This window comes from Microcaecilia unicolor, unplaced genomic scaffold (assembly GCF_901765095.1).
Source record: "Microcaecilia unicolor unplaced genomic scaffold, aMicUni1.1, whole genome shotgun sequence".
Classification (NCBI taxonomy): domain Eukaryota; kingdom Metazoa; phylum Chordata; class Amphibia; order Gymnophiona; family Siphonopidae; genus Microcaecilia; species Microcaecilia unicolor.
In genome coordinates, this window is record NW_021963395.1 from 1 (window position 1) to 72,089 (window position 72,089).

At 42.7% G+C, this 72,089-nt stretch overlaps 13 non-coding genes across 13 annotated transcripts; all 13 read left to right on the forward strand.

The window, feature by feature from the left end:
* The first annotated feature begins 349 nt into the window (after nt 1–349).
* TRNAA-UGC lies at nt 350–422 on the forward strand. The gene has a single exon. It is a non-coding gene; the product is annotated as a tRNA-Ala (tRNA).
* A 933-nt stretch (nt 423–1,355) lies between these two features.
* TRNAA-UGC lies at nt 1,356–1,428 on the forward strand. The gene has a single exon. It is a non-coding gene; the product is annotated as a tRNA-Ala (tRNA).
* Nucleotides 1,429–2,361: 933 nt separating this feature from the next.
* On the forward strand, nt 2,362–2,434 carry TRNAA-UGC. The gene has a single exon. It is a non-coding gene; the product is annotated as a tRNA-Ala (tRNA).
* A 933-nt stretch (nt 2,435–3,367) lies between these two features.
* On the forward strand, nt 3,368–3,440 carry TRNAA-UGC. Its single transcript has one exon. It is a non-coding gene; the product is annotated as a tRNA-Ala (tRNA).
* A 933-nt stretch (nt 3,441–4,373) lies between these two features.
* TRNAA-UGC lies at nt 4,374–4,446 on the forward strand. The gene has a single exon. It is a non-coding gene; the product is annotated as a tRNA-Ala (tRNA).
* A 933-nt stretch (nt 4,447–5,379) lies between these two features.
* Nucleotides 5,380–5,452, forward strand: TRNAA-UGC. Its single transcript has one exon. It is a non-coding gene; the product is annotated as a tRNA-Ala (tRNA).
* Nucleotides 5,453–6,385: 933 nt separating this feature from the next.
* On the forward strand, nt 6,386–6,458 carry TRNAA-UGC. Its single transcript has one exon. It is a non-coding gene; the product is annotated as a tRNA-Ala (tRNA).
* Nucleotides 6,459–7,391: 933 nt separating this feature from the next.
* On the forward strand, nt 7,392–7,464 carry TRNAA-UGC. Its single transcript has one exon. It is a non-coding gene; the product is annotated as a tRNA-Ala (tRNA).
* Nucleotides 7,465–8,397: 933 nt separating this feature from the next.
* Nucleotides 8,398–8,470, forward strand: TRNAA-UGC. Its single transcript has one exon. It is a non-coding gene; the product is annotated as a tRNA-Ala (tRNA).
* A 933-nt stretch (nt 8,471–9,403) lies between these two features.
* Nucleotides 9,404–9,476, forward strand: TRNAA-UGC. Its single transcript has one exon. It is a non-coding gene; the product is annotated as a tRNA-Ala (tRNA).
* A 933-nt stretch (nt 9,477–10,409) lies between these two features.
* Nucleotides 10,410–10,482, forward strand: TRNAA-UGC. The gene has a single exon. It is a non-coding gene; the product is annotated as a tRNA-Ala (tRNA).
* Nucleotides 10,483–11,415: 933 nt separating this feature from the next.
* On the forward strand, nt 11,416–11,488 carry TRNAA-UGC. Its single transcript has one exon. It is a non-coding gene; the product is annotated as a tRNA-Ala (tRNA).
* Nucleotides 11,489–12,421: 933 nt separating this feature from the next.
* On the forward strand, nt 12,422–12,494 carry TRNAA-UGC. Its single transcript has one exon. It is a non-coding gene; the product is annotated as a tRNA-Ala (tRNA).
* Nucleotides 12,495–72,089: the final 59,595 nt, after the last annotated feature.

Genomic DNA, 72,089 nt, shown 5'->3' on the forward strand with positions numbered 1-72,089 from the left:
TTCTTGGAATGAAGAGCTCACAAGGAACCGACATATGAAGCTAAAGGGAGATAGGCTGAAAGGCACTAAGGAGTGGGGAGGTCCCACTTTTCACTGAGAAGGTGATGGCAACCAGCAACAGACCTCCAGCAGAGGTGACAATAGCCCAAAGTGAAACCAAATACTCGCTCGCATAGGGAAAGGGTGGAAAGGGAGCTGAGTCTGAGTCCAAGAGAGAGAAAGATGGGGGAGCTACAAGGATCCAATAGCAGTTATGGCTGCACAGTAGGCAGATACGATGTGCAGTCGTTGAAGCTATCATCTCGGTGCCTATGAAAGTGGATCAGGAAATGGAGGTGCATCAGCACCAGGGGGATTAGCTCAAGTGGTAGAGCGCTCGCTTTGCATGTGAGAGGTAGTGGGATCGATACCCACATTCTCCAAGTAGCTTTTCTCATAGCAAGCAAACTGGCTGAAGTCCACAGACATAGCTTGCTCTAATTACCCACTGGGCATGTGAGTTACCTTTTCAAGCTGAGGCCCAATTTCAGGGAGCATGTGGAATGTTAAAGGTCATTCTCCAAATGGGGCTACACAACCCTAATAATAAGAGCATAAAGCTGTCGCTCCCTCTGTCTGTCTTTTAGAGAAAAAAGACTCATCAGTGCACGCAGATGCGCCACGCGGTTGTGTTAAGGCTAACACAAATGGTTGGAGACACCATGACCTATCTGTGCCTCGGCTTTTATCAGCCTCACACTCCTTCCCGTACAAAAGGACGTAAAGACGCAATCCCTCTCTGCTGGTGCCTCTGGAGACCCTATCTTCAATAGAGTTTTCAGCTCTAGAGGCCACCTCCACATTAAGACATTGGCAAAAGTAGCACCAATGCACAGGAGGGTCATAGAAAATGGTGCATGGCCTGCACTATGAGTCACGGAGAGGGAAAAGGAAGGAGAGAAAGAATAAAGAATGGCATAGGGTCAAATGCCTTTCAGGTCTCAGTAAATGCCAGAAGGTACCCTTTTTCTTGGAATGAAGAGCTCACAAGGAACCGACATATGAAGCTAAAGGGAGATAGGCTGAAAGGCACTAAGGAGTGGGGAGGTCCCACTTTTCACTGAGAAGGTGATGGCAACCAGCAACAGACCTCCAGCAGAGGTGACAATAGCCCAAAGTGAAACCAAATACTCGCTCGCATAGGGAAAGGGTGGAAAGGGAGCTGAGTCTGAGTCCAAGAGAGAGAAAGATGGGGGAGCTACAAGGATCCAATAGCAGTTATGGCTGCACAGTAGGCAGATACGATGTGCAGTCGTTGAAGCTATCATCTCGGTGCCTATGAAAGTGGATCAGGAAATGGAGATGCATCAGCACCAGGGGGATTAGCTCAAGTGGTAGAGCGCTCGCTTTGCATGTGAGAGGTAGTGGGATCGATACCCACATTCTCCAAGTAGCTTTTCTCATAGCAAGCAAACTGGCTGAAGTCCACAGACATAGCTTGCTCTAATTACCCACTGGGCATGTGAGTTACCTTTTCAAGCTGAGGCCCAATTTCAGGGAGCATGTGGAATGTTAAAGGTCATTCTCCAAATGGGGCTGCACAACCCTAATAATAAGAGCATAAAGCTGTCGCTCCCTCTGTCTGTCTTTTAGAGAAAAAAGACTCATCAGTGCACGCAGATGCGCCACGCGGTTGTGTTAAGGCTAACACAAATGGTTGGAGACACCATGACCTATCTGTGCCTCGGCTTTTATCAGCCTCACACTCCTTCCCGTACAAAAGGACGTAAAGACGCAATCCCTCTCTGCTGGTGCCTCTGGAGACCCTATCTTCAATAGAGTTTTCAGCTCTAGAGGCCACCTCCACATTAAGACATTGGCAAAAGTAGCACCAATGCACAGGAGGGTCATAGAAAATGGTGCATGGCCTGCACTATGAGTCACGGAGAGGGAAAAGGAAGGAGAGAAAGAATAAAGAATGGCATAGGGTCAAATGCCTTTCAGGTCTCAGTAAATGCCAGAAGGTACCCTTTTTCTTGGAATGAAGAGCTCACAAGGAACCGACATATGAAGCTAAAGGGAGATAGGCTGAAAGGCACTAAGGAGTGGGGAGGTCCCACTTTTCACTGAGAAGGTGATGGCAACCAGCAACAGACCTCCAGCAGAGGTGACAATAGCCCAAAGTGAAACCAAATACTCGCTCGCATAGGGAAAGGGTGGAAAGGGAGCTGAGTCTGAGTCCAAGAGAGAGAAAGATGGGGGAGCTACAAGGATCCAATAGCAGTTATGGCTGCACAGTAGGCAGATACGATGTGCAGTCGTTGAAGCTATCATCTCGGTGCCTATGAAAGTGGATCAGGAAATGGAGATGCATCAGCACCAGGGGGATTAGCTCAAGTGGTAGAGCGCTCGCTTTGCATGTGAGAGGTAGTGGGATCGATACCCACATTCTCCAAGTAGCTTTTCTCATAGCAAGCAAACTGGCTGAAGTCCACAGACATAGCTTGCTCTAATTACCCACTGGGCATGTGAGTTACCTTTTCAAGCTGAGGCCCAATTTCAGGGAGCATGTGGAATGTTAAAGGTCATTCTCCAAATGGGGCTGCACAACCCTAATAATAAGAGCATAAAGCTGTCGCTCCCTCTGTCTGTCTTTTAGAGAAAAAAGACTCATCAGTGCACGCAGATGCGCCACGCGGTTGTGTTAAGGCTAACACAAATGGTTGGAGACACCATGACCTATCTGTGCCTCGGCTTTTATCAGCCTCACACTCCTTCCCGTACAAAAGGACGTAAAGACGCAATCCCTCTCTGCTGGTGCCTCTGGAGACCCTATCTTCAATAGAGTTTTCAGCTCTAGAGGCCACCTCCACATTAAGACATTGGCAAAAGTAGCACCAATGCACAGGAGGGTCATAGAAAATGGTGCATGGCCTGCACTATGAGTCACGGAGAGGGAAAAGGAAGGAGAGAAAGAATAAAGAATGGCATAGGGTCAAATGCCTTTCAGGTCTCAGTAAATGCCAGAAGGTACCCTTTTTCTTGGAATGAAGAGCTCACAAGGAACCGACATATGAAGCTAAAGGGAGATAGGCTGAAAGGCACTAAGGAGTGGGGAGGTCCCACTTTTCACTGAGAAGGTGATGGCAACCAGCAACAGACCTCCAGCAGAGGTGACAATAGCCCAAAGTGAAACCAAATACTCGCTCGCATAGGGAAAGGGTGGAAAGGGAGCTGAGTCTGAGTCCAAGAGAGAGAAAGATGGGGGAGCTACAAGGATCCAATAGCAGTTATGGCTGCACAGTAGGCAGATACGATGTGCAGTCGTTGAAGCTATCATCTCGGTGCCTATGAAAGTGGATCAGGAAATGGAGATGCATCAGCACCAGGGGGATTAGCTCAAGTGGTAGAGCGCTCGCTTTGCATGTGAGAGGTAGTGGGATCGATACCCACATTCTCCAAGTAGCTTTTCTCATAGCAAGCAAACTGGCTGAAGTCCACAGACATAGCTTGCTCTAATTACCCACTGGGCATGTGAGTTACCTTTTCAAGCTGAGGCCCAATTTCAGGGAGCATGTGGAATGTTAAAGGTCATTCTCCAAATGGGGCTGCACAACCCTAATAATAAGAGCATAAAGCTGTCGCTCCCTCTGTCTGTCTTTTAGAGAAAAAAGACTCATCAGTGCACGCAGATGCGCCACGCGGTTGTGTTAAGGCTAACACAAATGGTTGGAGACACCATGACCTATCTGTGCCTCGGCTTTTATCAGCCTCACACTCCTTCCCGTACAAAAGGACGTAAAGACGCAATCCCTCTCTGCTGGTGCCTCTGGAGACCCTATCTTCAATAGAGTTTTCAGCTCTAGAGGCCACCTCCACATTAAGACATTGGCAAAAGTAGCACCAATGCACAGGAGGGTCATAGAAAATGGTGCATGGCCTGCACTATGAGTCACGGAGAGGGAAAAGGAAGGAGAGAAAGAATAAAGAATGGCATAGGGTCAAATGCCTTTCAGGTCTCAGTAAATGCCAGAAGGTACCCTTTTTCTTGGAATGAAGAGCTCACAAGGAACCGACATATGAAGCTAAAGGGAGATAGGCTGAAAGGCACTAAGGAGTGGGGAGGTCCCACTTTTCACTGAGAAGGTGATGGCAACCAGCAACAGACCTCCAGCAGAGGTGACAATAGCCCAAAGTGAAACCAAATACTCGCTCGCATAGGGAAAGGGTGGAAAGGGAGCTGAGTCTGAGTCCAAGAGAGAGAAAGATGGGGGAGCTACAAGGATCCAATAGCAGTTATGGCTGCACAGTAGGCAGATACGATGTGCAGTCGTTGAAGCTATCATCTCGGTGCCTATGAAAGTGGATCAGGAAATGGAGATGCATCAGCACCAGGGGGATTAGCTCAAGTGGTAGAGCGCTCGCTTTGCATGTGAGAGGTAGTGGGATCGATACCCACATTCTCCAAGTAGCTTTTCTCATAGCAAGCAAACTGGCTGAAGTCCACAGACATAGCTTGCTCTAATTACCCACTGGGCATGTGAGTTACCTTTTCAAGCTGAGGCCCAATTTCAGGGAGCATGTGGAATGTTAAAGGTCATTCTCCAAATGGGGCTGCACAACCCTAATAATAAGAGCATAAAGCTGTCGCTCCCTCTGTCTGTCTTTTAGAGAAAAAAGACTCATCAGTGCACGCAGATGCGCCACGCGGTTGTGTTAAGGCTAACACAAATGGTTGGAGACACCATGACCTATCTGTGCCTCGGCTTTTATCAGCCTCACACTCCTTCCCGTACAAAAGGACGTAAAGACGCAATCCCTCTCTGCTGGTGCCTCTGGAGACCCTATCTTCAATAGAGTTTTCAGCTCTAGAGGCCACCTCCACATTAAGACATTGGCAAAAGTAGCACCAATGCACAGGAGGGTCATAGAAAATGGTGCATGGCCTGCACTATGAGTCACGGAGAGGGAAAAGGAAGGAGAGAAAGAATAAAGAATGGCATAGGGTCAAATGCCTTTCAGGTCTCAGTAAATGCCAGAAGGTACCCTTTTTCTTGGAATGAAGAGCTCACAAGGAACCGACATATGAAGCTAAAGGGAGATAGGCTGAAAGGCACTAAGGAGTGGGGAGGTCCCACTTTTCACTGAGAAGGTGATGGCAACCAGCAACAGACCTCCAGCAGAGGTGACAATAGCCCAAAGTGAAACCAAATACTCGCTCGCATAGGGAAAGGGTGGAAAGGGAGCTGAGTCTGAGTCCAAGAGAGAGAAAGATGGGGGAGCTACAAGGATCCAATAGCAGTTATGGCTGCACAGTAGGCAGATACGATGTGCAGTCGTTGAAGCTATCATCTCGGTGCCTATGAAAGTGGATCAGGAAATGGAGATGCATCAGCACCAGGGGGATTAGCTCAAGTGGTAGAGCGCTCGCTTTGCATGTGAGAGGTAGTGGGATCGATACCCACATTCTCCAAGTAGCTTTTCTCATAGCAAGCAAACTGGCTGAAGTCCACAGACATAGCTTGCTCTAATTACCCACTGGGCATGTGAGTTACCTTTTCAAGCTGAGGCCCAATTTCAGGGAGCATGTGGAATGTTAAAGGTCATTCTCCAAATGGGGCTGCACAACCCTAATAATAAGAGCATAAAGCTGTCGCTCCCTCTGTCTGTCTTTTAGAGAAAAAAGACTCATCAGTGCACGCAGATGCGCCACGCGGTTGTGTTAAGGCTAACACAAATGGTTGGAGACACCATGACCTATCTGTGCCTCGGCTTTTATCAGCCTCACACTCCTTCCCGTACAAAAGGACGTAAAGACGCAATCCCTCTCTGCTGGTGCCTCTGGAGACCCTATCTTCAATAGAGTTTTCAGCTCTAGAGGCCACCTCCACATTAAGACATTGGCAAAAGTAGCACCAATGCACAGGAGGGTCATAGAAAATGGTGCATGGCCTGCACTATGAGTCACGGAGAGGGAAAAGGAAGGAGAGAAAGAATAAAGAATGGCATAGGGTCAAATGCCTTTCAGGTCTCAGTAAATGCCAGAAGGTACCCTTTTTCTTGGAATGAAGAGCTCACAAGGAACCGACATATGAAGCTAAAGGGAGATAGGCTGAAAGGCACTAAGGAGTGGGGAGGTCCCACTTTTCACTGAGAAGGTGATGGCAACCAGCAACAGACCTCCAGCAGAGGTGACAATAGCCCAAAGTGAAACCAAATACTCGCTCGCATAGGGAAAGGGTGGAAAGGGAGCTGAGTCTGAGTCCAAGAGAGAGAAAGATGGGGGAGCTACAAGGATCCAATAGCAGTTATGGCTGCACAGTAGGCAGATACGATGTGCAGTCGTTGAAGCTATCATCTCGGTGCCTATGAAAGTGGATCAGGAAATGGAGATGCATCAGCACCAGGGGGATTAGCTCAAGTGGTAGAGCGCTCGCTTTGCATGTGAGAGGTAGTGGGATCGATACCCACATTCTCCAAGTAGCTTTTCTCATAGCAAGCAAACTGGCTGAAGTCCACAGACATAGCTTGCTCTAATTACCCACTGGGCATGTGAGTTACCTTTTCAAGCTGAGGCCCAATTTCAGGGAGCATGTGGAATGTTAAAGGTCATTCTCCAAATGGGGCTGCACAACCCTAATAATAAGAGCATAAAGCTGTCGCTCCCTCTGTCTGTCTTTTAGAGAAAAAAGACTCATCAGTGCACGCAGATGCGCCACGCGGTTGTGTTAAGGCTAACACAAATGGTTGGAGACACCATGACCTATCTGTGCCTCGGCTTTTATCAGCCTCACACTCCTTCCCGTACAAAAGGACGTAAAGACGCAATCCCTCTCTGCTGGTGCCTCTGGAGACCCTATCTTCAATAGAGTTTTCAGCTCTAGAGGCCACCTCCACATTAAGACATTGGCAAAAGTAGCACCAATGCACAGGAGGGTCATAGAAAATGGTGCATGGCCTGCACTATGAGTCACGGAGAGGGAAAAGGAAGGAGAGAAAGAATAAAGAATGGCATAGGGTCAAATGCCTTTCAGGTCTCAGTAAATGCCAGAAGGTACCCTTTTTCTTGGAATGAAGAGCTCACAAGGAACCGACATATGAAGCTAAAGGGAGATAGGCTGAAAGGCACTAAGGAGTGGGGAGGTCCCACTTTTCACTGAGAAGGTGATGGCAACCAGCAACAGACCTCCAGCAGAGGTGACAATAGCCCAAAGTGAAACCAAATACTCGCTCGCATAGGGAAAGGGTGGAAAGGGAGCTGAGTCTGAGTCCAAGAGAGAGAAAGATGGGGGAGCTACAAGGATCCAATAGCAGTTATGGCTGCACAGTAGGCAGATACGATGTGCAGTCGTTGAAGCTATCATCTCGGTGCCTATGAAAGTGGATCAGGAAATGGAGATGCATCAGCACCAGGGGGATTAGCTCAAGTGGTAGAGCGCTCGCTTTGCATGTGAGAGGTAGTGGGATCGATACCCACATTCTCCAAGTAGCTTTTCTCATAGCAAGCAAACTGGCTGAAGTCCACAGACATAGCTTGCTCTAATTACCCACTGGGCATGTGAGTTACCTTTTCAAGCTGAGGCCCAATTTCAGGGAGCATGTGGAATGTTAAAGGTCATTCTCCAAATGGGGCTGCACAACCCTAATAATAAGAGCATAAAGCTGTCGCTCCCTCTGTCTGTCTTTTAGAGAAAAAAGACTCATCAGTGCACGCAGATGCGCCACGCGGTTGTGTTAAGGCTAACACAAATGGTTGGAGACACCATGACCTATCTGTGCCTCGGCTTTTATCAGCCTCACACTCCTTCCCGTACAAAAGGACGTAAAGACGCAATCCCTCTCTGCTGGTGCCTCTGGAGACCCTATCTTCAATAGAGTTTTCAGCTCTAGAGGCCACCTCCACATTAAGACATTGGCAAAAGTAGCACCAATGCACAGGAGGGTCATAGAAAATGGTGCATGGCCTGCACTATGAGTCACGGAGAGGGAAAAGGAAGGAGAGAAAGAATAAAGAATGGCATAGGGTCAAATGCCTTTCAGGTCTCAGTAAATGCCAGAAGGTACCCTTTTTCTTGGAATGAAGAGCTCACAAGGAACCGACATATGAAGCTAAAGGGAGATAGGCTGAAAGGCACTAAGGAGTGGGGAGGTCCCACTTTTCACTGAGAAGGTGATGGCAACCAGCAACAGACCTCCAGCAGAGGTGACAATAGCCCAAAGTGAAACCAAATACTCGCTCGCATAGGGAAAGGGTGGAAAGGGAGCTGAGTCTGAGTCCAAGAGAGAGAAAGATGGGGGAGCTACAAGGATCCAATAGCAGTTATGGCTGCACAGTAGGCAGATACGATGTGCAGTCGTTGAAGCTATCATCTCGGTGCCTATGAAAGTGGATCAGGAAATGGAGATGCATCAGCACCAGGGGGATTAGCTCAAGTGGTAGAGCGCTCGCTTTGCATGTGAGAGGTAGTGGGATCGATACCCACATTCTCCAAGTAGCTTTTCTCATAGCAAGCAAACTGGCTGAAGTCCACAGACATAGCTTGCTCTAATTACCCACTGGGCATGTGAGTTACCTTTTCAAGCTGAGGCCCAATTTCAGGGAGCATGTGGAATGTTAAAGGTCATTCTCCAAATGGGGCTGCACAACCCTAATAATAAGAGCATAAAGCTGTCGCTCCCTCTGTCTGTCTTTTAGAGAAAAAAGACTCATCAGTGCACGCAGATGCGCCACGCGGTTGTGTTAAGGCTAACACAAATGGTTGGAGACACCATGACCTATCTGTGCCTCGGCTTTTATCAGCCTCACACTCCTTCCCGTACAAAAGGACGTAAAGACGCAATCCCTCTCTGCTGGTGCCTCTGGAGACCCTATCTTCAATAGAGTTTTCAGCTCTAGAGGCCACCTCCACATTAAGACATTGGCAAAAGTAGCACCAATGCACAGGAGGGTCATAGAAAATGGTGCATGGCCTGCACTATGAGTCACGGAGAGGGAAAAGGAAGGAGAGAAAGAATAAAGAATGGCATAGGGTCAAATGCCTTTCAGGTCTCAGTAAATGCCAGAAGGTACCCTTTTTCTTGGAATGAAGAGCTCACAAGGAACCGACATATGAAGCTAAAGGGAGATAGGCTGAAAGGCACTAAGGAGTGGGGAGGTCCCACTTTTCACTGAGAAGGTGATGGCAACCAGCAACAGACCTCCAGCAGAGGTGACAATAGCCCAAAGTGAAACCAAATACTCGCTCGCATAGGGAAAGGGTGGAAAGGGAGCTGAGTCTGAGTCCAAGAGAGAGAAAGATGGGGGAGCTACAAGGATCCAATAGCAGTTATGGCTGCACAGTAGGCAGATACGATGTGCAGTCGTTGAAGCTATCATCTCGGTGCCTATGAAAGTGGATCAGGAAATGGAGATGCATCAGCACCAGGGGGATTAGCTCAAGTGGTAGAGCGCTCGCTTTGCATGTGAGAGGTAGTGGGATCGATACCCACATTCTCCAAGTAGCTTTTCTCATAGCAAGCAAACTGGCTGAAGTCCACAGACATAGCTTGCTCTAATTACCCACTGGGCATGTGAGTTACCTTTTCAAGCTGAGGCCCAATTTCAGGGAGCATGTGGAATGTTAAAGGTCATTCTCCAAATGGGGCTGCACAACCCTAATAATAAGAGCATAAAGCTGTCGCTCCCTCTGTCTGTCTTTTAGAGAAAAAAGACTCATCAGTGCACGCAGATGCGCCACGCGGTTGTGTTAAGGCTAACACAAATGGTTGGAGACACCATGACCTATCTGTGCCTCGGCTTTTATCAGCCTCACACTCCTTCCCGTACAAAAGGACGTAAAGACGCAATCCCTCTCTGCTGGTGCCTCTGGAGACCCTATCTTCAATAGAGTTTTCAGCTCTAGAGGCCACCTCCACATTAAGACATTGGCAAAAGTAGCACCAATGCACAGGAGGGTCATAGAAAATGGTGCATGGCCTGCACTATGAGTCACGGAGAGGGAAAAGGAAGGAGAGAAAGAATAAAGAATGGCATAGGGTCAAATGCCTTTCAGGTCTCAGTAAATGCCAGAAGGTACCCTTTTTCTTGGAATGAAGAGCTCACAAGGAACCGACATATGAAGCTAAAGGGAGATAGGCTGAAAGGCACTAAGGAGTGGGGAGGTCCCACTTTTCACTGAGAAGGTGATGGCAACCAGCAACAGACCTCCAGCAGAGGTGACAATAGCCCAAAGTGAAACCAAATACTCGCTCGCATAGGGAAAGGGTGGAAAGGGAGCTGAGTCTGAGTCCAAGAGAGAGAAAGATGGGGGAGCTACAAGGATCCAATAGCAGTTATGGCTGCACAGTAGGCAGATACGATGTGCAGTCGTTGAAGCTATCATCTCGGTGCCTATGAAAGTGGATCAGGAAATGGAGATGCATCAGCACCAGGGGGATTAGCTCAAGTGGTAGAGCGCTCGCTTTGCATGTGAGAGGTAGTGGGATCGATACCCACATTCTCCAAGTAGCTTTTCTCATAGCAAGCAAACTGGCTGAAGTCCACAGACATAGCTTGCTCTAATTACCCACTGGGCATGTGAGTTACCTTTTCAAGCTGAGGCCCAATTTCAGGGAGCATGTGGAATGTTAAAGGTCATTCTCCAAATGGGGCTGCACAACCCTAATAATAAGAGCATAAAGCTGTCGCTCCCTCTGTCTGTCTTTTAGAGAAAAAAGACTCATCAGTGCACGCAGATGCGCCACGCGGTTGTGTTAAGGCTAACACAAATGGTTGGAGACACCATGACCTATCTGTGCCTCGGCTTTTATCAGCCTCACACTCCTTCCCGTACAAAAGGACGTAAAGACGCAATCCCTCTCTGCTGGTGCCTCTGGAGACCCTATCTTCAATAGAGTTTTCAGCTCTAGAGGCCACCTCCACATTAAGACATTGGCAAAAGTAGCACCAATGCACAGGAGGGTCATAGAAAATGGTGCATGGCCTGCACTATGAGTCACGGAGAGGGAAAAGGAAGGAGAGAAAGAATAAAGAATGGCATAGGGTCAAATGCCTTTCAGGTCTCAGTAAATGCCAGAAGGTACCCTTTTTCTTGGAATGAAGAGCTCACAAGGAACCGACATATGAAGCTAAAGGGAGATAGGCTGAAAGGCACTAAGGAGTGGGGAGGTCCCACTTTTCACTGAGAAGGTGATGGCAACCAGCAACAGACCTCCAGCAGAGGTGACAATAGCCCAAAGTGAAACCAAATACTCGCTCGCATAGGGAAAGGGTGGAAAGGGAGCTGAGTCTGAGTCCAAGAGAGAGAAAGATGGGGGAGCTACAAGGATCCAATAGCAGTTATGGCTGCACAGTAGGCAGATACGATGTGCAGTCGTTGAAGCTATCATCTCGGTGCCTATGAAAGTGGATCAGGAAATGGAGATGCATCAGCACCAGGGGGATTAGCTCAAGTGGTAGAGCGCTCGCTTTGCATGTGAGAGGTAGTGGGATCGATACCCACATTCTCCAAGTAGCTTTTCTCATAGCAAGCAAACTGGCTGAAGTCCACAGACATAGCTTGCTCTAATTACCCACTGGGCATGTGAGTTACCTTTTCAAGCTGAGGCCCAATTTCAGGGAGCATGTGGAATGTTAAAGGTCATTCTCCAAATGGGGCTGCACAACCCTAATAATAAGAGCATAAAGCTGTCGCTCCCTCTGTCTGTCTTTTAGAGAAAAAAGACTCATCAGTGCACGCAGATGCGCCACGCGGTTGTGTTAAGGCTAACACAAATGGTTGGAGACACCATGACCTATCTGTGCCTCGGCTTTTATCAGCCTCACACTCCTTCCCGTACAAAAGGACGTAAAGACGCAATCCCTCTCTGCTGGTGCCTCTGGAGACCCTATCTTCAATAGAGTTTTCAGCTCTAGAGGCCACCTCCACATTAAGACATTGGCAAAAGTAGCACCAATGCACAGGAGGGTCATAGAAAATGGTGCATGGCCTGCACTATGAGTCACGGAGAGGGAAAAGGAAGGAGAGAAAGAATAAAGAATGGCATAGGGTCAAATGCCTTTCAGGTCTCAGTAAATGCCAGAAGGTACCCTTTTTCTTGGAATGAAGAGCTCACAAGGAACCGACATATGAAGCTAAAGGGAGATAGGCTGAAAGGCACTAAGGAGTGGGGAGGTCCCACTTTTCACTGAGAAGGTGATGGCAACCAGCAACAGACCTCCAGCAGAGGTGACAATAGCCCAAAGTGAAACCAAATACTCGCTCGCATAGGGAAAGGGTGGAAAGGGAGCTGAGTCTGAGTCCAAGAGAGAGAAAGATGGGGGAGCTACAAGGATCCAATAGCAGTTATGGCTGCACAGTAGGCAGATACGATGTGCAGTCGTTGAAGCTATCATCTCGGTGCCTATGAAAGTGGATCAGGAAATGGAGATGCATCAGCACCAGGGGGATTAGCTCAAGTGGTAGAGCGCTCGCTTTGCATGTGAGAGGTAGTGGGATCGATACCCACATTCTCCAAGTAGCTTTTCTCATAGCAAGCAAACTGGCTGAAGTCCACAGACATAGCTTGCTCTAATTACCCACTGGGCATGTGAGTTACCTTTTCAAGCTGAGGCCCAATTTCAGGGAGCATGTGGAATGTTAAAGGTCATTCTCCAAATGGGGCTGCACAACCCTAATAATAAGAGCATAAAGCTGTCGCTCCCTCTGTCTGTCTTTTAGAGAAAAAAGACTCATCAGTGCACGCAGATGCGCCACGCGGTTGTGTTAAGGCTAACACAAATGGTTGGAGACACCATGACCTATCTGTGCCTCGGCTTTTATCAGCCTCACACTCCTTCCCGTACAAAAGGACGTAAAGACGCGCGCCGTTAGGCGCGCGCTTTAGAACTTTTTCCTTTCTTTTGAGTCATTGTTCCCTACATCCCTGAGGATGCCAACACGCGAAACATGCTCGTATGTAGGGAACTGGAAAGGTAAGCGAGGCTGTTTACCGAAGCCACAGGTTTTAAAACCGCAGTCTAGTCAGCACAAGTTGGAGACGGGACTCTGAACAAACCATTCCAGTGAATCGTGATTACCACGATCACTCCTCTAAGAGATAAGTGCTAAATCAATTTTCACATTAGAGATTTGTGAGTAGACAAGTATCAAATACCAGACAGCACAAAGATAAGGAGGCGGTAGGGGTGCAATGATGTCATAACGGGAAAAACAACAGTATAACACTGTGAGAAGGTTCAGCCGGTTACCCCATCACTGAGCACAATAGCAAATATAAAAAAAGAAAAAAATTGCACTCATTTTTCACTTGAAGGTTTTTAGGTGTAAAAGCATAAATAACACAGAGGTTTTTCATGCAGTATTTTATTAAATTTTTACTGCCAGACCCTTGACCATTATTTCTAAGGTTCAGAGATCCCTTCTACTCCCTCCAGGGTATCCACTCTATTGACTATTTTCGTGTCATCTCCATCCATCCCCACTTGTACCTGTAACCTTCAGCAGTAGTTATTTCATTTAATTATGCTACTGAAATACATTAGAGCACCAATATACCTGCTGCTGGGAAGCTGGAACAAGATGGACTGTTACAGATTGCTACACAGACACAACATGCCAGCAGAATCTTTCACCTCAATTGCAGATGCAGATCATGACTCTCACCTGATACAAAATAGGAAACCACAAAATACAAGCAGACAAAAACTGGAAACAGAGATACAGGAATCTGCATATCATGCAACATCAGAGAAAAAGAAAGGAATGCATGTCCTCCTGTACAATGCAAAATAAAGCCGACAAATATAAATTCTCAGCATCAATATAATTCAATCACTAAACTGAAAATAAAATCCTGGTTGAAAAACGCGGCCATATACAATAAAAACAAAGCAAATAAAATGTAAACACGTTAAAATAACAAAAATAAACAGAATAATGAAAAAGCACTACCAACCACTAAATTACCCCAAGCTCTGATCAGTTAAACGGTACCTAAAAATGTGGGGAATAACCAAGTTTTCAATAATTTACAAAACCTCAAACATGAACTTTCCCCAAGAACCTCCTTAGGCAGACTATTCCAAAACCCCAGCATGGCTCCCTAGTTGCTAGCAATCAAAAGTCCAAAGCCGCGAGTCGCTGGGCAGTGGTTCCAGCGTGAAACAAGTCACTGCCGAGGCTTTTTTCCACAGGTGAGTTTCTGGGATCTTGCCAGGTACTTGGGACCTTGCCAGGTACTTGGGACCTAGATCGGCCACCGTTGGAAACAGGATGCTGGGCTTGACGAGCCTTTGGTCTGCCCCAGTATGGCAATACTTATGTACATACTGAATTTGTTTCATCATATAAGATTATTGCAAATGCTGGGTTGTTTGTCATTTCATTTAATCTTTTTTAATGGCAAAATTAGCGAAAAATCAGCCATTTTACTGCTGCTCTAAAAATGGCCTTAGTGCATGGGAAAGACCTGCATAAGGGCACACTAAGACCACTTTTTAGCATTGCTTTGTAAAAAGGCCCCTACATATTACAGCACATTGATATAAAATTAGAGGCAAGTTACTTACAATTACGGTTACCATACGGCTCCAGAAAAAGGAGGACACATTGATCCAGTCCGGTCTTTGCTTCCATTGAAAGCAACGGAAGTAAAACCCAGACTGGCTCAATTTGTCCTTCTTTTTCTGGAGCCACATGGTAACCCCACTTACAATGTCAGCACAAAACACATTAACTCAATAAACAGCAAAGAGGACAAATGATAGTGGAACATATATACAACCAAATAAATGTTATGTTTGTCTGTTCGTCCTCTGAAGATACCCATATGGGATCCTAGGCTTTTCCATACTATTGTTTTCCTACATGAAATAAACTCACATTATAAGTTTAACATGTTTAACAATTTAGCGTAATTGCTTTCAGCGGTGGACCCACTAAACAAATCAATGCAATTTTTAAGGCACAGCTTCACTGCCATTCTTTTCAATTCCCATGACACTCCTAACTTGTGTAGTACCTTCGCTGATTGACAGTTATTAGATAAGCCTTTGTGGGCTCATTTTACCACAAATGAAATTAACCTCAGGCGGTCAAACAATGGGCAATATTCAAATTTTCCTGCACGGCAACTATTATAACAAGTGACATTCACCAGATTTTCAGCAGAAAAAAGGTATTTGGATTGGCCACAAAAAATACTCCACTTATGTTCTGCATTCCATTTGAGAGTTGTCAACTGTCTCCCGACGTGTCCTCTTTTTATCCTATTTCTTACATGGACGTAGTCTGACTTTTCTTAGGGAAACCTGGTTTTATTTTACTGCCTACAAATCCATATAAATGGTGAGATAAAACCAGAATCAATCCTGAATAAAGTGGAGCTAGTTGGCAACCTCACTCCATTCAAAGATGGACTCACAAACACTGACGTCAATGTTCAGTGGTACTTATCTGGGTAGAAGTGGCTCCTACCTCAATAAGTACTGCTCCCCAGAGCCAGCCACTGATTTTCAGCAAAATTAGCCAGATAATGTCACTGAAAATCTTTACTGACCACACTGACACCATCTGGAAAATACAGTCCAACAGCAAAGGGGAAACCAAACAAACCTACAAGAAGCAATGCAAGCAAAACGCAGGCATGGCAATGACCAGTGCAATGAACCAAAAATAAGGTAACACAAGTCTTTATTGTATAAAACAGCAGTTTTTGCTTAGAGACAGCACATTGGATAAAAGCAGATGGCTCTGCTGGATCATGGACTCAACACAGTCTCTGTTTTGACCTATGCCTTCATCAGGAGTCCTTACAAAGATAATCAATTAAACAGTATAAGTACATAGTGTCAGCAGGCCACCATCTTCAGGTCATCCTGCAGGTATGAACTCGGCTGACCCTGGAAGGGCCCTTCCAGGGACACAGCACTCCCAGAAGCAGACTCCAAAAATATGCTTAAAACCGCTTTATTCCATCAGCAAGGCCAAGACATTTCCTCTTCCAGACACAGTCCTTGGTTACAGCACATATCACCCCTTGTTCCTTCTCCCGCCGGCCACAGTTTCTGGATACAGTTTAAATCATTCACTGCTTCCCCAGCATGGCCTGATTCCTGGACACAGTTTTAAATCACTCACTGTTTCACCAGCATGGCAGTGTTCTGAACACAGTTCAAGTCACTCACTGCTTCCCCAGCATGGCATGACTTCTGGACATAGTTCAAACCACTCCCTGCTTCCCCAGCATGGCCAGGTTCCTGGACACAGTTCAAGTCACTACCTGTTTCTCCAGCCGGGTCTGACTTTTGGCCACAGCTGAAATCATTCACTGCTTTACAGCACGGCACCTCTGTCCCCCTTGAGTGGAACAGCTGCTTAACTCCAAGCTTTCTCCAGCCTTGAAGAAGGTTTGTTATGAAGCCTTTCAACTTCTTCCCTTGTACCTGAGCTAGAGCAGCAATCTCCATGGGCTCACTTCCCCAGTCATCTTGGGCTTGGATCTCCTCTCCGCCCTCTTTCTCCACCTCCCATTCCATGCTTGCCCCCAGGGCTTTGCAGGGGTTCTTGGGAGCTCTAGTCCTCCTCCCTTCTCTGGCTCTTGGGAAACTTATGCCTCCATGGGGCCGTGGCTTACCAACCCCTAGGATCCTGGAACTTGTAGTTGGAATCCCGGGTATGAAACCTACCTATCTTGCTCCTCTCCTGGATCCCTTCTTCCCTGACCCTCAGGGGTTCCTCACAATAGGTATGCACCAAACTAACATATTTGTTTGACATGTTAGTTTGGTGCATACCTATGTACTTATACCACTTCATTGATTATCTTTGTAAGGATTCCTGATGAAGACATAGGCTGAAACACAGACCACATTGAGTCCAGGCTCCAGTGGATCTGTCTGCTTTTACCTGACATGCTGTCTCCAAGGAAAGACTGTTGTTTTATACAATAAAGACTTGTGTTACCTTGTTTTTTGCTCATTGTATTACTCATTCCCACCCCTGTGTTTTGCTTACCATCTGGAAAATGCCAAGGTGGTTCAGGGGCGGAGCCAGAAGTTATTAGGATACCTCCAATGTTTAGCACCAGTATCTGTATAACTATGTGGACAGGTTAGTTATCCAAGTACCAAATAACTTCCAGCAGCCACCTTATACTCTGATATTCAGCACTGGTATCCTGGTATGACCAGTCACTGAACATCTAGGTATAACTTTAAATGACATGGTCAGTGTTGGAGGCCAACATTGGCATAGTGCTTAAATATTGAGGGGGGATCTTGTATTTGACTCTGGCAGCCCCCATAGTAAGGGTAGGAGAAGCCATCAGAGGTTCTCATCCTTATTAATAAGAACTTGGAATATACAAAGCTCTAATTATTTATGATTTTTTTTAGCAAGTTCATATCTTCCAACCTACTGCTGCTGTAAGAAGAAATCCGCCAGAAGACGGAGAACTCAAAATGCCCCACTTTCTTATTAATGTACATCTTCCTGTCTTTGGCTTCCTTGGTCGCTCTCCCACTTTTTTTGTTGTAACCTACTGCTGCTGCCTGCTAGCCAGGCCTCAAATTTTGGATGGGCCACAGTGCAAACTGGGTTGGCACATGTACTGTAGTCTCCACAGTTCCCCCCCCCCCCCCCCCATGCCAACTCAAAACATTATGGTAAATACCTTTGCTGATGGAGAAACCCAAGTCCCACCAGTTGCAAGGGTCTTCCGGCGGCAAGAACATCTCCTTCTTTCTTGCTCCAACTGATGGCACTGTCCATGCACTGCCACTGCCCCACCACCCCCTGCGCACGATCTGTTTTCATGCAGCAATGAAAACTGAGCATGTGTGACAGGGGGAGGCCAGCGCGATGGCTGCAAATAGACAGTGCAACCAGTTGGAGCAAGAAAGAGAAGGAGCTGTTTTTGCCACCGGAGTACCTCTGCAGCTGGTGGGGTTTGGGGATCCCCACTAGCCAATAACAATTATGCAAGAATTTTAGGTGGGCCTGAGCCCAAAGTGGATGGGCCCAGGCCCACCCTTGGCGATGCCATTGCTGCTGTCCCTAAAGAACACAAGGCATGCTGAATGGGAAGATAACCACTATATTTGTGAGACCACAGGATTCATCTGCAACACACAAATAGTATAGATGAGACAGTGATAAACACTGGTTTTGCAGTTCAGATAGGGAAATAGAGCAAATGAATGGTTAATCCCATACCTCTTACACTCCACACTGGAAAAAATATTTCCATGCTAAAGCAGCTCCCAAACAAAGCTAACAGCCAAAATTAGGTGCCCTCTTACAAAGCTGCAGTAAGAAAAAGTGGAAATAAAAATCCATTTATATTTAACTCTTTCCCTAACTGGGAAATGTAATAACATCCAATTCCTTGACCGCAACATCCTTTGGGATGATGGAAAGGCACAGTCTTTATCATATGCCGTGGAACCTGACCATATAGAATCTTAAATACCATTGTGCAACCTTTAAAAATTATATGTGCCTGCATTGGTAGCCAATGAGCTCTGATAAGCAAAGGTGATGCTCTATCATACTGTACTTTCTAGCTGAATGCAACAACTCAGTGCTGTATTCTGCAAGGTCTGTAATCTCTTCAATAACAGATTTGCACATCCTGCATGCAACATATTACAGTAATCCAACTGACTAAAAATTAATGCCAGTACAACCACTTTAAATTGATCAGTTTCCAAACAATTCCTTCATCTTATAAGATTTCTCACGCCTAAAAAAATCTTTTATGATAAAGCAGCAATCTGATTTTCAGATGATATGGTGGAATCTAACAACTATGCCTAAAACCTTCATTGATGTTTCCAAGGGAAAACAGGACGTATTGATAATTAAATTTGATATAATGCCTTTTGTTGTGAAGGATGTATCAGCATAAATGTTGTTTTATTCAATTTTTGATAGTGTAATTTAATTCAGTTTTCCACAGTCTTTACATAATCCTTTATCTTTGAACATAGATCTTCCCTAGTACTGATTATAGGAATTACCAAACTAACATCATCAGCGCAGTTATAAACAATTATTCCCAACTCATCTAACTTTTTACCTAAAGACGAAAATAGTATTTGAGTGTGTTGTTGTAACAATTATGAATCTGTGTGGATACATTAGTCAAACATGGTGTCAGAAGCCTCTGTGCCATGCTAAACAATAAACCACCAAAATCATTAAGACGCACACCTCAGCCATAGCTGCATGTCTGATTCCAATCCATGGTCAAATGGAACTGAAAGGAAACATCTTCAACGACTGTAATAGGAACAGATTAAAAAGACAATTAGAGTTGAAAAACCTGCTCACTGACATGGGCAAAGAACGTTATCTGTTACAGCAGTATCTGTGCATGCCACCAGCAGACAGGTAAAAGTCCATGGAACATTTAGGATATATTTTAAATGCATTCCGGCCCACCAGCTCACTTCAAGTGAGTGCAAGTATCTGCAAACACAGTTAACAAGTGTATTGGTAGGTTGCACATAATGGCTGATTTATCCATTTTAATAGAGGACTTTATCCGCGAGCAGTTAGTCAAAGGCATCAGAGGCATGCAAGCTCTGGTAAGATTGCTCAGAACCCATATACTAATCCTGCACATGGCCATAGATATATGCAAAACCAACAAAGACGCATTCACTTGATTCAGATGCCAGGTATATCAGAGCCTTAAATGCTGCAACATGTGAACAAACAACTAAAATTGGAGGAAGCAGTAAAGCAGTGAAGCGAGAGAGACAAGACATCATGCATGAAAGCTGTGGTTAATGTAGGGCACATCGTGAAGACTGCAAGTGCTCAGCCTATGGCACAGCAAAGCAGCAAGGGAAAATGACACATGATGTATTTCAGATGAGCAATACTCAACTAATCAGCAACCGTGACAGTGAGAAGCTGTCCATTACAGTGTGGGGAAAGTTTGTGGATCCCTTCAGATATCTACATTTTACTACAATTTACACTTAAAACACAATTAGACCATAATCTAAATTCTGATGAGATGAAAATAATTCAGATTTTAGAAAATATACATTTGAATCAATCAATTTTGATTATTTATTCAAGAAAATATTTTCACAATTAAAATCCTTGTAACTGGTGGCACCTACTTAGCAACAATGGACCTGATAGTTAGATGGCAGTTATCAGTGTTTTGTTGACCACCACTGGCGTTAAACCTAGAAATTCAATGTTGGGCATTGTCCAAGCACTGGCATTGAATTTCCAGGTTTCCAGAGCCGGCTAACACATAGCTGGTTAGGTGCGATATTCAGCACTTAATAGGCTATGGGTTACTGGTTAAGTTGACTTTTATGCAGTTGATCTGGATGGTTAAGTGATGGGGGAGGGGCAGGATGTCTGATATTTTGTGGGTGGTGTTAGATCATTTTGGAGGGTTGGAGAGATTGGAAATGAATCTTCTAAAGGTGTTGGGGCATGTAAATGGGAGGTGCAGGTGTCGGGGGATCAGATCAGTGGTGTCAAGGAGGGTAGAAATGGATGTTGGGGGAATTGGATCTGGGGGTACTGAGGACCCAGACCATTTGGTCTGTGGCTGCACTACCAGACTACCGGAAGCACAGCTGTACTTAAGCGGTCAGTGGCCTAACTGTTTGGGGAGGGTAAAAGGGGCGGGGTTAGGGGTGGGGCTTACATCCATAATTGTCTGTCAACACACAGAAAAAAAATAAGTAAAAGTAAAATAGTCACAATTAATACCTTTTATTAAATTTAGATATTAGATATGTATCATATGTCAAAGAAAAAAAGTGGTTGCTCAAAGCATATATTAACCAAATGTATACTATTCAAAAGTTTTATCAATTGTTAAACACTGCTATTTCCATCCATGGAAAATCCCAAAATGAAATGGTCACATTAGTGAAGTAACATCCGGCGACTAGACTTCACATCATAGGTGTCAATGATCTGCTTAGAGTTAATATCTCCAATAAGATCACTTTCAATGTTCAGTAAACAAAGTTGTCAGTCTTTCCTGACCCATTGTGGATCTCAGCCAGTTTCAGAGAAAAAATATCCGCCAGAAGGCAGAGAACTCTAGACGCCCCACGGACAACAACAAGAAATGAAATAAAAGTGGGAGGACGACCAAGGATTCCAAAGAGTGAAAGGATATATAATAATAAAGATGTTTATTGAGGTATAAAGACTCGACACAACGTCGTGTTTCGGCCGTTAGGCCTGCATCAGGAGTCTTAATGCCGAATGCTTTTGAGAACTATTTGATGAAGGCAAATCCTCAACAAAGGGAGGTCTTTAGAAAGACCGTTGTGAAGGTGAGCGTGCTTCATTGTCTCCTCTGACACAACGCTTGTATAGAATGCTGCAATAAGCCAGTTTCATACACATCTCATATGAAGGCAAAATACTGAACTGGAAAGTTACCTCAAGAAGTCAGACTCAGCATGCAGCAGTACTAGAAAAATTAAAACTTAAATGCAAAATATCACAGATGCACATTTGCAAAAGCTGGCATATTCCAATTAATAAACATACGTTTTTCTACCTCTTATATAGGGCACCTATGCGGCTGTACTTAGAAACTTCTGTGAAGGTGACAGTAAGTGTAGCCACATTATCAACAGTTGTGACAACTAGAATGTGGTTCTAACCCCCACATTAGGTGTCACAGCTGGTCATTCTAACCCACCCCTACCCATGTTATTTTTTGTTACATTTGTACCCTGTACATTTTCCCACTCATGGCAGGCTCAATGTGGCAATAGAGGATTAAGTGACTTGCCCAGAGTCACAAGGAGCTGCCTGTGCCTAAAGTGGGATTTGAACTCAGTTCCTCAGGACCAAAGTCCACCACCCTAACCACTAGGCCACTCCTCAGGCAGCTAGTGGAGGTTATATCAAAGTGCCCCTGGCTTTAACGTGTAATAGCCATTAGCTCAGGTCTGTGCTGTCTACTGCTGCACTACTGCTTAACACAGCATAGTAAAAGGACCCTTAAATGCCTATGTAGAAATGAGAAAAAAGAAAAAGTTGTTTGATGGCCCTTATTTCTAGCATACAGAACAACCACTAGACCTGACATTAAAGACATAGCCAGTCAGACATCCACAGAGGATTAAACAAGGCAACCGAAGTTTAAATACTAACTTAGAAAAGAGATGGCTGAGGGGGGATATGATTGAGGTCTACAAAATCCTGAGTGGTGTGGAGGAAGTGAATCGATTTTTTTACTCATTCAAAAAGTACAAAGACCAGGGGACATTCAATGAAATTACATGGAAATACTTTTAAAATAAATAAGAGGAAATATTTTTCTTAATGAGCTCTGGAACTCATTGCTGTAGGATGTTGTAATGGCAGTTAGTGTATCTGGGTTTAAAAACTGTTAAGTTCTTCTTCCATAGTCTGTTATTGAGATGGACATGGGGAAGCCAGTTCTTGCCCCAGGATTGGTAGCATGGCATGTTGTTACTAAATGGGTTTCTGCCAGGTACTTGTGATCTGGATTGGCCACTGTTGGAAGCAGGATACTGGGCTATATGGACCATGGCTATTGTTATATTCTTTTGTTCTTAACTATCTTACCACAGTAAATTATTACTCTGCCGAAGTGCTGCATTGTGACAGAAAGAATGTATAACAGTTGAGGGGCCAGTACCATTTTAATACTTTCTAACCAACCCCACCAAGAAAGGTGAAGAGGAGTCCAAGTAGAGCATGAGCATTGTATCTTTTAAATAATATTAGAAGTGTTAACAGCTGTAGTTTCTGAGATAAATGCTGTAAAAGTTAAACCTAGATATTTAAGACCTGATTGACACCAACATAAAGGTTATGAGGGAAAGTCTACTTGAACACAGAGGAATATTTACTGGTAATACCACATGGGCCAATGATCAGAAGCAAACGCAGGCACTAGAGGCTATTAGCACCACACTTTCGCCTGTGTTTGCTACCGCCCCATGATCAGATCCCCCGAGCGCATGAAGCAATTCGCTCTCGAGCTGTGACCGCAACTAGCATGCAAATGCAAGCTAAACAGGGCTCTTAGTGCAAGTAGCATGCAAATGCATGCTAAACATATTCCTCCCCAATGATCAGCGGGCAGCGCGCCAAACATTGGCGCACTATCTGCAACAAACCCTATGCCAGCTTGGAGCTGGTGTTGGAGTTTGCAAACCATTCGGGAGGAATGGTGAGCCCCATCCAGCATGTGTTTGCATGCTAGCAGGCCCCTCATTCCACCCAATACAACCCCCCCCCCCCCCCGCAGGAGCAGGAACCCCAACCCTCCCACCCCAAGCCTGCAACATGGGGACATCCAGTCCCCTGATCCCCCCTGACACAAGTTCACAACCCCCACTCGCATCCCCCCCAAGAAAGCCCTGGTGCCCTGGTGGCCCAGTGGGCTGCAAATCAAGCCCCCCAACCTGGTGGTCTAGTGGCCCCATTCTCTACACCCTTGCACCTTTGTTGGAGGAGAGAGGTAGTACACTTCCTCCTCTTCCAGTTCCACCTTGAAAATGGCGGCACCCAGTCCTGCCCAGTGCATCCTGGGATGCGCTGGGCAGGGCTTCACACCATATAAGGGATGAAGAAACAGGGAGTGAAATACTGAACACAAAGTGGAAGGAGGGAGGAGAGAGGAAGAGAGACACATTTGTATGGGGGAGGAAGAAAGGAGAGAAGCTATGAAGTATACAGAAACAGAGGGGAGATGATGGGCATGAAGGGGAGCATAGAGACAGGAAACAAAGGAGAGATGCTGCATGTGGATGGTATATGGACACAGAGGGATAATGCCAGACATGGGAGGGGGTATATGGACAGAGAGAGAAGATGCTAGACATGGGGGAGAATAGGAGCACAGAAGGGAGATGCTGGACTTGGGGGACATAGGGACACACAGGAGTTATGTTGGACACAGGGGGGATGGGATAGGGGCATAGAGTAATGATGTTGAATGCAGGGAGATTGACACAGGGGAGATGCTGAACAGGGAAGTATAGGGGACGCAGAGAAGGGAGATGCTGAACATGGAGAAAGATAAGGGCACAGAGATGGATGATGGATAGTGAGCATGAGAAAGAAGAAATGTCAAATGGATAGGAGACCCTGGTGAATGAGCTAAGAGAAGACAGGGAGAAACAGAAACCAGAGCCTGCGACCAATATGATTTGAAAAATAAAATGACCAGACAGCAAAGGTCTACAAAATCCTGAGTGGTGTAGAATGAGTAGAAGTAAATCAATTTTTTACTCATTCCAAAAGTACAAAGACTAGAGGACACTCGAGGAAGTTACATGGAAATACTTTTACAACAAATAGGAGGAAATATGTTTTCACTCAATGAATAGTTAAACTCTGGAACTCTTTACTGGAGGATGAGGTAACAGCAGTTAGCGTATCTGGGTTTAAAAAAGGTTTGGACAAATTCCTGGAGGAAAAGTCAACAGACAGGGGAAGCAACTGTTTGCCCTGGGATTTGTAGTATGGAGTGTTGCAACAATTTGGGTTTCTGCGAGGTACTTGTGACCTGGCTTGGCCACTGTTTGGAAAACAGAATACTGGGCTAGATGGACAACTGGTCTGACCCAGTATGGCTACTCTTATGTTCTAAAAAAATTAATTTTATTTTCTATTTTGTAATAAGAATATGTGAGATTTGAAATGTGTATCCTGCCAGAGCTGGTGTTAAACATGGCTGGGGTCCAGGGCACAAATTTTGAGAAGGGACTCCAAAGCCCAGGTCGTGCCTTCTTCAGCTTCCAGCAGGCTTAGGACTCTCTCTGGCCCAGGGCCGTGCTGACCCGGTAAGCGAGGTAAGCATGGCAGGGGGGCACTTCCCTCTGGGGGGTGCCGCCGCACCATGCTCACCTCGCTTGCCCTCCCTTTTCTTTTTTTTTCTTTTTAAATTTACATCCGTGATGGCGGTTCCGGAAGCGCAGCGTCAGGGAAGGAGGCGGCGCTCCCGATGTCTCTAGCCTTCCCTTCGCTGTGTTCCGCCTTCTTCTGACGTCAAGGATGACGTCAGAAGAAGGCGGAACACAGCGAAGGGAAGGCTAGATGTCGGGAGCGCTGCCTCCTTCCCTGACGCTGCGCTGCCGGAACCGCCACGGAGGTAAATTTAAAAAGAAAAAAAAAAGAAAAGGGATGTTGGGGGGGAGAGAAGAGGGTGGGCTGCCGCAGTTGAACAATGGGAGCGGGAGGGCAGGGGAGAAACGACTACTACTACTTAGCATGGATGCGAAGGGGGGGGGGGCATGGATGCGAAGGGGGGGAGAAGAGGGCGGGCCAGGCTGGGACATGGGAGAGAGAGGAGCATGGATGCGAGTGGGGGGGGGGTCATGGAAGGGAGAGAGGGGAATTGCTGGAAAAGGATGAATGGAGGGGGCAGGGGACAGAGGAGCATGGATGGGCATGGATTGGGAGGGCAGGGCTCAGGGAGAGAGGGGAATTGCTGGAAAGGGATGAATGGAGGGGGCAGGGGACAGAGGAGAATGGATGAGCATGGATTGGGAGGGCAGGGCTCAGGGAGAGAGGGGAATTGCTGGAAAGGGATGAATGGAGGGGGCAGGGGACAGAGGAGCATGGATGGGCATGGATTGGGAGGGCAGGGCTCAGAGAGAGAGGGGAATTGCTGGATAGGGATGAATGGAGGGGACAGATGGGCATGGATGGATATGGATTGCAGGGCAGGGCTCAGGGAGAGAGGGGAATTGCTGGATAGGGATGAATGGAGGGGGCAGGTGACAGAGGAGCATGGATGGGCATGGATTGGGAGGGCAGGGCTCAGGGAGAGAGGGGAATTGCTGGAAAGGGATGAATGGAGGGGGCAGGGGACAGAGGAGCATGGATGGGCATGGATTGGGAGGGCAGGGCTCAGGGAGAGAGGAGAAATTGCTGTTAGAGGGGAGGGAAGAGAGATGAAGGAGATGAAATCAGGGAAAAGGAAGAGAGGAGAAAAACTGCACATGGATGAAGAAAATAGGCAGAAGCTGAGGACCAGAAATGAAGAAGAAAGGAGGAAAGGAAAGGAAGCCCTGGAAATGGAGTTAAGAGGACAGATAGCAGCAGAATCAGATACTGGGCCAGCATGATCAGAAAAAGAAAGTCACCAGACAACAAAGGTAGAAAAAAAAAATCATTTTATTTTCATTTTAGTGTTTGGAATATGTCCACTTTGAGAATTTACATCTGCTATCTTATTTTGCAATGTATAGCAATTTCTTTCTAAGAATATTGCTGACAATTCTTGTCAGTGTGGCAAGTGGTGAGCGATCATTTTCACGGGGGGGGGGGGGGCGCCGCCGCCACCGCCAACTGATAGTCTGCAGGGGGGGCGCCAACTGATAGGCTGCAGGGGGGCGCCAGAGACCCTAGGCACGGCCCTGCTCTGGCCAGTGGGCAATTGTCCTAGTTGCATTTCCCTAACATCATCCCTGGCATGTGTGTGGAAGTTTGGTTTAATTTATGTTTATCATTTTTGGTCAGCTATTATTTGTGTTCTGTGTGTGTGATCAAGGTATTCTATAAGCATGAATTTTCTATGTATCATTCAGTAGTAACTTGGCTTGTTCAGTTTTCCCGATAGTGGAGGGGATATTTGTGAGGGAGAGGGGAGACAGTGGTTTTGTTGATCCTTGTTTTGTACTGTTTGTGATGTTATACAATGACAGCTGTACAGAATAGTTTCTTTTTATACTTTAATAAAATGATTTAAATATAAAATTCTAACTGGCTTATGGGGATGGGATCAGACAGAGTTTGTGTGGATGGAGACAGAGTTCATGGGGACATGGCAAGAACAAGGACAGAATTCACATGGATAGAGAAGGAACAGGGACAGAGCTCAAAGGGACAGATGGGGATGGGGAACATAGCTTGTGGGGATGGGCAAGGAGGGGGACAAACTTTGTTCCAGTGTCATTCTTTACCTTGATCCAAGAACACTGTATTGTAAAGGCTGAAATTTAAGATTTTTGGTTAATCAAAACTTGTGCAAATCTCTCAAGTAGCCCCTAGCTCAAAGTTTGTCTCAGTTTATGTTCAATTTCAGTGGCTTTAGAGGACCTGGTTTTCAACACCAATTTGGGCAATTATAGGGGAAATTGACTAACTGCTCTGTCTTTTCTGTGGAGAAGAGATTTAACTGTGGAGATCTTTTATTTGTTTCAATATTATGATTATGTTGTGTTTTATTAATATGTTTTATATTATTAATTTTTTTATTCTGTATTTATTTATTGTTATTCTGTGTTTGTAGGATTTTTGTAATCCATCTATAATATGGGGCCTTTTTACAAAGCTGTGGTAGCACTAACATGTGCTTACCACCACTGTTCCATCTAAGGTGAGCAGGAGTCCCCTACCTACAGTCCTGCCAGTGGGGGGGTGCTGTTTCACTATCACATTTTCAGTAGCATGTGACCAAGGAGGTTAGATTGAGAACAGAAGATGGCATGAGCCTATTACTACTACTACTATTTAGCATTTCTATAGCGCTACAAGGCATACACAGCGCTGCACTAACATAGAAGAAAGACAGTCCCTGCTCAAAGAGCTTACAATCTAATAGACAAAAAAAAATAAATAAAGTAAGCAAATCAAATCAATTAATGTGAACGGGAAGGAAGAGAGGAGGGTAGGTGGAGGCGAGTGGTTACAAGTGGTTACGAGTCAAAAGCAATGGTAAAGAGGTGGGCTTTCAGTCTAGATTTAAAGGTGGCCAAGGATGGGGCAAGACGTAGGGGCTCAGGAAGTTTATTCCAGGCGTAGGGTGCAGCGAGACAGAAGGCGCGAAGTCTGGAGTTGGCAGTAGTGGAGAAGGGAACAGATAAGAAGGATTTATCCATGGAGCGGAGTGCACGGGAAGGGGTGTAGGGAAGGACGAGTGTGGAAAGATACTGGGGAGCAGCAGAGTGAATACATTTATAGGTTAGTAGAAGAAGTTTGAACAGGATGCGAAAACGGATAGGGAGCCAGTGAAGGGTCTTGAGGAGAGGGGTAGTATGAGTAAAGCGACCCTGGCGGAAGATGAGACGGGCAGCAGAGTTTTGAACCGACTGGAGAGGTGACTAAGTGGGAGGCCAGCAAGAAGCAGATTGCAGTAGTCTAAACGAGAGGTGACAAGGGTGTGGAGGAGGGTTTTGGTAGAGTGCTCGGAAAGAAAGGGGCGGATTTTACGGATATTGTAAAGAAAGAAACGACAGGTCTTGGCGGTCTGCTGGATATGAGCAGAGAAGGAGAGAGAAGAGTCAAAGATGACCCCAAGGTTTCGAGCTGAGGAGACAGGGAGAATGAGAGAGCCATCAACAGAAATAGAAAACGGGGGGAGCGGGGAGGTGGGTTTGGGGGGGAAAATGAGAAGCTCGGTTTTGGTCATATTTAATTTCAGGTGGCGTTGAGACATCCAGGCAGCAATGTCAGACAAGCACGCTGAAACTTTGGTTTGGATGCAAGGTGAGATATCAGGGGTAGAAAGGTAGATTTGGGAGTCATCAGCATAGAGATGGTAGAAAAAGCCATGGGATGAGATTAATGAACCAAGGGAAGAAGTGTAGATAGAAAAGAGGAGGGGACCAAGAACAGAACCCTGAGGTACGCCGACAGGCAGAGGGATAGAAGTAGAAGAGGATCCACCAGAGTGAACACTAAAGGTGCGGAGGGAGAGGTAGGAAGAGAACCAGGAAAGGACAGAGCCCTGGAATCCAAGTGAGGACAGGGTATCGAGAAGTATGCTGTGATCGACAGTGTCAAAAGCAGCAGAAAGGTCAAGAAGAATGAGGATGGAATATTGACCTCTGGATTTAGCCAGTAATAGGTCATTGGAGACTTTAGTAAGTGCAGTTTCGGTTGAGTGGAGAGGGCGAAAACCAGATTGTATCTAGCCCATTATGGGGACTGAAGCCTTCAAGGCAGACTTGAGCTTGTCGTCATTTTAGTTCACCCAAAAAAGTGGCAAATGCTATTTAAAACAATAGTAAAAGTTTATTTTAAAAAATAACAGGCTGCCTATTCATGGTCCATCTGCAAAACGTCTAAAGCTGTTCTAGTTGGATAGGCAGTGCCTTAAAAAGTGGAGGATAAGGGCTTTTATTTATTTGACAGCTTTTTTATTTATTTGACAGCTTCCCATAGTTAGCTATAAATATTATGAAATAAAATTGAAAATCATTAAAACTTAAAAATTATTGTAGCTGGTAAACACAGCAGTAATAAACTCTATTTTGTACTCATTTTTCTACACTGTTCTACAGAATACAATAATACATGGCCAAATCTCAGTGAGGATAGCCTGTTTTCTGATGGGTTTATGTTAACTGTTGTAATCTGCCTTGGGAAGCCTTGTGTTATAAAGATGGAATATATTGAAATTAAATGGAAGTAAAATTAAACTCTCCTGTCATTGGGGCACATGGAATCACATCTTCACCTTATCTCTTTTGTAGAAGTTTAAATTTTAGATACACAAATGGATTATTCTGTTTTGAGTATATTTCAGGGACAAGTGGTTTTATAGGTCAAAATAATAAAAATAAATATTTGGTTTTATGCAGATCTCTCATTTGTTGAAACATAACTAAATGGGCTATAAGCCCATACTGCAGTCCATTGGCTTTCTTATATTTTGTTCTTGTGATGACTTATACTGTGCCAAAACTGAAAACTCTTCTCACTTCTATCTGGTCGATAATAAAAGGAGGTCATTGTGAACACTATCCACCCTAAAATGTTGTTTTGTGGTTGTAGACGAGGAATTGTGATATTGCATATATGTGTGTGTTTTTGCTCCTAGTCATGCATCCAAAGTGCAATAATAATAACTTTCTAATGTCTCTAAATGTATAGCTAAATGTATAGTTAAGGCATGGCTCCCGTCCAAACCACATACACTTCTTCTTTCCTACTCATTTCAGCCAGCCCGAACTCACTCAAGCAGCAAAAAATTCAATCACACAAAAGCAAGAACAGATCTTCTTACTGAAGAAGTCTCTATTCTTCCTGCTTTCAGCCCGTGTCTTTAACTAAGTCTCGCACAAATAATACGAGACTGGGAGATTGGGCATCCCAATGGCAGATGCCTTTTACCCCCTGATTCTATAAAGGTCACCAAAAATTGCACATGCAAATTTAGGCATGTTTCCAATTTGCATGCACAATTAAATTGAGCAAGCCAATTAGTGCTAATAATTGAATTTTTAACAAGCAATTATTGGCATTAATTAGATTTAATTGGGACCAATGTGTAAAGTTAGGTGTGGGATCCGTTCCTAAAAATTTACACGCAGTCAGAAAAGGAGGCATGGAAATTGGAGAGTCATGGTCATTTTGGATCATAATGGGGCGTGGCTTCAAGTTACACATATAATTACAGAATAATGGTGCTCTGAGCATAAATTTAGGCATGGGAATTTGCACTACATTTTCATTGGTGCAAATGGCCATGCCTAAATTTATGTGTGACTGCTTAAGTATGTATTCTATATACTGCGATGAACTTTAAGCGTGGCCAATATAATACTGCTTAAGCAGTGGGGGGGGGGGGGGGGGGGGTTGGCACCAATTTTTTACGCCCCATTTATAGAATCTAGCCATTAATGTAAGCAAGTGCAAAGTGATGCATGTAGGGAAGAAGAACCTAAGCTGTAGTTCCATGATGTGAGGTTCCACATTAGAAGTCATCACCTAAGAAAAGGATTCAAGCATCATTACTGATGAACATTGAAGTCCTCTACTCAGTGTGCAGCAGTGGCTAAGAAAGTAAATAGAATGTTAGAAATTATGAGAAAAAGAATGGAGAACACATCTGAGAATATTATAACTGTTATGGTATAAGCCAATCATCAGAATTAAATGTGTAGCATGATGTTGTGTTGGATCAGATACATATATATATATACACCAATATATTTATATTTGACACTGCAGCAGAGAAAATAGTTTCATTTCAAGCCCCTTTTTCTGGGAACTTCTGATAGCAGGGATAGTTAATTACAAACACTTAACAAACACAAAAGAGCTTCCTCTGCCCTCCCACCTAACAAAAGCTTGACTAAGGTGGGCACCTGAATACCCCATTGAAAACAAAGAACTCAGAGGAAAAGCATAAACAGGACATTTGCTTGTCAAAGGTATACCTGCCCCTCCCATCAGCTTTCAGACATGTGCAGAAAGGAAAGACTTGTAATGTGTATCTGCTCCAGAGACTGAGCAGGAAGCCCTGTACATCAAAGACCATTTGCCAGCAAAATCCAGACAGCAAGTCTCATGATGTCATAAGACATGAGACCAAGACTCAGGGGTCGTGTGCAGACATGAGACCAAGATACCACAATGCTTTGCAAATGCCCAAGGGTCGTGTGGAAACCAGGAAACCAGGACAAAGATCCACATGGCATATCCTCCTGCAGCTTGCAAGATATAAAAGCAAAAGCTGTTTCCCAAGAGTCAGATTCTCTTCAACTGCAAGCAACTCAGATCCACTCACTGCAGAGGCTCTCTCTCTTCTCTCTTCAAGACTCTCCCTCCAGGAGATTCTCTCTTCAGCACCAATCCAGATGCCTTGCTCCTGATCTGCAGTTCACCTGCCTCATGGCTCTTCAATGGACCACAAAATGCTTTGCAACAGACTGCTTTGTAAGTTATAACTTTTGATCTAGACCTGCTACTTTGCCTTACTTAAGCACAGATTATCTGTAAAGATCTCTTAAAACCTACCTCTCGTGTGCAATTGTATATTAAATCAATCTTTTTGAAGCTAAAAATACGGTCTCTTTGTGTTCTGAGTATATGGTATCTTTTATATATACTTAATTTATTTAATTTATTGCAATTATCACCTTTGGTGATTGGTGGAGAAATTAATATCCTAAAACTTATAAATACAGCGCCTGCTCTTAAATTATAAACAATAGCGAGTGCTCGAGCTATTTTCCCCAAAATAAATCATTTCTTGTAACATATATACCATTGTATCACTTCATGCTGTGGCTACATCTCAAATATTGTGTGCAATTCTGGCCACTGCATATTAAAAAAAGATATAGTGGAATTAGAAAAAATGCAGATAAAGACAATGAAAATGATTTATTTATTTATTTAACACATTTATACCCCACATTTTCCCACTTAGTTGCAGGCTCAATGTGGCTTACACAATACCGTAGAGGCAGGCTCCGGTTCGGTAAAATACAAATGCACAATATAGTAGTAGGTATATAAGAAACATAAATAAAAGCAACAAAGAAATAAAGAGGGGGTGGTGATAAAAGTCCAATACGGTCCATAGTTTTGCTGTGTCGCAGGAAGTAGAAAGTTAATTTGGGTCGGGGGGGTAGGCCTTCTTAAACAAGTTGGTTTTCAGTGACTTCCTGAAGTTAAGATGGTTGTGGATAGATTTCATGGTTTTGGGCAAAGCGTTCCACAGTTGTGTACTTATCTAAGTCCATTGCAGTCTGGATAATGCAAATTTAAGTAAGTTCGGGATAGACTGGTGCTGTTTCTAGGTGGTAGATTTATAAGGAACTTCACCGTAAATAATCCTGTGGACCAGGGTGCAAACCTTGAAGGCAATACATTCCTTGGTGGGAAGCCAATGCAATTTTTCACAAAGGGGTTTGCGACTTTCATATTTTGATTTTCCAAAGATCAGTCTGGCTGCTGTATTCTGTGCGGTCTGAAGTTTCTTAGTTAGTTGTTCTTTACAACCTGCGTAAATTCCGTTGCAGTAATCTAAATGGCTTAATGCCATTGATTGTAGTAAGTTGCGAAATACATCTCATGGGAAGAAAGGTTTTATACGTTTAAGTTTCCACATTGAGTGGAACATTTTCTTTGTAGTGGAATTTACTTGGCTTTCAAGTGTCAGGTTGCGGTCAATTATGACGCCGAGTAGTTTTAGGCTATCCGAGATAGGGAGGAGATAAAGGGGATGGCACAATTTCCCAGTGAGGAAAGGCTAAAGAGGTTTGGGCTCTTTAACTTGGAAAAGAGAGATAGAAGTATATAAAATACTGAGTGCAATGGCTGCTCTACCATTAGGCCAACTGAGGCAGGGGCCTCAGGCAACACTCTTCTGGAACGGCATCTTCCTCCCATGCCAGCTGCATTCTGGCATTGCCTCCTGCCCTTTCCCCGAATTTACATTCTTTTATTGCTTTCCAAAAGTCGGGGTGGCAGTGGTTCCTATGTGCTGCCCTATCGCTGACCCTGACCCCGGCATTCCTGTCTGATATAGCTTCATGTTTCCTCAGAAGCAGGCCACAGTAGCGAGAAGAGGCTGGAGCCAGTGGCAGGGCAGTGTATGGGAACCGTTTCAACCCCAACTTTTGGTAAACAAGAAAAGAAAGTACATTTTGGGAAGGGAATTGGGGAAGGAAGGAGGGAGGGAGCAATGTAAGACCGTAGGGGGGGAGGAGGGCAGAGCCGGGGTGGCAGCTCATCCCCTCACCTCAGGCAGAAGACTGTCTTGAGCCTCTCTTGCCTGAGTGGAATGGAACAGGTAGATGTGAATCATTTACTTATTCTTTCCAAAAATACAAGAAGTAGGGGGCACACAGTGAACCTATTAAGCAGTAAATTTAAAATGAACAAATCACCAACAGTATAGCCATCGGGAGTTCTGGGTCCCCCTTCCCCAAAATTGAGGCATTGTCTGCTGCTTTAGCTGGTGGGAGGTCCTCAAGCTCTGTCAGTGGAAATATCAGCAGCCTGGCAGTCAGCGGTGCTTTCACTAGGCCACCACTGCATCTCCCCCTGCAAGCATACTCATTTTTTGTGAAACTGTGCATGCATGGGAGAGGCCCACTCCCTCAATTTCACAAAAAAATAATCATGCTCATGGGGGGGGGGGGCACAGTGGCAGCCCAGGGAAAGCGTCATCAACTGCCAGGCCACCAATAAAGCAGTGCCTCCGCTGGCGTGGCTCATGGGAGCCATGGGGGAGGGGTCAAGGAGCAGGGGAAAGAGATTGTGCCCCTCCCCTACTTTAAACTCAGACCCCCACCCCTCAAAAACCTGAGGTCTGGTTATGTGGTTGCACTCAAAGTATAATTAAACCCTGGAATTTGTTGCCAGAGAATGTGGTAAAAATGCTTAGTTTAGCAGAGTTCTTAAAAGATTTTAACAATTCCTAAAAGAAAATCCATAAACCATTATTAAGAAAGGCTTAGGAAAATCCACTTCTTATTCTTGGGATAAGCAGCATAAAAACACAGGGCTAAATTTAAAACTCTATGTTTCATTTTCGAGGTCATTAAAGGAAATGTCCCAGAGTACTTGAAGAACAGGATCTCCCTCTACACACTGAATCACTAAGGTCCTCCCAAGGAGTATCTTTAACCACGCCATCTCCAAAGGACATCACACAATATGATACCAGACAGCGAGCATTTGCTGGAGTAGCTCCCAAATCTGGAATGTACTCCCTGAAAGGCTCCGATTAACACAAGACTATCTCTACTTCAGGAAGCAGGTGAAAACTTGGCTCTTCTGCCAGGCCTTTAACTGAACTTATGCAACTTATCCTTAAAATCGAGCGTGGTACCGGAAGATTGGAGGGTGGCCAATGTAACGCCCATTTTTAAAAAAGGCTCCAGGGGAGATCCGGGAAATTATAGACCGGTGAGTCTGACATCGGTGCCTGGGAAAATGGTAGAGGCTATTATTAAAAACAAAATTACAGAGCACATCCGAGGACATGGATTACTGAGACCAAGTCAGCATGGCTTTTGTGTGGGGAAATCTTGCCTGACCAATTTACTTCAATTCTTTGAAGGAGTAAACAAACATGTGGACAAAGGGGAGTCGGTTGATATTGTGTATCTGGATTTTCAAAAGGCGTTTGACAAGGTACCTCATGAAAGGCTACAGAGGAAATTGGAGGGTCATGGGATAGGAGGAAATGTCCTATTGTGGATTAAAAGCTGGTTGAAGGATAGGAAACAGAGAGTGGGGTTAAATGGGCAGTATTCACAATGGAGAAGGGTAGTTAGTGGGGTTCCTCAAGGGTCCGTGCTAGGACCACTGCTTTTTAATATATTTATAAATGATTTAGAGATGGGAGTAACTAGCGAGGTAATTAAATTTGCTGATGACACAAAGTTATTCAAAGTCGTTAAATCACGACAGGATTGTGAAAAATTACAAGAGGACCTTACAAGACTGGGAGACTGGGCGGCTAAATGGCAGATGATGTTTAATGTGAGCAAGTGCAAGGTGATGCATGTGGGAAAAAAGAACCCGAATTATAGCTACGTCATGCAAGGTTCCACGTTAGGAGTTACGGACCAAGAAAGGGATCTGGGTGTCGTCGTCGATAACACACTGAAACCTTCTGCTCAGTGTGCTGCTGCGGCTAAGAAAGCGAATAGAATGTTGGGTATTATTAGGAAAGGTATGGAAAACAGGTGTGAGGATGTTATAATGCCGTTGTATCGCTCCATGGTGCGACCGCACCTTGAGTATTGTGTTCAATTCTGGTCGCCGCATCTCAAGAAGGATATAGTAGAATTGGAAAAGGTGCAGCGAAGGGCGACTAAAATGATAGCGGGGATGGGACGACTTCCCTATGAAGAAAGACTAAGGAGGCTAGGGCTATACAGCTTGGAGAAGAGACGGCTGAGGGGAGACATGATAGAGGTATATAAAATAATGAGTGGAGTGGAACAGGTGGATGTGAAGCTTCTGTTCACGCTTTCCAAAAATACTAGGACTAGGGGGCATGCGATGAAACTACAGTGTAGTAAATTTAAAACAAATCGGAGAAAATTTTTCTTCACCCAACGTGTAATTAAACTCTGGAATTCGTTGCCGGAGAAAGTGGTGAAGGCGGTTAGCTTAGCAGAGTTTAAAAAGGGGTTGGACGGTTTCCTAAAGGACAAGTCCATAAACCGCTACTAAACGGACTTGGAAAAATCCAAAATTCCAGGAATAACATGTATAGAATGTTTGTACGTTTGGGAAGCTTGCCAGGTGCCCTTGGCCTGGATTGGCCGCTGTCGTGGACAGGATGCTGGGCTCGATGGACCCTTGGTCTTTTCCCAGTATGGCATTACTTATGTACTTATGTACTTATGAAGAAGTAACTAACTTGCTAGTCACTCACACACAAAAGCAGTGACATCGGATGCACTCCTACCCTAGATAATATTCAATCTTTCTGGCCTCATTTGCAACTTTCTTTGAATTAGTACCTTATTTTCTAACTCCTATTACTCTTTTATATCTATATGTTCCATCTTTGCTTACACCCTATGCTGTCATTTAGAATGTATTGTTTTGAAATTGTAAATAGTATATTATGCCATACTTTGTATTGTTGTTTGTATTGCTGTAATTGTCTATTAATATGTTTGACTTATTCTTGCATACACTACCTTGAGTGAAGTCCTTCAAAAAGGCAGTAAACAAATCCTAATAAAGAAAATTAATAAGTAAAATGTGTTGTACTCCTTTGGGATCCTGCCAGGAACTTATAATCTGGATTGGCCACTGTTGGAAAAAGGATACTGGGCTTGATGGACCTATGGTCTGTCTCATAAGTACATAAGCATTGCCATATGGGAAAGACCAAAGGTCCATCAAGCCCAGCATCCTGTTTCCAACAGTGACCAATCCAGGTCACAAATACCTGGCAAGATCCCACAAAAGTACAAAACATTCTATACTGATTATCCCAGAAATAGTGGATTTGCCCCAAGTCCATTTAATAATGGTCTATGGACATTTTCTTTAGGAAGCCATCCAAACCTTTTTTAAACTCCGCTAAGCTAACCGCCTTTACCACATTCTCTGGCAACGAATTACAGAGTTTAATTACATGTTAAGTGAAGAAAAAGTTTCTACGATTCGTTTTAAATTTACTACATTTTAGCTTCATCGCATGCCCCCTAGTCCTAATATTTTTGGAAAGCGTAAACAGACGCTTCACATCTACCCGTTCCACTCCACTCATTATTTTATAGACCTCTATAATATCTCCCCTCAGCCGCCTTTTCTCCAAGCTGAAGAGCCCTAGCTGCTTTAGCCTTTCCTCATAGGAAAGTCGTCCCATCTCCTTTATCATTTTTGTAGCCCTTCTCTGCACCTTTTCTATTTCCACTATTTCTTTTTTGAGATACGGCAACCAGAATTGAACACAATATTTGAGGTGCAGTCGCACCATGGTGCGATACAAAGGCATTATAACATCCTCATTTTTGTTACCCATTCCTTTCCTAACAATATCTAACATTCTATTTGCTTTCTTAGCTGCTGCAGCACACTGAGCAGAAGGTTTCAACGTATCATCAACGATGACACCTAGATCCCTTTCTTGGTCTGTGACTCCTAACGTGGAACCCTGCATGACGTAGCTATAATTTGGGTTCCTCTTTCCCACATACATCACTTTGCACTTGCTCACATTAAACGTCATCTGCCATTTAGACGCCGAGTCTCTCAGTCTCATAAGGTCCTCTTGTAATTTTTCACAATCCTCCTGCGATTTAACGACTTTGAATAACTTTGTGTCATCAACAAATTTAATTACCTCACTAGTTACTCCCATCTCTAGGTCATTTATAAATATGTTAAAAAGCAGCGGTCCCAGCACAGACCCCTGTGGAACCCCACTAACTACCCTTCTCCATTAAGAATACTGACCATTTAACCCTACTTTCTGTTTTCTATCTTTTAACCAGTTTTTAATTCACAATAGGACACTACCTCCTATCCCATGACTCTCCAATTTCCTCTGGAGTCTTTCATGAGGTACTTTGTCAAACGCCTTCTGAAAATCCAGATACACAATATGGCGATGCTTATGTACTTATGTACTATATTTAGAGAAAGGCATAGCTCAGTAGAAAGAATTCAGTTTCCAGATATAGAAAGCCAGCTAAAACATAGCCGGTTAAGTGCAATATTCAATACTTAATCAACTACGAAGAACTGTATAAAGATAGAACTGATTTTTATATAGTCCTATTTACATGGTTATCTTAACTGGTTAAGTGCCAACTCTGCCGCCAGAACACCCACAAAATAGTCAGTTTTGGCTTGGGTGCTAACTGGACATTTTCAGCAGCTCTGTCCAGTTAAGCGCCACTGAAAATGTCTGATTTGCCCCAGACAGGCAATTTTAATGACCAGGAACCTCATAAGTACATAAGTACATAAGTAGTGCCATACTGGGAAAGACCAAAGGTCCATCTAGCCCAGCATCCTGTCACCGACAGTGGCCAATCCAGGTCAAGGGCACCTGGCACGCTCCCTAAACGTAAAAACATTCCAGACAAGTTATACCTAAAAATGCGGAATTTTTCTAAGTCCATTTAATAGCGGTCTATGGACTTGTCCTTTAGGAATCTATCTAACCCCTTTTTAAACTCCGTCAAGCTAACCGCCTGTACCACGTTCTCCGGCAACGAATTCCAGAGTCTAATTACACGTTGGGTGAAGAAAAATTTTCTCCGATTCGTTTTAAATTTACCACACTGTAGCTTCAACTCATGCCCTCTAGTCCTAGTATTTTTGGATAGCGTGAACAGTCGCTTCACATCCACCCGATCCATTCCACTCATTATTTTATACACTTCTATCATATCTCCCCTCAGCCGTCTCTTCTCCAAGCTGAAAAGCCCTAGCCTTCTCAGCCTCTCTTCATAGGAAAGTCGTCCCATCCCCACTATCATTTTCGTCGCCCTTCGCTGTACCTTTTCCAATTCTACTATATCTTTTTTGAGATACGGAGACCAGTATTGAACACAATACTCCAGGTGCGGTCGCACCATGGAGCGATACAACGGCATTATAACATCCGCACACCTGGACTCCATACCCTTCCTAATAACACCCAACATTCTATTCGCTTTCCTAGCCGCAGCAGCACACTGAGCAGAAGGTTTCAGCGTATCATCGACGACGACACCCAGATCCCTTTCTTGATCCGTAACTCCTAACGTGGAACCTTGCAAGACGTAGCTATAATTCGGGTTCCTCTTACCCACATGCATCACTTTGCACTTGTCAACATTGAACTTCATCTGCCACTTGCACGCCCATTCTCCCAGTCTCGCAAGGTCCTCCTGTAATCGTTCACATTCCTCCTGCGACTTGACGACCCTGAATAATTTTGTGTCATCGGCGAATTTAATTACCTCACTAGTAAACAACCTCTTCTGTTGTTTACATCATTTTGAATATTCGGGCCCTCTATATTTATTTATACTATCAGCCTGTGGCAGGTGATTGTATTAGTTGACCTAGATGATCTTAGTCCGAAACCTAGGCTTTGATCCTAAAAGTCAGAAATCTAATTTATGTTTGTAATCCTGGCCTCCTCCAGTTTTAGACGCCCATCTTTCGACAGAAATCGGGAGATAAGCGTCCTTCTCCCAGGGTCGCCCAAATCAGCATAATTGAAAGTCGATTTTGGGCGCCCTCAACTGCTTTCCGTCGTGGGGATGACCAAAGTTCCCAGGGGCATGTCGGAAGCGTAGTGAAAGCGGGACTGGGGCGTGCTTAACACATGGGCGTCCTCAGCCGATAATGGAAAAAAAAAAAGGGCGTCCCTGATGAACACTTGGATGACTTTACTTGGTCCTCTTTTTTTACGACCAAGCCACAAAAATGTGCCCTAAATGACCAGATGACCACGGGAGTGAATCGGGGATGACCTCCCCCTACTCCCCCAGTGGTCACTAACCCCCTCCCACCCTAAAAAAAATTTAAAATATTTTTCCAGCCTCTATGCCAGCCTCAAATATCATACCCAGCTCCATGACAGCAGTATGAAGGTCCCTGGAGCAGTGTTAGTGGGTACTGCAGTGCACTTCAGGCAGGCAGACCCAGGCCCATCCCCCCTACCTGTTAAACTTGTGGTGGTAAATGTGAGCCCTCCAAAACCCACCACAAACCCACTGTACCCACATCTAGGTGCCCCCTTTCATCCCTAAGGGCTATGGTACTGGTGTACAGTTGTGGGGAGTGGGTTTTGGGGGGCTCAGCACACAAGGTAAGGGAGCTATGCACCTGGGAGCTTTTTCTGAAGTCCACTGCAGTGCCCCCTAGGGTGCCCGGTTGGTGTCCTGGCATATCAGGGGGACCAGTGCACTACGAATGCTGGCTCCTCCCATGACCAAAGGGCTTGTATTTCGTCGTTTCTGAGATGGGCGTCCTCAGTTTCCAATATCGCCGAAAATCGGGGACAACCATCTCTAGGGACATCCATCTCTAAGGTCGACCTAAATGTTGAGATTTGGGCGTCCCCGACCGTATGATCGAAACGAAAGATGGCCGCCTATCTTGTTTCGATAATACGGGCTTCCCCGTCCATTCGCGGGGATGTCCTGCGAGGACGCCCTCAGGAAAACTTGGGCGCCCCGTTCGATTATGCCCCTCCATGTGCGTTTGCCCTCAAGATACCCAACTAAATCTGGGCTAATAATCGAGGGCTAATAACTATGGCTAAATGTACCGTGTTAGCGAGAGGTGAAAATCCTGAGTTCTTTTATACATTTAGGATACTGCAGCCTCACATTTTTAAATAGACAATTACTGTGTTCTTAAGGAAAACTGGAAAAAAAAAGTATATTAAAACTTTTTCAAAAAGGGGAATGGGACTTGATATACTGCCTTTCTGAGGTTTTTGCAACTACATTCAAAACGGTTTACATATATTCAGGTACTTATTTTGTACCAGGGGCAATGGAGGGTTAAGTGACTTGCCCAGAGTCACAAGGAACTGCAGTAGGAATTGAACTCAATTCCCCAAGATCAAAATCCACTGCACTAACCAGTAGGCTACTCCTCCAACATAATATGAGCAAAATTTGACTCCTGACAAATTCATATGTGTAAAGAAATACTCAGATATACCCTCTGGGCCTTTTTTTGTCTCATTTAGCTTGGTCTGGGTGTATTTTTTTTTCCATCTTCATCATCTTAATGAGGTAGCATGGCATAGGTGTTAGGAGAAATGCAAAGGCAGGAGCTCCTTGCAGCTTTGTTACTGTCAAGACTAGCACTGACTCTAGCAACCTTAATAACTTCTCCAGAGAGCTGAGATTTTCATGTGCTCTCTTCCTTTTCTCACATTCAGAGTGGAAAAGAAACACATCCATTGTAAAATGCCAGCAAAACCAGTTTCTTATGTCATAGGAAGAAAAACATCAAAAAATGAACTCAATATCATAGCTATTAAAATAAAGCAATGTCGTTTTATGTTATATCTTACAGTTACAATGACTTTACCTCTATCATGAGAAAAGAAGTTATATACATTATTCATACTCTTTCTAAACTTATAGGTGGTGATTTTAGAAGAGATAGGTGCCCATTCACGTATGTAAATCAGCATGCACCTATACTACTACTACTATTTAACATTTCTAGAGCGCTACCAGGGTTACGCATCGCTGTACAAAAAACAAAGAAGGACAGTCCCTGCTCAAAGGAGCTTACAATCTAAAGGACAAGAAGGACAAATGGACAAAGAGTGCAGACAATCAAAAAATTGGAACAGTCTAGGTTACCTGGGTAGAGATACAATGGTTAGGTTCCAAAAGCGACATTGAAGAGATGGGCTTTGAGTAAGGATTTGAAGATGGATAGGGAGGGTGCTTGGCGTATGGGCTCGGGGAGTTTATTCCAGGCATAGGGTGAGGCGAGGCAGAAAGGGTGGAGCCTGGAGTTGGCAGTGGTGGAGAAGGGTACTGAGAGGAGGGATTTGCCCTGTGATACTCAGTGGTCTTCCCTAGATGGAATGAGGGCTGCCCTGTAGACTCTATATAAATATATGTCTAGAGGTGCCTGTTATTTTTAATAGGGAGAAATATACAAAAACTGTGCCTTTCAGGTCGCTAAATCACTCCTGTTACATAGGAGGAGACAAAGCTCAAAGGCAACAGGCAAAAGAGTGCAAAAAGTAATTTATGTCCAATACATATACTAGGTGACCTTCCCCTCCAAAAACTAATTCCAGAAAAGATGAGAAAAAAAAGTATATACAGCCCTTTCTTCAGGCAAAAAAAAAAAAGTCAAAGATGTCTAAAGTCCCTTGGACCTGATGTTCTCCTCAGTGTTCTTCTTCCTTATTTCCTAATTATCCTCCTTTCTCCAATAATCTCCTATTACTCAGATTTGGGTTGAGTACTTTTCTTCACATTTCCTAATCAGCCCTCTTGGATAAGAGGCCATAAAATACCTTTTCTTGTTGTTTTATTTATGCTTTTAACAATATTAATCAAATCCACCACTATAAATACCCCAGACTACACCCTTCCTATCTCGGACAGTCTGAAAATTCTTGGAGTTACAATTGACTGAAATCTCACACTAGAAAGCCATGTGAAAAAATACAACAAAGAAAATGTTACACTCAATGTGGGAACTCAAAAGAGTAAAACCTTTCTTCCCAAGGGCAATATTCTGCTGCCTAGTACAATCAATGGTGCTAAGCCACCTAGACTATTGCAATGCCATCTTCGCTGGATGCAAAGAACAAATCATTAAGAAACTCAAAACTGCCCAAAGCACAGCAGCCAGACTCATATTTGGAAAAACGAAATACGAAAGCGCCAAGCCCCTAAGAGAAAAACTACACTGGCTCCCACTAAAAGAACGTATTGCATTCAAAGTCTGCACCCTGGTCCACAAAAAATCGTTCATGGTGAAGCCCCGATCTACATGTTAGACCTCTTAGATCTACCAACCAGGAACACAAAAAGGTCAGCACACTCATTCTTGAATCTCTATTACCTCAGTTGTAAAGGACTCAAATATAAATCAACTTATTCATCAAGCTTCTCCTACATAAGCACACAACTATGGAAAGCACTACCAAGGGTCATAAAAAGAATACATGACCGAACAACCTTCTGAAAATTACTGAAAACCAGCTTGTTTGAAAAGGCATACCACAATGATCCATCCTAAATACTAAACAACAAAACTCTAATAAAACTAAACAAAGCCGAACTCCCTACACCTGACTACCTCATTTACTCGAACACGCGTTACGCATTATGCACTACCACTCCATTTCCCATGCCGGAAATGAACTTTCTATATTTGCCTGTCTAACTCACTTTACTCTATCTTCTATGAACTTTAATGCAATACCACTTTATAATCTACTCTATCATTCATGAATTTTACTGCAATACCACTTTGTATTTCTCAGTTCCGGAAATGGTGATTGCCATTACGGCATAATGTAAGCCATATTGAGCCTGCAAATAGGTGGGAAAATGTGGGATACAAATGCAACAAACAAATAAGTATACATTAACCCCAAAACTTGAGAGGGATCAGAAAATTAACAGCATATTAAAAAGAAAATTTCCATTATTTAGTCCACTGGAAAAAGTCCAAGAAAAAGGAAAACAAATTTATCTCAAAATGGGGCAGAATAAACGAACAAGATCCTACAGCCAGTTCGCATCAACTCTGAGGTGGTCCATCCAAATCCACTAATACACCAATCCCTTCCCTAGCTACCACTATGAAATCAACCAATTGTTTAGGCTAAAAAAAAAAGGAAATTTCAAAATAAAGGTGACATATTAGGGCAAAGAATTCTTTCCTACATTTCTGTGTCACTTGAGACAAGTTAGGAAATATACAAATATTTAGCCCAAAAGCTATTCAATAAGATGGCCTAGTGGTTAGAGTGGTGAACTTTGGTCCTGGGGAACTGGGTTCGATTCCCACTGCAGGCACAGGCAGCTCCTTGTGTCTCTGGGCAAGTCACTTAACCCTCCATTGCCCCAGGTACAAATAAGTACCTGTATGTAAGCTGCATTGACCCTGCCATGAGTGGGAAAGTGTGGGGTACAAATGTAATAAAAAATAAATAATCTCTATCATGCAAAAGTCACAAGAAGAGTAGTTCTAGCTGTCATGACCCCCAGGGAGCCTTGTAGAAAAGCTGTCAAATCTTCTGGCCCTTCACCCCTTGCTCCAACTCATATTAGACCATAAACCAATCATCAAGTAAAAAAAACCCGGAGGGGCCTATTTGCAGTCTCAATGTGGCTTAAAAGTAACCGTAAAGGCATTTGCCATTACGGTTGATAACAAATTCAAGATTGTGTTGTGGTCAGATGAGGTAGATGTTATTCAGGCGTCATTGGGTTGAGGGGAATGATGATAGTAAGTTGATCAGTACGATCCTTGATTATGTTGTGTTGCTGGGTGTGAGGAGTTATGTTGGATCGAAGGGATAGGCTTTTTTGAAGAGGTGAGTTTTTAATGATTTCCTGAACTTTAGCTGGTCATGTATTGTTCTCACAGCATGCGGGAGTCCATTCCATAGTTGTGCGCTCATGTAGGCGAAGCTAGATGCAAATGTTGTTTTGTATTTTAGCCCTTTGCAGTTGGGGTAATGTAGGTTTAGGTATGATCGCGCTGATCTAGATCTGTTTCTAGTTGGTAGATCTATGAGGTCTGTCATGTATCCTGGGACTATGCCGTAGATGATTTTATGGACCAAAGTGCAGATTTTGAAGAAGATCCGTTCTTTGATTGGGAGCCAATGCAGCTTTTCTGGGAGAGGTTTAACGCTTTAGAATCGTGTTTTACCATATATCAATCTGGCTGCTGTGTTTTGGACGGTTTGGAGTTTTTTTATGAGTTGTTCTTTGCATCCCACATAGATTCCATTGCAGTAATCTGCATGGCTTAGGACCATTGATTGTATTAATTTGCGAAAGGTTTCCCTTGGGAAGAAAGGTTTTATTTGTTTGAGTTTCCACATTGAGTAAAACATTTTCTTTATTACGGTTTTTACTTGGCTCTCGAGGGTGAGATTGCGGTCGATTGTGACTCCGAGTATTTTTAGGCTGTCTGAGATCGGGAGTGTGTGTCCTGGGGTGTTTAAAGTTGTGGGTTTGTAAGTGTTATGTTGAGATGAGAGGATAAGGCAGTGTGTTTTTTCAGTGTTCAGTTTCAATTGGAATGAGTTTGCCCAAGAGTCCATGATGTTTAGGCCATCATTGATTTCATTGGTTATTTCAGTCAGGGCATGTCTGAAGGGAATGTAGATTGTAACATCATCTGCATAGATGAATGGGTTAAGGCCTTGGTTGGATAAGGATTTTGCCAGTGGGATCATCATCATGTTGAAGAGTATTGGTGATAATGGCGATCCTTGAGGTACTCCACAGGCTGCTTTCCACGGTGGTGATGTGTTTGAATTTGATTTTACTTGGTAAGTTCTGGTGGTTAGAAAGCCTTTGATCCATTTAAGTACGTTTCCAACAATCCCGAAGTGATCAAAAAGTCTTAGTAGTATGTTATGGTTTACCATATCGAATGCGCTCGACATGTCGAATTGAAGGAGGAGTATGCTTTTACCTGTGTCTATTTCCTGCTTGAATTTGGTCAGGAGTGTGACTAGGACAGTTTCGGTACTATGGTGGGAACGGAATCCTGATTGTGAATCATGTAGTATTGAATACTTGTCCAGGTATTCCGTAAGCTGTTTAGTCACCAGGCTCTCCATCAATTTTACTATTAGAGGGATAGACGCAACTGGGCGATAGTTGGTGATGTCGTTAATTTTTTTCTTAATGTCTTTTGGTATTGGAGTAAGTAGGATGTTATCATGTTCCTTGGGGAAGAAACCTTGTTGCAGCATGAAGTTTAGGTGGGATGTGAGGTCTTCAATGAATCGGCTGGGAGCGGATTTAAGTAGATGACTGGGACATATGTCCAGTTTGGAAGAGATAGCCCCAAATTTTGATTTAACTCCATTGATTGCCATTTTAAGGTTGGTGACAGTGGTGTGCTGGAGCTGGCTTGTACCAGCTCATAAGAGCCGGTTGTTAATTTTTTATGAATTTTGTGAGCCAGTTGTTGAACCCTCCAGCACAGCTCATGGAGCAAGATGAGGTCACAGCAGGTAACTTCCTCCTTCTGTGCCAGCTTAGACCCAACTGTTTATGTGAACCATGAGCTCGCAGTTCACATAAAAGTCGGGTCTAAGTCCGAGTACAGACATACCAAGTCACACACATTGGGCCCCCAATTCCAGCTCACATGTCAAAGCCCCCTCCTCTCACACATTGAGAGGAGGCAACTTTGGAGTCTGGTATGGGCAGGTGCCCGGTATCCAATATAACTCCTTTCCTCCTCCCCCCCTTCCCGGTTCCAGCATCTCTCCTTCTGCAAACCCCCCCCCCCCCCCCCCCCCTCCGGTTCCTGTAGCTTTTTTCCTTGCTGCCAGATATGGAGAGATTATTGTAATTTAAAATCAATGTAAAAGTGTGCCTCACCCATGCTCTGCCCAAACCCACCAATTGGAATGCCCACCTGCAAAGTACACACTATCGAATATTAGCACATATGTACAAAATAGCTTCTAGCCGGAAACCACTCATTTATATGCATATGTATTCACTAGCCCCAAAATTTTCATTTCATTTCATTTCCCATGCATGTCATTTGCAACATTGTTCATTTTCTTTTGTTATGGTTAGACTTGATTTTCATTTAGGGGGCCATGTCATTAAAAGTATATAGTACCCTCAAAATATTGCACTCTCTTTGCATTTCAGAAAGCGTGTGAACTCTTTCATGATAATGCTGTGCAGGTGCGATGGTTCACAAGTGCACAGTGGTTCACACATGCATGCACTATCAGAAAAGAGTGCACCCTCTTTGGAAATAGTGCACACTCAAGGCCACTTATTGGCACACTGAGCACATAAGTCCTCAGTCTGGCCAGACCTGGCCAATGTCAAAAAGCATTTTCTTTCCTGTCCACAAATCAACATGTCCAATGAATGGATAGTCTCAATATCAGGGAATATTTATTTATTTGTAACATTTGTATCCCACATTTTCCCACCCACTAGCAGGCTCAATGTGGCTTACATAATACCGTAAAGGCAATCGCCAGGTCCGGTAGATGTTAAACAAATACAGTATAAAATAAGGGTCAGGTAAGGTAAGGGTATACAAATACAATAAGGGTCAAGGAAATAAGGAATATATAATGTCCAATACGATGTAAGGTTTTGATGCATTGCAGAGTTGAGGCATTTAAACTGGGTCAGAAGGGTTGACCTTGCAAAACAGATAGGTCTTTAATGATCGCCTGAAGTTTAGATGGTCATGGATTGTTTTCACACTCTTTGGTAGTGCATGCCACATTTGTGTACCTAAGTAGGAGAAATTGGACACGTAGGTTGATTTGTATCTGAGTCCAATGCAGCTTGGATAGTGGAGGTTCAAATAGGTACGTGACGCTCTGGTTCTGGTCAGAAGATCTACCAAATCAACCATGTATCCTAGGGTTTCACCGTAGATAATCTTGTGGACTAAAGAGCAAATTTTAAAGGTAATGCGTTCCTTGATTGGGAGCCAATGCAGTTTTAATCAGAGAGGTTAGCGCTATTGAATCGTGTTTTGCCCAATATCAGCCTGGCAGCTGTGTTTTGGGCTGTCTGGAGTTTCTTCATAAGCTGTACTTTACATCCCACATATATTCCATTGCAGTAATCTGCTTGGCTCAGAACCATTGATTGTATCAAGTTATGGAATATTTCCCTCGGGAAATAAGGTCTAAGACGTTTAAGTTTCCACATAGAATGAAACATCTTCTTTATAACGGAGTTAACTTGGCTCTCAAGTGTACAATGGCTATCAATAGTAACACCTAAGATTTTGAGGCTATCAGAAATAGGAAGAGAATAAACAGGAGTGTTTAGGGTTGTGGGTTGATAATTATTGTATGGGGATGAGAGGATAAGACAATGTGTTTTTTTCGGTGTTTAGCTTCAGTTGAAATGAGTTAGCCCATGAATCCACGATGTTCAGATAGTGCATGATTTCACTGGAGATTTCAGAAAGGTCATGTCTGAAAGGGATATAAATTGTGACATCATCTGCCTAAATGAATGGGTGAAGGCTTTGACTGGATAAGAAGTTGGCCAAAGGGGACATCATTATATTGAAGAGTATTGGTGATAATGGGGAACCTTGAGGTACTCCGCAATGTGCATTCCACGGTGATGAAATGTTTGTTTTTAATTTAACTTGGTATGTTCTGGTGATTACGAAACCCTTGATCCAATTAAGTATATTTCCTCCAATCCTGAGGTGATCAAGTAAACGCAAAAGTATATTTTGGTTTATCATGTCGAATGTGCGCGACATGTTGAATTGGAGGAGGAATATACTTTTACCTATGACAATTTCATGTTTGAATTTATCTAGAAGAGTGACTAGTACAGTTTCAGTACTATGGAAGGGGAGGAATCCTGACTGTGATATAGTGCGTCCACATTGTTCATGGCTAGCACTAGCTTTGTTAGAAAAGCAGAGGGAGGTTTTCCTCAATTTCCATGTGACTGAAGAAGACTAAATGTACAGCTCCCCCATTGCCCACACTGTCTGCTCCCTGTGTCTTGCTGTGGTTTTTGCCAGTTGCCACTCCACTCACTGCTACTTGGTTCCACTGGGTACTGTTAGGTCCAAATACAAAACCAGCAAAAGACAGAAAATACTCCCCCTGCTTCTCTGCTTCTAGTGCTGCTGGAGCTTGCCTTACCACTGCATGGACTGCTGCCTTGCTACTACAGGGATCTCTTAGGCCAAGATTCAAAACTATTTGTGGTGTCCTGCCCCATTATCAGTCCCTTGGTATGTTAATACTGCCCTAGCAGTAGCTGCCAGTGTGGTCACCTGCCCTAATACTCCCTTTTACCTACTGGATTTTTTGTTCATAATGAGAAGGGTATTGCTGAAATAAATTGAAAGGGCTGCAAAACTTGTGGGCAACATTTATAGCCATGCACCTATCTTAGTTAAAAGAGAAAAGAAAAAAATGGGATCACTATATGATATAGTTCCCATGTAAACTGAGGAAAGGGGGAGTAGGAGGAGTAGGATCTTGAACAACACTAGTAGGCGACGTAGGTTAGAAGCAATCTCTTTATTTAAATATACACTCGACTCAACACAGCCGTGTTTCGGCGTTACAGACGCCTTCTTCAGGAGTCTATGAAATAAAACAGAACAATGGTAATAAAACAAACATGTAAAACAAAAGTAAAATAAGTATACAATGTTAAATGAGTGATGAACATAAATTACATATAAAATTAAACATTTTTAATAAAAAAAATCTAATAAAAAAAGGACTGCAGAAATGCTAGAATATAAAATCCATACATGTAAAAATACATATACTCATACATAAATACATATATAGTTTTCAAATATATAATAAATACTTAAATTATTAAATTATTAAAAAATATTAGATTATATATAACATACAATAAAGGTGTTATATATTACCAATCAAAGAAGGATGACATCTAAAAATTAGCAGAAAAAACATCAAAATGAAGTATAACGGAAAAAAAACTCTAAATACAGTGAAATAAATAAATAAAACACACTTAAAATCAATTAGTAAATAATATATGATGTAACCATAAAAGTCAAGTATCATAGATAAACTGACCTTGTGATTTATAGATATACAAATATTAAGCTCAAAGAGAATGAAAGCAAGGCTTCTACTACAATTGTAATCCTATAGATAAATCAGTTATTTATGGCAACATAGCAGGCATAAAGAATATGTTTTGTATATATATATATATATATATATATATATATATATATATATATATATATATATATATATATATATAAAGGGGTGTATATGCATATATCAGAAAATCAATGCATAAAGTTTAGTATCAAACAAAATCTGTGCACATCCTATCCACAAATACACCAATATTTCAAAAAAATCTCAAGAAAAAAATTATATATAATATGGCACAAATGTTGAAAAAAGCTCATTTGTAAAAATGAATACATAATTTAGTGAGAACACAGGACCTCCGTTATTCTGTGCTCAGAAAAGATATAAATATAATAAATAAATAAAAGAGTCTGTGATGCAAATACCCAAAATAGATGGTGCAGGTTTTATCCTGTGCTGTTTAAAACTAAAAATAATAATAGATGCAGCACCAGATGTTAAAAAATAAAAATACAAGGATGAAGAATCCACTCTTTAGATGTATAGTCGCAGGAAAACTAAACTGTGATGAAGGACTTACCACTGCCGATGCAGGAAAAATAGCTCAACGTATTCAATTACACTTCGGTGAAGTCAAAAGGGACATGTTCACAGTACGTCGTTTTATAAGAGAAAAAAGCGCACCAAAAGGAGCAATCAGCTGTGCAGGCTTAAAGTATAATGAGTAGCACTCAGTATGACATATCTAGTTTGAAAAAAATCATCAAAGACAGTATAATTTTAAAATGTAGAACTGATGAACCAGTACTATGGATAAAGAGAGTGACAAGCAAAATGGATATACCATTTCAAAATGACAAAAGATGAAATAAAAATAAAAATGAAAAAAATTATTAAAATCAAATAAATAAACATAGGGCAGCAGTGGGATTTGAACCAGCCACCTCAGAACTACAAGTCCTCAGAACTGGAAGCCCAATGCTTTAACCACTAGACTACTCCTCCAGTGACATGAGAATGATAAGCAAAATAGTCTTTAAAAGATGAAATATACATGTATTAGTATAAAGATCAATGCTAAAAATGTAGAAATATATGATTATATATATAAAAAATATATAAATTTGGATTAATTCATTATGCACTTATCACTTTCATATTTAAATAGCAAAGGAATTTTTTTAATATCAAAAATAAATATCAAATGTGAAAAATGATGGTGAAAATACAAAAATTCTTGAGCTGCAAGAAAGGAATTGTTTGTACAAAGAATCTATGGACAAAAAATTAAAACACTAAGAGGGTGTGTTGTGAACTTTGGAAGATCTTAAATACAACTGAAATGGACTATAAAAGTGTGAATTTTAAATAATGATGTGTTAATAATTGTGTTAATAAAGAGTAATTTGATAAGACTTAAAACCTAAAAGAATATCTATTCCTATAAAGTTTTATGCTGTAATGTTCCTACGCCAGTTCTTCTTAAATGTTTTAATTACAAAGAACTTCAAGTCCGATATTGATTGATCCTTCTGCTTCCAGTGTGCTACCACTGCGGTGTTCAATAATTCTGGTTTTGACTGGTCTCTTGGTCTTACCAATATAGACCCGAGGACAGGGGCACATAATGGCATAAATAACATTGGAAGAGGTGCAATCTGAAACATGTTTCAATATATATATATATTTTGTGTACTTGGATTCAAAAATTCTGTAATCTCCATGGTGTGTTTGCAAACGCTGCATCTTCCACATTCTTATGTCCCCAGGGTACACCTTCTGCATTATATGACACTGTCTCTGGCAGGCACGAGGGAACCAAAAATTCTCTGCGATTCTTCTCCCGGGAATAAGCAACGACTAGACGTTTGTCTTTAAAGCATTCGTGTCCCTCTAAAATGTGCCAATGACGTCTGATAGAGGATTGAATGTGTCTCGCCAGATGTGAGAACTTAAGTGTACAAACAATGTCAGGGACTTGTTTGTCAGGTCTGGGGGCAAGTAGAGCATCTCTGTCTTCAAACACTGCTCTCTGAAAGCCAGTTTCAATATGTTTCTTGGGATAGCCTCTACTTCTAAAATGCTGTGCCATCTTTCTGGATTGAACTGTAAAGTCATCAAAGTCTGTGCAAATCCTTCTGAGTCTTAAAAATTGACATAATGGTAGATTCTTCTTCAATGTGTGGTGATGATAACTGTTAAAATGTTAAAAAGGCATTGCGATCGGTAGATTTTCTAAAAAGAGAAGTAATAAAATGATAATTATCTTTCCTAATTAATAAATCTAAAAAGCTAATTTCTTTTTGGTCGTATTGCATTTTAAAATGAAGATGTGGATCCTGTGTATTTATCCACTCAAAGAAAAGGTTCAATTCCCGTGCGTCCCCTTTCCATACCAGGAAAATGCCGTCTAAGTATCGTTTATACAAAATGTGCTACATAGAGGTTCTATGTTTGTGCAGCGCTACGTACGCCTTGTAGCGCTATAGAAATGCTAAATAGTAGTAGTAGTAGTAGTTAGCTATGTCCGGAGCCATGGGAGATCCCATGGCCGTGCCTCTAATTTGTTGATAAAAATTACTTTGAAAACAAAAATAATTATTGGTTAATGCGATACTTGCGCATGTCAGGATAAATCTATTAGGTATTCGTTTGTAGGTTGTGCGATTCTTTAGTGTCTCTTCAATGATCTGCAAGGATTCGAATTGAGGAATATTTGTATAAAATGCTTCAATATCAAGAGTAACCATAAGAGTGTTATCAAGATCACTGTCAAATTCTTGTAGTAAATTTATCATATGCGTAGAATCTCGTACATATGAGGGTATTTGTGGAACATATGGTCTTAAAAAGAAATCAACAAATACTGATAAATATAGAACAGAGCCATTACCTGAAATAATGGGTCTACCAGGTGCTTGGGTCAATGATTTATGTATCTTTGGTAATATGTAAATAATTGGAATTGTGGGATCTGAGATCTTAAGAAAATGAGATTCTTTGGAGGTGATATATCCTGCTTTTGTAGCAAAATCAACGACCAATTTCCTTCTCCAAATCCGATGTGGGATCTGATGGTAAGGGTGCATAATAATTTTGGTCATTCATTTGTTTTTCTATTTTAGCAACATAATCTGATCAATCCAAAATCACAATTCCGCCCCCTTTGTCAGCGGATTTAATCACTATTGCAGTATTATTAGCCAGGCCTTTAATTGCAGATTTTTCTTCTTAGTGAGATTATAAAAACGGGGTCTCTTCCGTTGCTCAATTTTTTGGAGGTCCTGTTCAATACATGAATTAAATGCATGTATTAATGGATCGATGGGGCCTGATGGAATCCAAGCAGAGGGTCATTTGACGACAGATCAGTCTGTATTTGTGGGTTGATTAGAAAAACATTGGATAATCTGAAGTTTCCTAGAAAATTTAAACAGGTCTACTCTTGTTTGAAATGCATTATAAGGTGCAGTTGGTACAAAGGTGAGACCTTTTTGCAAAACTGATTTTTCAGTGCTATTTAAAGGATAATTAGATAAATTAAAAACTGGAATATCTACCTCCAGCTCTCTCGTCGTGTGTGTGCCCTGTTCGCTGGCAAGTATGGGCGACCGAATCCTCTCCTTCGTCCTCTCCAACTTCCCCTCTTTCCAAATGTTGTCTGTATATGGAAAGGTTCTTGTGTCGGATGAGTCGCCCTGTACATCAGGAGTCTACACACGTAGTCTTAAATATACTATAGCATAAATATACAGTCCAATGGGGAAAAAAAACAGTGTTAAAATGAAGGAATTGAAGCTATGTTTCTGAGGAATATAAATTGAAATATAACATGAGCGAAACAGATGGCGGCCGCTCTGCCTGCCAAAAATGCTAAACAATATTGTTTGGATTGTATATTTATGCAGCAGTATATTTAAGACTACATGTGTAGACTCATAACACAGGCCTAGTGGCTGAAACACGGCCGTGTTGAGCCTTTTGAAGATTTGGAATAAAGGTACTCTTGTTTTCTTCATTGCCTCCACTGTGGTATGTTTCCATTATCTGGACAGGACCATGGCAGGTCTCAAAAAGCATACAGGCAAGATCCAGAACAGCACAAAAAAAGAGCAGACCAGCATGTATTCAGCATAGATGAGTAAAAATAAACTTTCTTCTACCCACCCAATATGGCCATATGAGAGCAGTCTGTGAGACAGGCTGCCCGCCTGTGAGCTTTTATCTGTATTCTGCCTTTCAACCAGACAGGGAAAACATTGAATTGCTGAGAGGCCAAAACATGGCCGTGTAGGGTGGTTAGAGAAAAGTAAGTATAGTTTTTACTCGTTTTGAATAAATTTTGTTTTACTTCATCATGCTGGTCTGCTCTTCTTTTGAACAGTATGGTGGCAGTACCTTGGCACTTTTGATATTCAATGGCACTGCTTGGATAACTATTCAGTTAACTTAGAACAGCAAAAGGCTGCCCTAAGTTAACCAGGTAGCTATCTGGGTACCACCATTGGATATCCCAGGTAACTCCCAGAGGCTACCTCATACCCATCAATGATGGTACACATCAAGGGCCCATTCAGGTCTAATTTAGTCAATGACTGCCAGCCATTTAAGAAATGCTGACCATCGCTGGCTGAATATAAGGCCCAGACCTCTTTGTTTACATCTACAAGCATGCTATTAAATGTGCTTTGTTTGATATTCCTGTTAATGTTGCAGAAAAAGTTAAAAAGTGGTTTGACAGGGATGTCATGCACTTACCTTTAAGTCACTGAGGGGATCTTTTACAAAGGCATGCTAGCATTTTAGTGTGTGCTAAATGCTAGAGACGACCATAGGAATATATGGGCATCTCTAGCATTTAGCGCATGCTTATTTTTAGCGTGCGCTAAAAACGCTAGTGTGACTTTATAAAAGGGGTCCTGGATATGTTATGCTTTGGCTTAAACTTGCAGAACAGACTTTACTTGTTAGCGCTATAGAAATGATAAGTAGTAGTAGTAGTACTTGTTATGCTGCCTCACACTGACATCATTGGGGAGGTTCCTGGTCTAAAGCTTCTGCTATGCCCTTCTCAAGTCTCTAAAATTTTTGTCTCTTTCTAGCATTGCATATGACCCAAGTGATCCACAATTATGATCCTACCAACCATTCCATAAGTTTACACACACTGAAATCAGTGCCTTTCTATATAGATGCTGGTCTTCTCCTGCTGCCCATTTTCAATCTTTCTTCCTGATTTAGGTTTTCATTCCACTGTTGCCAGTGCCATTTTACCCATTCTGGCCTGGTCTTTCTTGGGGTCTTCTTCCATCCATGGTATGGAGAGGAAATGATTGCTTTACCCCATAGTCCCCAGTTACCAATCACCCTCCATAATATGTTCTCCGTGGTGAAGAAAATTTTGATCAGATGTGCACCCAATCACCCCAGTAAAGTATTGAAGTTAAATCTAATGCTGAATCCTATTGGTTTAATTTTTTGAGAGATAACCCAATAGCATCACAACTAAACATCAATGCGAAATCTATTTGTCCTCATTGCCTTGGGGTCTTCCAGCTAATATTAGTGCTGCTATAGCCCACTCCCTCTGCCTTCGGCTCTACCAGACAACATTCATGTCGCTTTAACCGCTCCCACTATCTTGTGGTCTTCCAACTAATTGTAGTGCTGCTTTTACCTACTTGTAGCACCCTCTAGGTTTCTGCGTTGCCTTGGCCCAAAGCAGCAGCAAAGCTACTGGTGTCACAGTGACTGATGGCGAGAAAGCTCCCCTAGGTCAAGGCACACATCCACCCTAAACCGCTCCAGAAGTCAATAAAAAAATTTAAAAAACTGCCTTAAAAGAAACTAGAGAACGTGGGATAACTCCTGAGAAACTTGCACTCAGATTTCTCAATAAACAATTCTTTATTACACATCAAATTGAAAAGTTGTTTTTATAAATTGCTTTAAATTCATTAGTAGTTATTGGTAAATTCTCTTCATAAAACCTTAACTGATAGTACATATCCATATATGTTGACCACAAAACAAATGTCTGAGTATTCTGGAAGTACAATCTAAGAACAGCATTCAAGTCTTGCTCAAAGACAAATGATGCTATCAGAGTAGCTCTTTCTATTACTTGGGGTCATACCATCAAGCGCCCCTCCCACATCCAACTGTTTGGTCACCCAGTCGAAGAAGACAGTCAGATTCATCCTGGTGACAAACAAAATATGCCTAGGAATGTTCTATAAAGTACCCCTAAATTTCCATGTGGTTTATAGAATATGCTGAGCACCCATCCGCATGACTAAAATTTAGTAACTGGCAGTTATGCCAAGTAAAACTTGGTGTAAATACCGACGCCTAAATTAGGCGCAGACCGGGTGTATTCTATAACAACGCACATAGATTTTAGAAGCGCTCACAATCCACCCATTCCATGCCCATGGCCACACCCCCTTTTTAACTATATGACTTAGAATTTATGCACATCATGCTACAGAATACGCTTAGACAGTTGTGTGCATAAATTCTAAGTAATGCCAATTAGTGTCAATAATTGCTTGTTAATTGTCAATTATTGGCGCTGATTAGCTTGTTAACTAATTAAGTTGTGCATGCAAATGCAGAATATGACCAGATTTGCACACGTAACTTAAGTTACACTATATAGAATCCGAGGGCTAATGGATAATTCCATAACTGGGTGCCTAATGTTAGGCTCCAACTGCGCACTTATGTTATAGAATAATAGTACTTACCCATATCAGAGGTGCCAATAATTGACAGTTACACACAAAAATGTTAGGTGCTAGTCTATAATGTACATACAAATGTCACTCAGCACATACCTGTGAGGGGAATACATGTGGGTGGAGCATGGGCGGGCCATGGTAGTGTTGCCAAGGGGCACATACAACTTACAGAATACTATCAGTTGCATGTGTTGCATTGTGCACTTAGGTGTGCCAGCTTACACCAGTTATTGATCTCTCACAAGTAGACATGCCTATATTTTGGTGCACCAATATGGCTTTGTGCTAGTATTCTCTAATGGCTTAGGCACATCCTGAAGCCATTATGATTGGTAGGCCCTGAAAGGTGGTATATCAAGAACCAATGAGCATAAGCATTAACATATAAAATTCGCACTAAGCACATTCCATTGTGGCACCTTAATCTTGGCACCAAAGTATTGAACTGCCTCACTAGAGATGCCTATGCAGAGCCTATTCTATAAAGGATAGTAAGCACCTACTTTTCTTTATAGAATATTAGCATAGCCTAGCATACAAATACATATGTGCTTAGGTAGAAGCACTTACGCCAGCCACAGAGTCGCACCTAGATTCAAGAGATATGTGCATAACTTATTTTACAAGTTATACATGTACTGTAAGTGTGAGTCCTGCCAACACTCAGTCCATGTTTACGGAATAGCATGTAGCTGGATTATGGGCATTTATGCATGTATTTGCAGACATATTTACACACATAAATGGTCCATGGCAGTAGAGCCCTGTACTGGAAAGATTCCTCTTCTCACCCACATCCCAGAGGATCCCAGAAGCCCATACTGGAAAAAATTCTCTTCCCACCCGCATCCCACAGGATCCCAGAAGCCTGTCCTGGACAGATCCTCTTCCCATCCCCATCCCACAGGATCCCAGAAGCCTGTCCTGGAAAGATCCTCTTCCCATCCCCATCCCACAGGATCCCAGGAACCTATACTAGAAAGAATCCTCTTTCCACACCCATTCCACAGGATCCCAGAAGCCTGTCCTGGACAGATCCTCTTCCCATCCCCATCCCACAGGATCCCAGAAGCCTATCCTGGAAAGTTCCTCTTCCCACCCCCATTCCACAGGATCCCAGAAGCCTGTACTGGAAAGAATCCTCTTCCCACACCCATTCCACAGGATCCCAGAAGCCTGTCCTGGAAAGATCCTCTTCCCATCCCCATCCCACAGGATCCCAGGAACCTATACTGGAAAGAATCCTCTTCCCACCACCATACCACAGGAGCCCAGAAGGTAAGGTGTATTCCCTTTCAGCACATAGACCCTTGGATTCAGAGTAGAAAAAGGTAACAAAAAGGTGTTAGAAAAGCTAGCTGTTCTCCCTATGTCATCACACATGTTTCATAGCACTAAATTCTAGCAACCATCTTATATGCAGTAAGGATCATTCACGTATTGCCTCTATAAAACAATTATATGTGGTAGCAGGGATGAGACTGGAAGAAATTTTGTAATATATTTAACAATTCCATTTTCTAAGAAACACCTAAAGGCAAAAGCACTGACAAATGGTTCACTTTTCCTAAATCTGCTATTGGTTAGAAATCTGAACTTGAACAGCACAATCATCTTTTAGTAACAGAATTCAGTTAATAGTATTGATCTTTCTCTTCCTTTGATTTCTAAAATACCTGAGGTAAGGCAAGTGGAATCATGATTGCTCTTCTTACATAGCCTCGCTTACTGCCATTATAGACATGAAAATGCTACTGTGCTGACTGTTATCAGAAATCTGCTCAGCATGTCACTCTGCTACATGGAAAGTACAAACACAGCACAAACAGCCAGGAAAGTGAACTCAGTGGAAGAGATTTTAGCAAAATAAAAGCAGGCATATCTTTTTTTTTTTGTTAACTGTTTCAGGCATGAAAGTACGAGGAAAAAAAATTCCTGTAGTTCAAAAATAAAAGTTGAAGGTCCACTAAGTGAGAAATACATAGAAAAGAAATCATTGATCCTTTGAGAATTGCAGACGATTCTGCAGCCCTAGGGACCATCCTTTACTCTGAAACAAAACCCATCTTCATGCTGAAGTATAGCTTTGGGTTAACACATTTTAACTGTTCTATGGTACCATCCAGAGAAGTTACAAAATCATTCCTCTTCACCTGTGACAATCCCTTCTCCCCCCACCGTGATCGCCTTCCTTCCTTGATGAGTGGTCAAACAAAGACAGTGGTGTTTTGGTACCTGACACTGCTGCTTCTTCTTCTGTTGCCCGAAGGTGAAATGTTTGAACTAGACAGATCAAACTGTGGCATTCCAGCCCTCGGCAACATCGTCCTTTCCCAACCACCAAACCTAGATTAAAAAGCAGAAGAATTAAAGGGGTAGATGAAATCATAGTAGGATGGAGGGAATTATGAGAGGCCTGGACAGAAGGATCAACAGAGCAGAGTCTTTAAGGTATGTGAGTGAGTGAAACAATGGGAGGGCATATGGGGTGTCTGTGTGCAAGGTGGGAGGAGGTATAATATATGTGTGTGTGTGTGTGTGTGTGTGTGTGTGTGTGTGTGTGTGTGTGTGTGTGTGTGTGTGTGTGTGTGTGTGTGTGTGTGTGTGTGTGTGTGTGTGTGTGTGTGTGAGAGAGAGAGAGAGAGAGAGAGAGAGAGATGAGAATAAAATAAAGGGATTGCTGGAAATGTGAGATGTTTTTAAGTGAAGGGATCAGAAGGGGTAGGGATTAAGAGGATTAAAATGAATATGGGCAAAGAGGCTATATGAGTGTCACAACTGTCAGTAATAGTGAGCCCTTGGACCAAAGCCGGAGCTTTGGCAGACAAATCACCTGGGCTGGCATAGGCAGGAATCAGAACAGACTGGACCAGGATAAACTAACAGACTCAACAAGGCAGGACAGAGGTAACTAAACACAATGGACAACACAAGAACCGGATCCAGACGAGGCAAGGAAAAGAAGGCAAAGGGCCAGAACTGGAACCCAGACAAGACAAGGCACGACTCGGAACTGGATTAAAACTGGGACTGGGACCCAGAAATGCAAGACAAGGCAAAACACGGAAGTAGATTAAAACTGGATCCAGAAAAAGGCAAGACAAGGACAAGGCAAGGACCGGATCCAGACAGGACTACACTGAAAGAGACAAGACAAAACACAACTAGACAGGCAAGACAGGGTACGAGCTAGGCAACAAGAATAACAGAAGCAAGATAATAAACAAGGCAGGAACAGGATTCTGGATTCTTGAACAGGCTTGACTGGAACAGGATACTGAAAGGGACTTGGCTTGGCTGGAACAGGATACTGAAAGGAACTTGGCTTGGCTGGAACAGGATACTGAAATGGACTTGGCTTAGCAGGGAACTGGGACAGAACTAGCTCAACCATAGAGCAGGAGCAGAACCTGGCTCAAACACACACAGGAACAGAACTTGGCAGAAACAGAGCTCAAGAGCCAGAAAGCAAACATGGCAGGCAAAGGATTAAGCAGACTAAAGGAAGACAAACAAACAAAGAAGCAATGTGCTTACCAGCACCCACAGCTGGATAGCAGCGAAGTAATCAGGTATGATGCTGGCTTCTACAGACTCAGAATAAACAGACAAGAACCACACATACAGGAAACAGAACAGGGAATACAGAAACAGAGCTTGGCTAAACACAGAGCTTGGCTTAAACACAGAGCTTAACTATAGCAAGAGTCAAAAGCGGGGCTAGACTAAAAGCAGCAGCCAAGGGTAGAGTTAAACAGATACAGACACCAAGGGCAGGGTGTGGCCTTACAGCCAGGCATTCAGGAAACAAGATTCAAAAGCAAACTCACAAAAACAAAGGAAAGCATTGAAACACAAGACTCAGAGAAACACAGCACAGACTTTCAGGCGTAAAACACTCAGGAACAAAGCCAAGCATGGATATGATCTAAACAGGTAACACAAGATTAAGAGACTTCTTGCAAAGGCAACGTAGGAAAACTCCCTGGGTCCATATAAAGGAGTAGGCTGATGATGTGATAAGTAGGAAATGAATCAGAAGCAGGGAGTCCAAAGTGAGGCTTGGCTAACAGGAAGAACAACAACAGGAAATGAAGCAGAAGCAGGGAGACTAAAGCGAGGCTTGGCTAACAGGAAGAACAACAACAGGAAATGAAGCAGAAGCAGGGAGACTAAAGCGAGGCTTGGCTTACAGGAAGAAGAACAATAGGAAAAAAAGTCAGACTGGAGAGGTCACAAAGAAACAGTAGGTCTGAACATAAGGGCACAGCCACAACCATGACAATGAATGGGTAAAGAAATTGTAAGGGATATGGGTTTTGGAATGTGATATGTTGTGATTTATTAATTTTGAGCCTGCAAAGAGGTGGATAAGGTGAGATACAAATGCAACAAATAAATAAAAATAAATTTGATATACAAAATTTAATTAGGCATAAAGGAGGTAATTTAAGAAACATTATAAAATTACATCATACATAAAAGTATGCATGGTGCAATTAGTTAGTTACATACATGTAACTTTACAGTAGGCATGTTCAGGAAAGGAATTTGGGTAGAACACAGACAAAGCCATGATTTATATAAATGCTCATGTTTTCAATCTAGGCACAACTTCTGTAGGAAAAGGGGATGGAACTTGATATACTGCCTTTCTGTGGTTACAATCAAAGTGGTTTACTTCCTGCAATTTTTCACAATCCGCATGTGTTTTGACAACTTTGAATAGTTTGTGTCATCTGTATATTTAATCACTTCACTTATCATTCTGATTTCCAGATCATTCATAAATATGTTAAAAAGCATGGTTCCAGTAGAGATCCCTGCGGCACTCCGCTATTCACCCTCCTCCATTGAGAAAATTGGCCATTTAAACCTACCTTCTGTTTTTTGTCCAATAACCAATACCTAATCCACAGAACAACATTGCCTCCTATCCCATTACTTTTTAATTTTCTCAGGAGTCTCTCATGAGGAACTTTGTCAAAGGTTCTGACAATATAGATACACTGCATAAATTGACTAACCATTAGCCACATGTTTATTAACGCCTTCAAATAAATGAATCAAATTGGTGAGGCAAGACATGGAGGGGCATTTTCAACATGACGTCTAAGTTGAACTTTGGAAGTTTTGTGCTAAACGTCCAAAATCCAAATAGGAAATATGTCTATTTTTGAAACCACAATGGAGTACCCTAGGAGGCACTGCTGTGAACTTCATATAAATGCTCCCAGGATCACATCTCACCATGTCGGGGTGGGGGCATGCCTGGGCGTCATCAGGGCTGAGCACTATTAATGAGACTCAGAGGGGAATAATCGAACGGCGTCGGCGAAATTGATTGCCGGCGATCTATTTTGGCAGCACTGCAAAAGCTGGCCGAACCGTATTATCGAAAAAGATGGCCGGCCATCTTTTTTTTCGATAATACGGTTTGGCCCGGCCAAATGCCACAGTTCGCCAGGTTTGAGATGGCCGGTTTTGTTTTGCAGCGATAATGGAAACAAAAAGCGGGATGACCTCCCCTTACTCCCCCAGTGGTTACTAACCCCCTCCCACTCTCAAAAAACAGCTTTAAAAATATTACGTACCAGCCTCTATGCCAGCCTCAAATGTCATACTCAGGTCCATCGCAGCAGTATGCAGGTCCCTGGAGCAGTTTTAGTGGGTGCAGTGCACTTCAGGCAGGGGGACCCAGGCCCATCCCCCCTACCTGTTACACTTGTGGTGGTAAATGTGAGCCCTTCAAAACCCACCAGAAACCCACTGTAACCACATCTAGGTGCCCCCCTTCACCCCTTAGGGCTATGGTAGTGTTGTACAGTTGTGGGTAGTGGGTTTTGGGGGGTTGGGGGGCTCAGCACCCAAGGTAAGGGGAGCTATGCACCTGGGAACAATTTCTGAAGTCCACTGCAGTGCCCCCTAGGGTGCCCAGTTGGTGTCCTGGCATGTCAGGGGGACCAGTGCACTATGAATGCTGGCTCCTCCCACGACCAAAGGTCTTGGATTTGGTCGTTTCTGAGATGGGCATCCTCGGTTTCCATTATCGACGAAAACCGGGGTCGACCATTTCTAAGGTCGACCTAAATGTTGAGATTTGGGCATCCCCGACCGTATTATTGAAACAAAAGATGAATGCCCATCTTGTTTTGATAATACAGGTTTCCCCGCCCCTTCGCAGGGATGTCCTGCGAGGACGTCCTCAGGAAAACTTGGGCGACCTGTTCGATTATGCCCCTCAATGCTTCCCAATGTCCAAAGAAGCCGGGAAACTTGCAGGTTAATCCCTGGGTGGGGAGGCAGGACTAAGACCTTTGCCACAAATTCTCCACTCACAAACTACTGGTACTTGTCACCATTGACTTGGAACTCAAATTTTTCACGGAGGTATTTATAGACTCCAGAGTGGGAAGCAACTTTGTTGATGAGGCCTTGGTTCATCATTACCATATTCCCTCACAGAAGTTACTTCATCTTATTCCAGTATCCTCAGTATATGGATGTATCCAGGGGGTGCTCAAGGCCAAAATCCTTCTACTCTGCCTCCTGATTGGGGTACTACATCAAGAGACCATAACTCTATGTGTTCTACAGACAGCCATAAACCCCATCATCCTGGGTCTCCTTTGGTTACAACAGCACAATCCCCAGATCGATTGGAAACAGGGCCAGTTAACTGCTTGGGGCGCATCCTGTAGGAGATATTGTTTGGATTCTGTCTCTCCTCCCAAACCAGTGGCTATCCACACGATAGAGGTCAAGCAGACCTTACCTCGGGCCTACCAAAAATATACTGATGTCTTCTTTAAGCAACAGGCGGAGACTCTTTTACCTCATCAGAGTTAAGACTGCCCCATTGAACTGCTGCCAGGGAAAACAGCACCCTGGGGCAGGGTTTATCTTTGCAATATAATTTGTACCCTGATAACACAGTGTCCCATTGATTGTCCTCCTTCCACCAGGTCTCTGAGATGCCTATATCTAACTCTTTGTTTAGTGTTGTATACTTCAACTCTCCCAAATTCTATTTTAGGTTTCTAGCATTTGTGTATAGACACTTCAAAGTGTGTTTTTTCCTTGTATCTACCTGCTGCTATGAAGTTGACGGAGACAATTTGCATCCTTTATTCTGTTCTCCCATTAAACACTCCTGGCTTTCTTTCACCATTATTGAAACCTCTGTATTGAGATTCTGTCATGAAATGCCTGGCCACCCACCTGGGGTTACCCTGTGGCCACTTAGAGGGTCTATCCCCAGCACAGCTCAGGTCCACCAGCACCTGCCGCTTGTGCTGTACACTAGCACCCTCCTCCCATCGACTAGTTCACAACCACCTCTGGGCAAGTATCCCACTCTCCAATTATTCCCAGTAATTTCTAAGTTACTGGAGCCAAACTCCCAGTGGTTCCACAGTTCCCAGAAAGCACTCACAGACCCAACACACAAACCACCAGGATTCTTTATCAGTCCAGACAAACAGGGTGAACAAACAATTATGTTTATTCTCTTAAAAAATATTGAACAGTGGTACAAAATAGTGCAATTGGCAAACAATAAAAGATAACTGAAATATGGATCAATTATAACACTAACTAAACACTTGCATACTTCCTAGAAAGTACCTGGGGAGATCAGGGCATATATCTGTTCACAGAGCTTCAGCAAAGAGATCTCTCTCCTTCTCCCAGGCTAAAAATGAAGCAACAGCCAGAATCTGCTAGGTAATTTCAAACTCCAGGCCAATCAGAGCCCAGAACACTCAAGTTTCAAATAAAAACTGGTTACATCACTACAGGAACTTCCTATTATCTGTGTGCCAACTAAAAAAAAGAGAAGTCAGTCCTCTGTAACAGCTTTAAGCATAAACATGCACCATCTACTGGCCAAACAGGAGAAATATACTTCAGAAATATTTAAGACAGGAAAATATCCAATTCATTGCCAGAGAATGTGGTAAAGGCGGTTAGCTTAGCGGGGTTTAGCAAGTGTCTGGACAGCTTCCTAAAGGAAAAGTCCATAGACCATTATTAAATTGACTTGGGAAAATGCACTGCTTATTTCTGGGATAAGCATCATAAAATGTATTGAGCTTTTCTGGGATCTTGCCAGGTATTTGTGACCTGAATTGGCCACTGTTGGAAACAGGATACTGGGCTTGATGGACCTTTGGTCTGTCCCAGTGTGGCAATACTTATGTTCTTATGTACATTTTACAAGCTTAAAACACACTGTTTCTTCACAGATTCCCTAAAGATCTTGTTTCAATAGTATCCTTCAATGATACTTCATGCCGAACCATGCGTTCCTGGGTGTTTGTCGGCTTCTCCCCATCCCCCACTTCCATTTTAATTCTTGTAGGTACTTGTAGGATTTGTGCTAGTATTTAGAATAAAATATGGAGGGGGCATTTCGAGGAAGCTGCCGCTAGGGTCAGGAGCAAGGGAGGTTCACTCCTTCCCCGATGGAGGTAAAGTAGGCACTGGGGGGAGGTCTTATCCTGACTGGAAGTTGGGCTAGGGTTCTGGATGGAGATGGGAGGGGGATGATGACCAGGGATGACTTTTTATGGGGTGCCACTGCACATTGTGGGGCCAGGAGGGTGGGATACAGGCCTCGTCAGAGGGTGCGGAAAGAGGGAAAATAAATTTTTGTTTGTGTAGGTTCAATCCCAATATTCAGCCAAGGCCTGCATAAGATAAGCGGGTGAATTTAAATAGCATTTGAGCTATCCTAATTTCACCCACTTATACAGGCCTCGGCTGAATATTGCCAGTACCTGCATAAGCCTCAGTGCTGCCCCCTAGCCTGCCCCTGACTGGCTCTCTTTTTTGAGGGCCGGTCAGAGGCAATATTCAGTGGCACTCCTGATTTTAATGCTGCTGAATATCCATGGTTGCACGACGACAAGTGATTTATGTGGGCAGGAGAGGTTCCTGCCCACTTAATTCTCTATGAATATCGGGGCCATTGTACCTAAAGGTACACCACTAAAATGTAATCACGCTTGCAGATGTCTTATACATTCAGGTACAGTAAGTATTTCTAGTTCCAGGAGGACTCACATATTTGCATAGAAATAAAACATTTAACGTGGGAGTTACACTTGGGTCCTATTGGTCAAAGTCTACTGCACTGACCACTAAGCTACTCCTTATATTTGCCTGCTGCTCTGTTAGGAAAGGACATAGTACCTGAAGCTGTCATAGAGCCTGGTATCCACTGTCACTTTCACTTCTTAGAGGGGGTTGGAGGGGGTCAGTAACTACTAGGATATTAAGGAGGGGTCAGCTGCTCAATCAGGATACCTTTTTGTACCCTTGATGTGATTGAAACAGGTCTTGATAAAAACAGCCTTTTTTTTTTTGCCTTGCACATTTCTTCCCATTCCATTATTGCTGAAAGATGTCTTAATTTGGGGCCTTACCTAGTCCTGCCCAAAACATGCCTCCAACATGCCCCCTTGCTACTTGAATGAACTGCAGTGTAAAACGTCCAAATTCTGCCTTTTGAAAATTGTGATTTGGACATTTTCAGTAGATGAATCTTTTTTTGTGCATTTGAGATGGCTATCTTCTTCAAAAATGAGTGCCGTGAGACACCTATGTGTCGTTATAAAATACTGTAGGTTAAAAGTAGGTGTCTTCACTTCCAAACCTAGATGCCCTGTTATAAAATTACCCTGTAAATAGTTTAAAACAATAAATAATATTCATATCATTACTATATCAACGTTCTTCAGAGCTAAAGAGTTTACAAAATGCTAAAATATAATTAATAAAACACTAAAATAATATAAATGACAAATCAAAAACCATCTTCAAAATTAATATCATCATAACTGACATTAAAGATATTAATTAGATTAGTTTAGAAGGTCTAAAACTCTTCTGCCTTAGTTTAGTGCTTCCCACACACCCCAGGCACTTTTCTTAATTTATAGTCGATTATCCCTATTAAGAGGATAAGAGTGAAATTTGTCACCACAGGGTATTTTCATCAGCAAGTACTTTACCATAAACAACAAATTATTTGCAGCTCAGTGAGAAGCAAACACAAAATAAAACATACTAAATCATCTTTTAAAGCCTTTTACATCGGTTTAAATTATTCCTACAACCTTAGCAACTTTAAATAAACAATTCACCAATATTAAGATGCAGACAGCAGTCTAGCATGGGTGCTATCCAGTCTTTTGTGTTTAGTGCCAATGTGTGATTATCTTCTAGTTAGTGAAAAGTCACTTGTATGCACTCAATGCAGAGTTCCAAGGCCCCAATGCTCAGAAGCAAATGCAGGACTTGAGGCCATAAGTGCCGGACTAGCGACCACATGTGCCTACGCAGAATGCTCAGAGCCAACGAGTGCGTGAACGAACTCACAGGCTCACAGATCAATCAGCATGCAAATGCATGTTGATGAGGTTTTTACATATTCTTCCCCAATGCTCAGTAGGCAGCACTCCAAACAAGAGCACTTTTCCCACTGTAAACCCTCGATGCTGATGTTAAGGTGTCTGGGCAGATGACTTGATGGACAGCACACTGCATTCATGCTGTAGCTTGAGAAGAGGAAGATCAGCTAATAACCAAACACCGGAAGGATCTCCTCTCATTGTAAGCTGCTGGTCTAAAGAGAGAGATGTAGGGGTAGAACAGGCCAGCCTGGTACCCGTTCATTCAAGTCAACCATTGGTCGTTATGGAAACAGTCTGTAGCCTTCTGACTTGGGTGCTCACTTTTACCACAGCCTCAGCTTGCAGCTCTGCTTGCTACACTCAAGTCAAAAGGTAAAAATCAGTTTGTTTTCCGTTTAACAGGCTTTTTTCTTAAATGGGAGGGCGAATGCCTACTTGGGCTGTAGTTCCATGAGGATGATGGAGGCCAAACAATGCTACAGAAGAGGGGAACTTTTAAGATTTTTGTTTTCAAGATTTTAGCTTGCTTACAATTTGTGTGTTATGAACCATGGAAAATGTGAACACTGTCAGCACCTCTTCCTCCTTCCCTCCTCCCCTCTGGCATTCTGGGCATGTGCTGAAGAGCTGTGCTTAATGTACAACTCTTCAGCGCATGGGCCAGACACTATCCTTCCACCAAACTCCCTAATGCTCAATGCTATATGCGTGCCTACATTTGCTTCTCATTAGCATTGAGCACTAGGGAGTTGTTCTTTTGTGCTAATCCAGCGGTATTTCTCCAGCGCTGCTCAGTACAGCACCAGAGTTTTGAGCATCCGCCTACTCTGGAGGCTTGAGTAGCAGACTTGGAGGAGCTGAGGCAAACAGGGATGTACATATAGGAGTCTTAAGGGATATACCCCCAGATTCTATAAAGGTCACCCAAATTTGTGTGCAGAAAATTGGGTGCTGATCCCAGATTGGACCCAAAATAACTAATTAACAGGCTCAAGATATAAACAGGATGGAGTCGGTCCAGAGGGCGGCTACAAAATTAGTAAGCGGTCTTCAACACAAAAAATATAGGGACAGGCTTATGAACCTCAACATGTATACACTGGAAGAGAGGAGGGAGAGAGAGGAGATATGATAGAGATGTTTAAATATAAGGGCATTAGTGTACAGGAAGAGAGCCTTTTTCAACTGAAGGAAAGCTCTGGAATGAGGGGGCATACGATGAAGTTAAGAGAGAATAGACTCAGGAGTAATCTAAGAAAGTATTATTTCATAGAAAGGGTGGTGGAGGCATGGAATGGCCTCCTGGTGGAGGCTGTGGAGTCGAGGACTGTGTCAGAATTTTAAAAGGTATGGGATAAGCATGTGGGATCGCTTAGGAAAAGGAAGAGTTAGAGGTTACAGAGGATTGCCTTTAACTGCCGTCATGTTTCTATGTTTCTAACAAGCACTTAATTGGCACTAATTAAGACTTGGGCGCCAATCTGGCTATGCACTATTCTGAAATAATAACTCAGAAGGGGGTGTGGCCATGGGAGGGGCATTCACAAAAGATGCATGCAGTTACAGAATAGCAAGGATCTGAGCCTAATTTACATGCCAGGATTTACACCAGGTTTCAGCTGGTATAAGTCCTTAAGCACAAAGTTAGGCAGTGAATTCGGCACTCAATGCTATTCTATAAAGAGTGTGCATCCCAGAATGCCCTTTATAGAATAGCATTGAGTGTTGAACTTTATTGATGCTGAATGTTTGGCACAGTTTATAGAATCTGGTCCATACTGTGTATAACGAGTTAGTTTTGAAAGACTTGAGGGTCTCTCTAAAAAGAAGACTTTTCATATTGCTAATTGTATGTACTCTGGAAGAATAGAAAGCAGTACAATCTTTGCACTCTAATAAGGATATTATCATTTGAAGAGGAAACAACGGAGGGAACTATAGCATTGAGAAATTGGAATGACCACAATGCAGAGATGTTAAAACAAATTTCAGTTCCAACAGTATAAAGAACTGTTTACTGACCCTACAAAAGAATTACATAACACTATTAGGGAATATATATTACTGAGTTTGGGTAGAGGTTTTTTAACTAAAGAGGAGTATGAATATTTGAATGTCCAATATTCTAAGATGCCAGTGATCTATCTTCTTCCCATAGTGAATAAGTTGCTAGATAATCTTCCAGGGAGAACAAACATTTCAAGTAACAGGTCCTTACTTGAACCACTGTCCACCTGTACTGGCCATTTTTGAGACCACTGGTGAGAGATTTTTCCTATAAAAGAGATTCTACTCATTCTGTACAGAAATTACCTTTGGTTGAAGAAGTTCAGAAAGTTGGATTTCTAGTGACATTTGACATCAAGTTTCTTTATACTGTGATTTCTCACAATCAAGCAGTAGGGGTGTTAACAGAATATTTGACTATACATGAAAAGGTCAGGAAAGTTCTAACTGTATTTTTGGTTATTTGGCATCTATTACAACAACAAAAGTTTTTAGGTATGGCAGTCGGATATTCCAGCAGCCATTAGGAGTAGACATGTGCGTGACAATGGCTCCATTGGTGGCTAATCCATTCATGATGTCCTTTGAAGACAGATGGTTGAAAATTCACCCTTTTAAGATATATATGCAAATGTGGATGTGACACATTGATGATGTCTTTGTTTTGTGGACTGGAACTATGGTTATTTTAAATCAGTTTTATCAATAGCTGAATACCCACGAAAGAGAAATTCAGTTCACAATGACATTCATGCCACAGAAATTGTGTTTTTAGATGTTTAGATGTATTTTTCGATGGCAGTATACAAGAAGAAGATCAATTTTTTTGACTGCACTAGTTGTCATCCACCATCATTGAAAACAAGTTTGCCTTACTCTCAATTCTTGAGATACTTCTGGATTTGCTCTGATTTGAATGATTTTAGAATTCAAGCATCCGATTTACAGCAGCAATTACTGAGAGAAACTATCAACCAAGTGTGGCTAAAAACACGTACAAGCACGCAAAATATTCTGAGAGAGATGCCCTACTTGAAGTTAAATCTACTGATATACAAGAATAGATTCCAACGTGTTTTATGGTATTCCTCGAGTATTGAAAGTGTTGTAGGTATCTTGAAAAAACATTGGGATATTTTAACAACTGAACCCTCTGTTTATGGATGAACATCTCAGGATAACCTACAGTAGGAATAGTAATTTGAAGGAGATATGGAGGCGTATATTCAAAGCACTTAAACTTACAAAGTTGCATAGTAACCTATGGAACTTTGTAAGTCTAAGTGCTTTGAAAATGAGCCCCATGATGTCCTTTAGATAGGACAGTCTCTTTTGAACAAAATTTACATTGGACCCATATTAAATGTAATAAATGTATGATCTGTGACATTACCTTGGAATTAGAGACCTAGTTCATTAATCTGAATGGACAAACCCAATTTAGGCTGAAAAATGTTACCACATGTTCCACTGACTTTGTGGTTTATGCAATTATATGCCTCTGACCGATGGTATACATCAGGTAGACTAGTCTACAGTTTAAGTAAAGCATGAGTGAACATAAGAGTTGTCTGAAATGTCAGAAAACACAAGAATCTATAGTCCAACATTGTATGACATACAATTATTCATTCTCTAGTTTAAAGTGATGTGTCATAGATCATATTCCTGCTTGTGTCGAGGAGGTAACCACAAAGCAGCTTTATTATGCCGAGAACAGAAATGGATTTTTAAGCCATGCACCAAAGAACCCCATGGTTTAAATTTGTGACCCGCTGAGTGAAAAGGTATCAAAAGTGGGATATGTGACTTATTTATACCTCAAGATAGAGGAATATCAAGTATGGACTAACTACATCTTTAAAAAATGAGATGTTAATTAAAAAAATTAAAAATGGAGAAAGGATGCAAATGAAGAAAACAGGAAACAGCATAAGCACTTGCAAATTAGATGCAAAGAACTGATAAGGAAGGCAAAAACAAAATTTGAAAAGAAGTTTGCCGTATAGGCAAAAAAACTCATAATAAAATCTTTTTCAGGTATTTTAGAAATAAGAACCATTAGATCATTGCAAACGGACCCCCAGAGAGGACAAGGTGATGGCAGACAAGCTAAATGAATTATTTGCTTCAACCCTTACTGAGAAAGATGTAAGGGAGCTACTCATACCATAAATGGTATAAAGGTGACCATTCGGTAAACTATTGTTAAATTGTCTAAAGTACCTGAAGGTTAGATGGTGGCCAACATAATGCTAATTTTTTTTAAGGGTCAAAGGGGTGTTCCAGGAAACCACAGACTGGTGAGCCTGACATCAGTGCTGGAACAAAATGGTAGAAATGATTGTAAAGAACAAATTTGTGACCACATAGACATGTTTAATGAAACAGAGTCAACATGGGAAGTTTTGCCTTACCAATATGCTATATTTTATGAAGGCGCAAATAATTATGTGGATAAAGGTGAGCCAGTTGATGGAGTATATATACATTTTCAGAAAATGTTTGACAAAGTTCTTCATGAGAGACCCCTGAGAAAATAAAAAAAAGTCATGGAATAGGAGGCAATGTCCTGTCGTGGTTTGGAAGCTGAATGAAAGATAGAAAACAGAGGGCAGAGTTAAATGACCAATTCTCTCAGTGGAAAATGTGAATAGTGGAGTACCCCAGGGATCTGAAATGGGACTGGTGCTTTGTAACGTGTTTAAAAATGATCTGGAAATGGGAAAAATGAGTGATCAAATCTGCAAAAGATACAAAATTATTGAATGTTGTTAAATCATATACAGTTTGTGAGAAATTTCAGGAGGACCTTGAGAGACTGGAAGACAGGCATTCAAATGATTTGAAATTTAATGTGGGCAAGTGCAAAGTGAAGCACACAGCGAGAACTCAAACTATAGATACATGATGCGAGGCTCCATACTAGGAGCTGTAATCTTCCTTTTACCATGCTGCAGCAGCCAGAAAAGCACACAGTAGTTCGGAGACAAATTTTCTTCACTCAACATGTAATTAAACTCTGGAATTCGTTGCCAGAGAATGTGATAAAGGCGGTTAGCTTAGCGGAGTTTAAAAAAGGTGGCTTCCAAGGAAAAGTCCATAGACCGTTATTAAATGGACTTGGGGGAAAATCCACTATTTCTGGGATAAGCAGTATAAAATGTTTTATACATTTTTGGGATCTTGCCAGGTATCTGTAACCTGGATTGGTCACTGTTGGAAACAGGATGCTGGGCTCGACAGACCTTTGGTCTTTCCCAGTATGGCAATACTTATGTACTTATGATGTGCATTGTATGCACATAGGTGCCTACCTGCCTTAGTAAAAGGGTCCCTCAGTAAATAGTGCCCAAATTTAGGCAACAGAAAGATCCACACTAAACTTGCATTCTATAAAGGGCATTCTGTGCAAAGTACCTTTATAGAATAGTGCTTAGCT